This window comes from Muntiacus reevesi, chromosome 8 (assembly GCF_963930625.1).
Source record: "Muntiacus reevesi chromosome 8, mMunRee1.1, whole genome shotgun sequence".
NCBI classification, from domain to species: domain Eukaryota; kingdom Metazoa; phylum Chordata; class Mammalia; order Artiodactyla; family Cervidae; genus Muntiacus; species Muntiacus reevesi.
Window position 1 is genome coordinate 36,603,194 of NC_089256.1, and position 72,089 is coordinate 36,675,282.

Consider the following 72,089-nt stretch of genomic DNA (forward strand, 5'->3'; position numbering starts at 1 on the left):
ATCAATCAGATTAAGTTCAACTGCACATGGAGTAGAACTGAAAACAATAGTGCCATGAACAAAATAGTTTATTCTCTCTCACACAAAAATTTAGAGATAGGTAGTCTATGACTACTTCATGGTCACGAAGTGCCAGGATCCTTCTATCTTTCATTTTCACCTTCTTAATAAGTTAGGTTCCATCCTCAAAGTTACCTAAGACCCAATTTGGCTGGTGGACTTCCAGTCATCATACCAGAGTTGCAATGTAGGAGCTAAGAATAAAAAGCAAAAAAGGGCCTCTTCTCTTTTTTTAAAGAACGATTCCTAAAATATCACACAAGATGTACGTTTACACTTGTGAAAACTTTTGTGGGTGATCATCCTGAGTTGCAAGAGAAACTGAGAAATATCTTTTAGCTAAGTATGTTTCTACACTAAATAAAAGTGGAGTTTTATTACTAGGTATGTGTCAGAAACCTAATGTGACAATGCTATGTATCAAACAACCGCAAAAACCTCTGTTGCAATTGCTCAAATGTCTGAGATCAACTGAAAGTCAGGTGGGTAGCTCTTCTGACCTTGACTAATCTTCACACTTCTGGAGGAGATGACTGACAGCTATTGAATTGCGTAGGCTGGCCTTGACAGAAAGTGGGGGATGATCCTGGGGTATCTCAGCTTTCTACATCTTTCTCATCCTCCAGAAGACTAACTCAGTCATGTTCTTATGGAGTGGCAATAGAAACTTTCAGGACCTCTTGAGACCTAGGCTCAAAACTGGTACACTGCCACTTCTGCCTCATTTTATTGGCTAATTTATGGAAAGGATTTTTATGGAAAGGATTTTCCATAAAGACTTTTTATGGAAAGAAGTCTAAGGTTATTGACAAATTACATGGATAGAGGGAGGGGAGAAAATTTGGAATCATGAATACAATCATCTACTATGAGATGAAAGGGGAAATGAACATTGCACCAGGCAGCTAGCAATCTGTGCAAACAGTATTTTTGAGGCTGTAATTGAATTGTACTACTAGACTTTCTTCCATTTTATTCCATTCCACTTTATTCCCTCACTATTTAAAAGTGAGGGAATTATAATTTAAAAAGAGAGAGAAAAGAACTAATATAAGTTATATATGACATTATTACTAATTTATTTCTTGGCTCATGTTTGTTTACTAACAGGGTATTAACCTTCACATTTGTCTTATTATTTACGGCAGGCAGAGATTGGATATATGTATCCAAAATCTGATTTTATTTATTCCAAGGCAGCTGCACTGCATTTTTTAGCTTCCATAGCAGTTACTGTGGCTATGTGACAAGTACTAGTCAATGGAATGTGAGCAGAAGCAATTTCCACTAAAATCCTGCATCTATCTCTGCCTCTCTCTGTCCTCTGTCTCTTTATCTCTCCATATTTCTCCTATTCACTTGCTGAACAGAAAATACTCTGAGAAAGGCAGAGCCATAGGATAAAATTCTAGCTTACAGCAAAATTCCTCCTACCACCTGCCCTAGCCCCACTAGCCTGTACTGGTATGTGAAGTGAACAAAAATTAAACTTTTGTACATGAATACACTGAGATTTGGGAGTGGTTTGTTTCAACCACTAGACTATCCTACTTATATTAGTATTCTCCAGGTAGTATGCATTCATTTTCTCCCTTAGAGTTTTGCTTAAAATAAAAGTAATAGCCCAAATCACCTGCCACTTTACACAATAAATTTTTCCTTTATATAAAAGGACACTTTTAAACTACAGGCTTGGCATAAATAACAATGAAGATAAGGTTCCAGTTTACAGTGGCCCTAGAAGGTTTGAGTTCCACCAAGTACTCTTACTCTTAGCACAATTAACACATTGTGTAGTGCAGACAAGAAATCCAGACAGCTCTAAAAGGTGAGGTGACATTTAGTACTGTCTCCAATGACTAGCCGTTTCTTATGTGGAATCAACTAATAGTTTCTTCAAAAATACAGGTACTACTAAAAACAACTCCTGGACATTTATTTAACGATCAAAGTCTTATGATAATGTTTTCTTTCTAATGAATCTACAATTTTCACTTTTCATTTCCTACCTGCAATCATTTGTTCTCTGGAAATAGATGAATCCCACAAAGACCAGGATAACCAACAAAAGAGAGAATTTCATGCAGAGAATGATCAGTAAGTCTGATCCTGGAAACCCCAGGGTTCTGACACCTTTAAACGTAGATAACACAAGCAGAGGTGAAGAGCCATTTCAAAAATTCTTCTAATGAACAAACCAGAGTCTATAGTTTAAAAGAGCCTTTTAAAATATTCTTGAAAGTTCACAGATCATCATAATCAAAACACCTTCTAAATTATAATTTGAATTCTACTAGTGTATTGTTCTTTCAGGACTGAATTTAGCAATGGTATCTTTGCTTTTGTACATGGTATCTTATTAAATATTTATTAAAATATTTACTAAAATATTTTCTGAATGAATAAATACACAGTAAGCATCTTTAAATCTTCCCAATTTTATAAGAAAAACATAAATGCACTTTATGACATGTAAATGTTAGTCTTTGGGCATTATTCTTAGATATTTTGAGTGCTATTTGATAGTACTTTCCCCACAGTAAAATGGTTTTGTCACTGAGTTACTGTAATACCATTAGTAGGGTATTTTATATCTTCCTGCTTTCATTTATTCATCTGTGAAATGCCCCCCAAGAACTGTTGAAAAGATAAAATGGGAATAGTTGGGGTCATCATTCTGGTCTTTTCTCCTACAAAAATGGCACCCAAAAGAGTGTGTGAAGTCTAAGTACTAATCTAACTTTTCATTCAAAAGGTCATGTCATTCTGTTAAATAATCTGCTCAAGGTCTAAATTAGTAACCTATCTCATAGCTGGCTAGTGCTCAAAATATTTAAGAATAATGCTCAAAGATTAACATTTATATAGGAAGTCAGAAAGTACATTTTACTTTCTTCTTATAGAATTGGGAAGTTTTAACAATGCTTACTGTGCCTTTATTCATTCAGAAAATATTTATTAAAAACATAACATGTACAAAAACAAAGATACCATTGCTAAATTCTGTCCTGAAAGAATGATACACTAGCAGAATTCAAACTGTAATTTAGAAGGTGTTTTGATTATCAGGCACTGTCACAAAAGAAAACACGTCACAACCCTCAAAAAGCTCACAATTCAATTGGAAAGTCAGATCTAGACAATGAAAAGATAACCTTTAAGAGAAAAAAGCAGTGCTAAGTGAGTATTATAGATAGTAAATCATCTAAGGAATAAAGAAGCTTAGTCAGCTCTAACAGGGAGCTCCTAGTGGAATCTGAACTAAGTCTTGCTGGTAAAAGAATTAAATAGGCTAAAAGCTGAAGAAAAAGACTTTTCACGGGAAATAAACAATATGAGCAAAGATTTGAAGAAGAAGGAAATGGCAACCCACTCCAATATTCTTGCCTGGAAAATCCCATGGACGGAGGAGCCTGGTAGGCCACAGCCCATGAGGTCGCAAAGAGTCGGACACGACTGAGTGGCTTTGCTTTTTTTTTTTTTTTTTCTTTTTCTTTTTTCCCTTTTATTTTTATTAGTTGGAAGCTAATTACTTTACAATATTGTCGTGGTTTTTATCATACATTGACATGAATCAGCCATGGATTTACATGTGTTCCCCATCCCGATCCCCCCTCCCACCTCCCTCTCCACCTAATCCCTCTGGGTCTTCCCAGTGCACCAGCCCCGAGCACTTGTCTCATGCATCCAACCTGCTGGTGATCTGTTTCACCCTAGATAACATACATGTTTCGATGTTGTTCTTTCGAAACATCCCACCCTCGCCTTCTCCCACAGAGTTTGCTTTTTAACTTCAATCATACCTGGAGCATAGAGTGTAATATATAGAGAAGTCAGTGATGATCTGAATTTAAGTCTGCAATTATTTGTAACTGCCACACAGTGTGTCAAACTCTGGGGATGTAGAACTGAATAGTATGTGTTCCCACTCTCAAGGGGAGCTAAAGAGCCTCTTAATGAGTGTGAAAGAGGAGAGTGAAAAAGTTGGCTTAAAACTCAACATTCAAAAAACTAAGATCATGGCATCTGGTCCCATCACTTTATGGAAATAGATGGGGAAGCAATGGAAACAGTGACAGACTTTATTTTCTTAGGCTCCAAAATCACTGCAGACAGTGACTGCAGTCATGAAATTAAAAGACGCTTGCTTCATGGAAGAAAAACTATGCCAAACATAGTGTATGAAAAAGCAGAGATATCATTTTGCTGACAAAAGTCCATATAATCAAAGCTATGGTTTTTTCAGTTGTCATGTATGAATGTGACATTTGGACCATAAAGAAGGCTGCATGCCAAAGAGTTGATGTTTTTGAACTGTGGTGATGGAGAAGACTCTTGAAAGTCCCTTGGACTGCAAGGAGATCAAACCAGTCAATCCTAAAGGAAATCAACCCTGAACATTCTTCGGAAGGACTGATGCTGAAGCTGAAGCTGCAATACTTTGGCCACCAGATGCGCAGAGCCAACTCATTGGAAAAGACCTTGATGCTGGGAAAGACTGAAGGCAAAAAGAGAAGGGGGTGGCAGACGTGAGACAGTTAAATAGCATCACCGACTTAGTGGACAAGAGTTGAGCAAACTCTGGGAGATAGTGAAGGACAAGGAAGCCTGTCATGCTGCAGTCCATGGGGTCACAAGGAGTTGGACATGATTTAGCAACTGAACAACAACAACATTCTCAAGGAGCTTACACTGTACTGGGAATCAGAGAAATGGGTAGTTAATTAAAAGGCTATGGAAGTACTCAGAGGCATGCATGAGGCATTATGTGAGCCCAGAGAAGAAACAGTTAACCAAACTGCAGGGTGAAAGAAGTTACCGCAGAAGAATTATATCAAATAGTCTTAAAACTTCAATAGGAATTGATTGAACTGAATAGAAGAGAGTTGGGAAAAGAAGTACACTGTGAAGAGGTAGAAATTGCTTGTAAAAAGGAGAGGACCAAAAGAGGATAACACTTTTGAGGAGCCCAAAGAGGCCCACATGCTTAGGGTGGAGTGTCAGGTGGGGTGTCAGCCTGCTTAGGACAGGCTGGAGACTAGCAAGATATGACGCAAGCAGAGCAGCAGGCTGAAAGGGTTTAACTTTCCAAGTGGCAAAGAGAAGGCCCTGGGCACACTTAAGTAGGGGAGCAGCCTGTTTTTCATCTTGGAAGTCACTGGTCACAGAGTAGGAGAATGGAGGAAGGTAAGTTAGGGCCAGAAGACTTGTTACAAGGGCAATGAAATAACACTGGAGAGAGATGATCATGTGCTCAATTAGTGCAGTCAGAAGAAAGAAAAAGGTCTGGATTTAAGAAATAATTTAAAGCAGAATCAGTAAAAGATAGGAACTGATTTTCATTATGAGAAATAAGAAAGAGTGCTATTGTAGGATGATGTCTTTCATTTTCTGGCTTGAGTCATTTATCATGAGATAAAATACACGTGTGGAGCTTCAGAAGGGGTGTTAGTCCCTCAGTCCTGTCTGACTCTTTGCAACACCATGGACTGTAGCCTGCCAGGCTCCTCTGTCCATGGAATTCTCCAGGCAAAAATACTGCAGTGGGTGGTGCCATTCCTTTCTTCAGGGGATCTTCTCAAAGCAGGGATTGAACTTGGGTCTCCCGCATTGCAGGCAGATTTTTTACTGTCTGAACTAGAGTAGAGGAATTACGGTTCAGAATAAATGCACATTGAGGTGCCCCTGATGCATTTGGGTGAAGCTGGTCAGTTAGAAATTGATTTTGATCTTGGGTAGCTAAGGAGAGGGGCTTCCCTGGTGGCTCAACGGTAAAGAATCCACCTGCAATACAGGAGTCCAGGCTCAATCCCTCAGTCAGGAAGATCCCCTGGAGAAGGAAATGACAACCCACTCAAGTATTCTTGCCTGGGAAATCCCATGGATAGAGGAGCCTGAGGGCTACAGTCCACGAAGCCTCAAAAGAATCAGACACAACTTAGTGACTAAAATGACAACAATGAGCCAAGGAGAGAAATCTGGGCTCAAAATATAGATTTAAGAGTGAAGAATCAGATGTGGCTGAAGTCATGGGTCCGAAGAGATCCCTCAAGGAAAAGAAGTAAAAATGAAAAGAGAAGAGAGTCAGTGATGGAATGCATTGAAATACCTTCCTTCCTGGAATGAGTAGCTGAAAATGTATCTATTAAAGAAGACTAATAAGTTGGCTATATGTTAATAAGAGAACAAAGTGAATATGGAATGAAAACAGATGAAAAGGGAGGAGAAACCACATCAAATATCATAAAGAAGCTAATTAATAACAAGGAATAAAAATTTTATATTTTATTTGGCATCTGAGAGAACTTTAGTACCTTCTGTTAGAACATTTTACGTGCAAAGAGATGCATGTGAGGAGCAGATGTGAGGTGGCATAGAAAAAACAGTGAATATAAAATCCTCCTTTTTTTAGACTTTTAAAATTGAAATGTAGTTGATTTACAATATCATTTTAGTTTCAGGCATACAGCAAAGTATTTCAGATTTATGTAAATACTTCTTGAGACTCTTTTCCAGTATACATTATTACAAGACACTGAATATAGTTCCCTATTATATACAGTAGTTCCTTCTTGTTTACCTATTTTATATATAGTAGTCTGCATCTCTTAATCGCAAACTAACTTACCCCTCCCCCATGCTTTCCCATTTGGTAACCATAAATTAACTTAATTACTAGACCACCTGACCTGCCTCTTGAGAAGCCTGTAAACAGGTCGGGAAGCAACAGTTAGAACTGGACATGGAACAACAGACTGGTTCCAAATAGGAAAAGGAGTATGTCAAAGCTGTATATTGTCACCCTGCTTATTTAACTTATATGCACAGTACATCATGAGAAACGCTGGGCTGGAGGAAGCACAAGTTGGAATCAAGATTGTCGGGAGAAGTATCAATAACCTCACATATGTAGATGACACCACCCTTATGGCAGAAAGTGAAGAAGAACTAAAGGACTTCTTGATGAAAGTGAAAGAGGAGAGTGAAAAAGTTGGCTTAAAGCTCAACATTCAGGAAACTAAGATCATGGCATCCTGTCCCATCACTTCATGGCAAATAGATGGGGAAACAGTGGAAACAGTGGCTGACTGTTTTTTTTGGGCTCCAAAATCACTGCAGATGGTGATTGCAGCCATGAAATTAAAAGACACTTTCTCCTTGGAAGGAAAGTTATGACCAACCTAGATAGCATATTAAAAAGCAGAGACATTACTTTGCCAACAAAGGTCTGTCTGGTCAAGGCTATGGTTTTTCCAGTAGTCATGTATGGATGTGAGAGTTGGACAATAAAGAAAGCTGAGCAGCAAAAAATTGATGCTTTTGAACTGTGGTGTTGGAGAAGACTCTTGAGAGTCCCTTGGACTGCAAGGAGAGCCAACCAGTCCATCCTAAAGGGGATCAGTCCTGGGTAGTCATTGGAAGGACTGATGTTGAAGCTGAAACTCCAATACTTTGGCCGCCTGATGCGAAGAGCTGACTCACTGGAAAAGACCCTGATGCTGGGAAAGATTGAGAGCAGGAGGAGAAGGGACGACAGAGGATGAGATGGTTGGATGGCATCACCGACTCAATGGACATGAATTTGGTGAACTCGGGGAGTTGGTGATAGACAGGGAGGCCTGGCGTGCTGTGGTTCATGGAGTCGCAAAGAGTCAGATACTACTGAGTGACTGAACTGACTGAACCATAAATTTTTTTTCTATGTCTTTGAGTCTATTCCTAGTTTGTATATAAGTTATTTATATCATTTTTAAAAGATTCTACATATAAGTGATACCATTTGATATTTGTCTTTCTCTGTCTGACTTACTTCACTTAGTATGACAATCTCTTAAGTCCATGCATGTTGCTACAGATAGCATTATTTCATTCTTTTTTGTGGTTGAATGATAATCCATTGTATATATGTAGTTAAATTGCTTGCATGTCTTGGCTATTGTAAATAGTGCTATGAATATTGGGGTATGTAGGTCCTTTATTGGACTGGAATCTAGTGGTCCAGAGTCGACGATGAGAGAGTGAAAGAAGGAAAGAGGCTAATATTCCCTGGGTTACACAGCCGGTCGCACTCCAGGGAATCAGTCAGAAATAGAGAGAGACACAGAGACAGAGACAGAGACAGAGACAGAGACATGGGGACCCAAGCTCTGATGGAGCAAAGGTGTTTTAATCAACATGGTGTGGGCATATATACTGTCTTACAAAATAGTTATTCTCAGCAAAGATAAAGATTAAAATTCCAGACTTACAAAACATAAGGCGATCCCTATCAAAGAGAGAGAGAGTTGTAAACAATCACTTTTTACCGTATGGTTCATAAAAAGGAAGAAGGTACTTATCACCATAATGAGAAACTAATGAAGGAAATGCCTGGATTCCTCAGCCCCGGGAAAGGCGTGCCTCTCCTCTTAATTCCTGAATACTCAGGAATTAATAAAGACCAGAGGATTCCTGACCGATCCAAAACAGCACACAGGAAGCCTCCTGTTAAATGCTTCCTGACAGGGGTACGTGTATCTTTTCAAAGATAGAGTTTCCATTGTTTCCAGATATATACCTAGGAGTGGGACTGTGATTTTTTAATGAATCTCCACACTGTTTTTAGTGGCTGTACCAATTTACATTTCCACCAGCAGTGTAGGAGGGTTCCCTTTTCTCCATACCCTCTCCAGTGTTTATTATTTGCAGATTTTTTGATAATGGCCATTCTGACTGTTGTGAGGTAATATCTCATTGTAGTTAATTTGCTTTTCTCTAATAATTAGCAAAGTTGAGTGTCTTTTCATGTGCCTGTTGGTCATCTGTATGTCTCCTTTGGAGAAATGTCTATTTAGGTCTTCTGCTCACTTTTCAATTGGGTTGTTTGTTCTTTGGATATTGAGCTATATGAGCAGTTTGTATATTTCAGAAATCAATACCTTGTTTAGAATCCTCTTTTTCAAATATTGGATATGAGTAAAAGGCAAGAGCTAAGAGCTTGAGGAATTCATAGCATCTTGTTTTAAGTATGAAAGGAAAACAGGCATGTTTATATAATCAGTGTTAGGGAGAGGATTTGTGAAACAGAAAAGACTGAACAAAGGAGAGCAAGGATAATTAATGAAGCCAAACTTCTGAGGACATGGAAGAGGAAAATAGAGTACAGGTTGAATGATTGGTTTACAGAAGAGAAGGTCAGGTGGGCCTGGAAATAAATAATTCAGTCTAGAATCAATAAGTATAAAATAAGAGCCTAGAGTTGGTGGGAGATGGATTGTTGCTGGTGCTGTTCAGTCGCTAAGTTGTGTCAAACTCTTTGCAACCCCATGAAGTGCAGCGCTCCAGGCTTCTCTGTCCATCTGATGGATACTGGAAAATAAAGATTAGAAGTGCATGTACTCATATAAATATTATCTATATATTTTATTGCACTACTAGAATGAGTAGAAGCTATAAAACATTAATGGAACAATTAATTAAAAACTGTGTTAATACCTAAGTTAGTAGGAACTAGTCCAACAGATCAACTCATGGAGCAGTATGGTCCATTAGAATCTATAATCTCAGTCTCCACACAAAGTTAATTGCTGGGGTTTGAGGGAAATATATAGATATGTTTGTTGTTGTTGTTTGGTCACCAAATCAAATCCAACTCTTTTGAGACCCCATGACTGTAGCCTGCCAGAATCCTCTGTCCATGGAATTCTCCAGGTAGGCAAGAATATTGGAGTGGGTTGCCATGCCCTCCTCCAGGGGATCTTCCCAACCCAGGGATTGAACCTAGGTCTCCCATACTGCAGGCAGATTCTTCACTGTCTGAGCTACCAGGGAAACCCATATTTATCTATATGTGGACATATATATATGTGTGTGTCTGTGTATGTATAAATATACTTATGAAAGGATATGCACCAAAATGCTAACCGTGGTTATTTTGGGCTGGGATTGTGTTTGTTTGTTTTTTTTTCTTGTCTATATTTCTGATTTTTCTACACTGAATAATGGGCTATTTGTATATTAAAATCCAGAAGGGTAAATGCAGACTGTTTTCTTATCTGTATTTAATTTGTTCTACAAATTATGAGAAAAGCATATACTATTTGTGTCTTTTTAAAAACCTAATTTAAAATAAATAATATAAATACATGTAAAAAAGAAGTGAATGTACTGACACATGCTACAACATGGGTGATTCTTTTTGTTGTTGTTGCTGCATGGAGGCTTTATCTAGTTGCTGCAAGTGGGGGCTACTCTCTAGTGGTGCACAGGCTTCTCATTGAATTGGTTTCTCTTCTTGCGAGGCAGAGTCTCTAGGGTGTGAAGGCTTCAGTAGTTACGATGCATGGGGCTCAGTAGTTGTACTATACAGGCTTAGTTTCCCGGAGGCGTGTGGGATCTTAGTTTCTGGACCAGGGGTCCAACCAGTGTCCCCTGCGTTAGCAGGTGGGTTCTTAACCACTTTACCACCAGGGAAACCCCAGCATGGGTAATTCTTGAAAAAATATGCTAAGTAAAAGAAACCAATCACAAAGGCCTCATTATAATTCCATTTATATGAAATGTCCAAAATAGGAAAATCTATTGTGACAGAAAGTAGATTAAGTGATTGCCTACAACTAGAGGAATGTTGGAATTAAGGAGGTAAAGGGTTTTGCTTTGAAGTGATGAATATGTTCTAAAATTGATTTAGTGATGGTTATACAACTATATTCAAAGACCATTGAATAATGCACCTTAAATTGGCGAATTGTATGCTATATAAAGCTGTTGCAGAAACACAGATCAATATAAGAGATGTTATGATGAATAATTAATAGATATTATTTTTAATAATGTTATTATAAAGAGTATAATATCTAATGTATTGATATAATTAATATAATAGCTAATAGTTTTTCATATAATAAGTATAGCAGCTAATATTTATTGAGTACTGACTTTGTGCTAGGCACCATGTTAAATACATATACAATTTTATTTGATTAACATAATAGCTCTGTGATGTGGGTACTTTTATCCTATTTAACAGATGAAGAAACCATGAGACATTAACTAGAGCTATTTTGATGATAATTTCACAAAAACAAGCATCAAATATTGTGTTGTATATCTGAAGCTAATATAATGTTCTATATCAGTTAAAAACAAAATCTTGAGACAGAGAACTTACTGTTCAAAGTTACACATTTGGTAAATGAGAGGCATGTGTTACCAAAGACATTGCTCCTAATTAACAGATTATGTTCCCTGGAAAAATAAGAAAGCATGAATTTTGTCTTTTCATCTTTGTATCACCAGCTTTAAATACATAATAACATTGAAAAAATGTTTGGTAATGAATTGGTTTCAGACAGCAAGGGAGAAGGAAAGATCTGTAACTCAGAGTAGCAGTAAAGGGGTGAGTACTATAAAAAATCGAAATATCAGGAAAGATATTGTTCTTGACTATCTACTGAGTAAGTATTGTTAAATGATTTATGAGTATTGATATTTTGAATCAATAAAAGGTATGGACTTAACAGAAGCATAAGAGATTAAGAAGAGGTGGCAAAAACACACAGAAGAGCTATGCAAAAAGATCTTCATGACCCAGATAAACACGATGGTGTGCTCACTCGCCTAAAGCCAGACATCCTGGAATGTGAAGTCAAGTGGGCCTTAGGAAGCATCACTATGAAGAGAGCTAGTGGAGGTGAGGGAATTCCAGTTGAACTATTTCAAGTCCTAAAAGATGATGCTGTTAAAGTGCTGCACTCAATATTCAGCAAGTTTGGAAACCTCAGCAGTGGCCACAGGACTGGAAAAGGTCAGTTTTCATTCCAATCCCAAAGAAAGGCAATGCCAAAGAATATTCAAACTACCATAGAGTTACACCCATTTCACATGCTAGCAAGGTAATGCTCAAAATCCTTCAAGATAGGCTTCAACAATAGGTGAACTGAGAACTCCCAGATCTACTAGCTGCATTTAGAAAAGGTGGCTGAACCAGATATTAAATTGCCAATACCGGTTGGGTCTTAGACAAAGCAATAAAATTTCAAAAAACATTTACTTCTGCTTCATTGACTACACTAAAGCCTTTGACTATGTGGATCACAACAAACTGAAAAACTCTTAAAGAGATGGGAATTTAAGACCACCTTACCTGCCTCCTGAGAAACTTGTAGCAGGTCAAAAAGCAACAGTTAGAATCAGATATGAAACAAGGAACTGGTTCAAAATTGTGAAAGGAGTATGTCAAGGCTGTATTTTGTCACCCTGCTTATTTAACTTCTATGCAGAGTACATCATGCAAAATGCTGGGCTGGATGAAACTCAAGTTGGAATCAAGATTGCTGGGAGAAATAGCAATAACCTCAGATATGCAGATGACAACACCCTAATGGCAGAAAGCAAAGAGAAACTAAAGATCCTCTTGATGAAGGTGAAAGAGAATAGTGAAAAAGCTGGCTTAAAACTCAACATTCAAAAAATGAAGATCATGGCATCTGGCCCCATCACTTCATGGCAAATAGATGGGGAAAAAATGTAAACAGTGACAAAGTTTATTTTCTTGGGTTCCAAAATCACTGCAGATGGTGACAGCAGCCATGAAATTAAAAGATGCTTGCTCCTTGGAAGAAAAGTTACAATGAAACTAGACAGCATATAAAAAAGCTGAGACATCACTGTGCCCACAAAATTCCTTATAATCAAAGCTATGGCTTTTCCAGTAGTCATGTATGGATATGAGAGCTGGACCATAAAGAAAGCTGAGCGTAACTGTGGTCGTGGAGAACACTCTTGAGAGTCCCTTGGACAGCAAGGAGATCAAACCAGTTAATCCTAAAGCAAATCAACCCTGAATACTCATTGGAAGGACTGATGCTGAATCTGAAGCTCCAATATTTTGATCACTTGATGCAAAGAGCTGACTCATTGGAAAAGACCCTGATGCTGGGAAAGATTGAGGGCAGGAGGAAAAGGGGCTGACCGAGGATGAGATGGTTGGATGGCATCACTGACTCAATGGACATGAGTTTGCATAAACTCAGGGAGATGGTGAAGGACAGGGAAGCCTGGAGTTCTGCAGTCCATGGGTTGCAAAGAGTCGAACACAACTGAGTGGCTGAACAGCAACAACCAATGATTAATCTCAAAGTACTTTTACAGTGCCAGAATAAAATATATTAGGAGAATATATTAGTAAGGAGTTATTAAACTAATTCCTTCTATCTAATAAAGGAACATAATTTCTCTAGTATACTAATGCCTTACTCAGTTAAGTTTTAGAGACTATCTCTGAATTAAAAGCATAAGTTTTCTTACCTTCTGCTTGTTTATTCACAATCTTCTATAGAGAAAAAGACTGAGCATCAGGTTCACGAAAGAAACAGGCACTTACCTTTATCCAGCTCTATGGACAGACTTTGCTGCCAGTCAAGTGGGAGACAGAGCAGGACACAGCAATCACATGGCGGCCCCCCAGTGGCATGTACTCTGGATGGTCACTGTGCCATCACCCCAGTAAGGCTCTTGCTCAGTGACACAGTCACCCTCTGGGGTCCAGTAGATCTGTGCAGCCGGCTTCCTTGCAGCTGCCTTGCACACTGCAGTTCCATTCTCAGTTTGATCAAGGGTCACTTCAGGGGGCACTGCAGAAATGTAGGGGAAATGCTTCAATCTTAAAACCTGGGGCATAGAATTTAGAGATTTGTTTCAGTCCAAATCTGGTAATTGGAAATGCCAAAATATATGATGTTCCTAACTTAACACTTGGAAGTGGTAGCTTAGATAGAAATTCCCATCATTTGTTATTATTTGACACGTGTAATTCCCATCATGAGTGATGTCCACTGGATCAACCTGAACGACAGGATTCTCATCAGATCTGGAGGCCCAGGGTATTCTCTTGTCAGTACAGTTTTCTTCTATGGTCTGATTTGTATCACGTCTGCAGGCTCTGAAGCACGGCAGCTTGTCTCTGAGGACTATTTCCCATGTTGCTGCCAGCACATTTGTCGCAGCACAGGAGGGCAATAGAGCACAGCCTTTGCATCTACTAGTACCAATAACGAAGTTTTAACTAGACACCCACAAAGGCACAAACACGAAAATAATAAGAGAAAATCTCTTTATAGAACTTCATGTGTTAAAATTAATTCACAGTATATTACATGATGTTGTACTTGAACTTTGCTGGTGGTCATATTCCAGAAATATTAGACTTACATAAGAAATTACACTAAATATATATAACCCTGGAGAAGGAAATTATAACTCGCTACAGTATCCTTGCCTGGAGAATATATAAAGTATTAAACTTATCCAAAGATTAACCAACTTCATCCTGTATTATGAATCATTAAGAAAGCAACATGAATTATATATGCAGCAAAATTTTTCAAGTGTTATAACATTAGTTCAGGAGATTTGATGTCTATAAAACAAACAGATGAGAAAACAGAATCTCTAAGATAAACAGTGTTCTAAATCTAATTTTTTGCTCATAGAGACTAGCAGATTTATCTTGTAATTCATACTCGACAGGATAGAAAAGGGAATAATAGGTGATGTTTTGTCTCTTTCTAAGTTCTGATGAGAGAATAAATCAGTAACCTCAGAACTAAATGCCTGTTCCTAACAGTAGCACTTCAGACAAGCATTAAGCAGAATGGCATTCAGGTTAAGCAAGTTGGGAATTTTTTAAACAAACTGGAAAATTTTTAAGTACATTTTTTATTTGGAGAATCCCAAAGTCAGTAAAATCAACAGATCTTCCTTACTTCCTCCTTCCCTCACCCCTTCCCTCTTGTTCTTCCTTCTTTCCTTCCTTCCTTTTTTCCTATTCAGTTATACTACCAGACCGTTCAACTGTGAACTTTGCTTGCAGATTTTATTTCCAGACATTAAATGTAATTATGAGAATTAAATAAAGAAATTGATTCCTTTTGTCCATCTTTTAAAGTAAAAATTCAGCCCTACAAGCCTACAGATATTTCCCAACTTAAAAGGTCACTCTTTCCCATAAATTCACATAATGCTTCTGTGCTTGGCAGGGGTTTGGTGAGATACGCTAATTAGGTGTGTCTGTTACAACTCACCTCTGACAGAAGTGCATGTCAGTTATTTCTTCATAAATAGAATCAACTATAATGGGCAAGAAGCTTATATGGATGAAGCTTGTCTGTACTAAATTCTGTATTTAATATCTCCCTTCTCATCTTTTGGTGTCACCTGCCTCTTCAGAGATGTACTCAAGTCCTTGCATTTTACAGCCAAACAAAGATCACACAACTAATGAAGGAAGATGGAGGATTTTAAAAGCAGAGTGGTGGTGGTTAAATCATATTCTTCCCATTACTCCAAGCAGTATTCCCTTCCAGAGGGAATCTCTTGTCAAAGATGTAGATACAAGCAAGAACTTTCTAATTGCATAAGAAATCACATGAAATATATAAAGTATTAAACCTTTGTGGAAAACAACTAGAGTGGGTGTGGGTAAACAGGTCTGTACACAAGCGAAAGATGATGAAGATAACACCAGAAAGATAAAGAGACTGTAGAAATAGCAAGGTGTGAATATTCCTTCGTGTTCTCAGGAGTTTGAACTTTACCTTGTAAACAGTATAAGTTTAATGTTTTTGCTAGTATTTATCCTCAAGTTCTGTTTTTTTAAGGGAACGTACTTGCCAGTCAAATAAGCACACTTGAACAGGGGCACAATATCCAAAGAAGTAACTCTAACAGTGAAGATTCCAAGCATGGCAGATATTTTATGTCCTTTCATCTTCCATTCTCTGAACTTCAATCACCCTTCACGTATAATGATAGTTCTTGTGGTATTGCTATTATTTCACTCTATCTTCATTCTCTTCTTTCATTTTCATACCTGTTGTGATAATTTACACAATGGTCAGAGCCAACCCCACACTCAATGGACTTGGTTCCTATCTACAAATATGTTCTTTCTGCATGCCGGTGATCAGCTACAGTGATTTTGCCTCCTACTTCACAGAGAAGGTAGAGGATAGAGTCTCATCTTTGTTTCCAAATCAGCAGTCATATCTCATCTTTTCTGCATCTGTTTCCAAATCAGCAGTCATATCTCATCTTTTCTGCATCCCTTGTCTATAAATACGCACACAGACAAATTTCAACTGGTTTGGGGGCATTCTCTTTCTTTTCTCACTACCATACCCTAGATTAAGTCCCTGTCACCATGTACCTAGATTGTTACAAAAGCCTCCTAAATTCTGTCTCTGTCTCAAAACTCTTCTCCCTTCAGTTCACACCTTACACTGCAGCCAATATATCATTCTACAACACAGATGTCATTCCCTCAACTCTAAAACCCTCCAAACATCTCTTATGGCCTAAAGGACAAATTTAAATGTCTTCATATTGACTTTGAAAACCCTCTTTTTCACATTGACTCACTTTACATTTGACCACATTGCCTCCACACTCCAGAAAAAACACCAAGTACAATTCTATTTCTGTGTCATTTCTCACATTGGTTTCACTCTCTAAGGTGGTCATATACTGCTTTTTTTATATTTAAATACCCTTTCTTTAAGACCCAGTTTACTGCTATATGCTCTGTGAACCCTTTTCTAAGCCTTGGTGCTTAACCACTCCCTTTCTACACATATGATACACTTGCTATGAGTGTTTACCTCCTCTGTCTGTCTGATAGCTGAGCTCCTGATGGCTGGGTTCCCCCACAAAACTGGGCCCCCTTGGGGCTCTTTGATAGTCTTGTTACTCCCCACAAAGCCCAGCACAGTGCCTGACAGAGAACACTCCATAGTTTTCCAGTGGAATTGAACTGCTTTAGGGGAGGACATTCGGGTTCCTTATCCTACAGCGTTCAGATCACCATTTTCTTCAACTGGGCACAAAGCTGGCACTCAGTCCAGACCACTGACTCTGTTTCTAAGTAAGCTCAACATTTCATGCTTCAGTAGTGGCCTCAAAAAAAGAAAAAAGCATACTACCTTCTGTAGGAAGTGTTACAGTGCTCTGCTTTCTGTCCATAGATGAAGTAGTTGTTGAAGCTAGAAGATATGTAGAGAAAAGTAGATGAAATCAATTTTAGATACATAAATGGAATGAAAACCATTATTTCTCCATAAGAGCTTGTTTACAACATGATAGAAAATCAATTAACCATAGTTAAAATCACATGAAAATCCTTGAAAGACAGAAATTCGAGGTTTCTCCATGGAAAAACATGCTGACATATGAAAAGTACTTTTATAAGGTACTAATTAATGATTTTCCCATTTATGAGACACCTCGTTTTGTATTTGACAACTATTTTGTACAAAGTAACCCCACCTCCTCTCAAGCCATAATGTATTGGTTCATGATGGGCACTTCATGTGAGCTGGACTAATTATAGTCCTTTTACCAGATACCATCCCCTGCTTAAAATTATTTGGCCCGGTGGTGGGCACTGCACACAACAGGACAAACCAGAGTATTTTCTCAAAGAATTTTGAAACCAGAATTAAAAAGAGTAGTTCATTCCCTTCCTTCCTTACTTTTCCTACTGCAATGGTTAATTTTGCGTGCCAACTTGGCTAGCCATGTTAACCCAATATTTGGTCAAGCGCTATTCTAGATATTTCTGTGAAAGAATTTTTAGATGAAATTAACATTTAAGTCAGTGAAAGAAAGTGAAGTCATTCAGTGGTGTATGAATCTTTGCAACCTCATGAACTGTAGCCTGCCATGCTCCTCTGTCAGTGGGATTTTCCAGGCAAGAGTACTGGAGTGGGTTGCCATTTCCTTCTCCAGGGGATCTTCCTGACCCAGGGATCAAACCTGGGTCTCCCACATTGCAGGCAGACTCTTTACCATCTGAGCCACCAGAGAATCCCTTTAAGTCAGTAGACTTTGAATAAAGCAAATTACCCTCCAAAATATGGGTGGCCCTCATCCAATCAGTTGAAGGCTTAATAGAAAAAGACTGACCTTGTGGGAAAGGGAGCTCTGCCAGCAGTCTGCCTTCAGACTCCAACTCTTACCCAGGGTTTCCAGCCTTATGGCCTACTCTGCATATTTTGAACTTGCCAAGTCTCCGCAATCAAGTGAACCAATTTCTTAAAGTAAATTAATCTCCCTTCCACACCCCCACCTTGCTTTTTCTTCATTCTTCCTAAAATAGGTCTATTTCTCAGGGTTCCTCAGAGAAACAGAACAGGATGTGTATATGTGTGTTGGACATACATCCAGTAGAGAGAGGTACAGAGGGAGGTACGGAGAGAGAGAGGCAACAGTCTTTACTTTGTTCAAGTTCTCCATTTCATAGTTTTTGAGACCTATATGCATTCCTTCTCTTGAATTTTTCAGTTTATGACAGTCAAAATAGTCTTAATCTACTACAACTTTGGTTTTTTAAAACTCTGTTTTATAGAATTTTTAGTATTTAGTATTTTAAATATTTTTTATAGTATTTTTCTGAACAACAATGATTTTAAACATACTTCTTATATATACCTCTGAGTTTATATGACCACAATTCAGTAAGCATTTGGGGGCTTCCCTGGTGGCTCATTGGCAAAGAATCCACTTGCCAATGCAGGGGACTTGGGCTCAATCGCTGGCCCCACAGGCTGCAGAGCAACTAAGCCCATGCTCCACAACTATTGAGCCTGTGCTCTAGAGCCCAGGAACCACAACTCCTGAGCCTACATGCTGCAACTGCTGAAGCCTGTGTGCCTGGAGCCTGTGCTCAGCAACAAAAGAAACCACCACAATGAGAAGCTCACCCTCCTCGAAAACAGCCCCTGCTCTCAGCATCTAGAGAAAAGGCAGCACAGCAGTGAAGACCCAGCACAGCTAATGAATAAATAAAATTATAGAAAATAAGCATTTGTGAATCCTAAGCTTATAAAAATACACATTTTGCTCCCCATTCTAATTTTACATCCATTTTCACCACATTAAAAAAATAAACAAAGAGCCTGTCACAGATACAGAGAACAAACTACTGGTTACTAGTGGGTAGAGGGAACATGGGGAGGGGCAATATAGGAGTAGGGGATTAAGAGGTGCAAAGTATTTTCTATAGAATAAGCTACAGGGATACATTGTAAAATAGGAAATATAGCCAATATTTTGAGCATAACATTTAAAAATTCTGAATAACTATTTTGCACACATGTAACTTAAATAATATTATGTATCAACTAGAATAAAAATAATTTTAAAAAATATGTTGATTCAATAAAGTTCTTAAAAATAAGCAGTAAACTAGTCTCTGAAATAATTTGACTTTTCTAGACAGCTAAATATTACTGGTTTGGGCTGGAAGGAAGACAAAGGATGAGATTCTAACCATTAAATTTAGTTCATATTAGGCTCAAATATCTATTCCAGAAACAGATAAGAGATGAAAGCTGACCTCAGAGGGATTACTTTGTAGTTTTACCAAAGGGTTAATGAGTGAATGAACTTTTGAGCCTTTGTGTTCCATATGGTCACTGTTGCAAGTATTCAACTCTGCTATTGCAGCAAGAAAGCGGCCACATATAATAAGGGAAAAAATGTGCATGGCTTTGTCCAAAAAAAAATTTATTTGTAAAAATATGACTAGATTTTATCCATGGGCCACAATTTGCTGCCTCGATTTAAAGTAGAGTATTTTAACTTGCCCTAATGCAATTTCTTACAAATAGCTGTGAAAAGAAGAGAAGTGAAAAGCAAAGGAGAAAAGGAAAGATATTCCCATTTGAATGCAGAGTTCCAAAGAATAGCTAGGAGACATAAGAAAGCCTTCCTCAGAGATCAATGCAAAGAAATAGAGGAAAGAAACAGAATGGGAAAGACTAGAGATCTCTTCAAGAAAATTAGAGATACCAAGGGAACATTTCGTGCAAAGATGGGTTCAATAAAGGACAGAAATTGTATGGACCTAACAGAAGCAGAAGATATTAAGAGGAAGTGGCAAGAACACACAGAAGAACTGTACAAAAAAGATCTTCATGACCCAGATAATCACGATGGTGTGATCACTCAGCTAGAGCCAGACATCCTGGAATGTGAAGTCAAGTGGGCCTTAGAAAGCATCACTATAAACAAAGCTAGTGGAGGTGATGGAATTCCAGTTAAGCTACTTCAAATCCTGAAAGATGATGCTGTGAAAGTGCTGCACTCAATATGTCAGCAAATTTGGAAAACTCAGCAGTGGCCACAGGACTGGAAAAGATCAGTTTTCATTCCAATCCCAAAGAAAGGCAATGCTGAAAAATGCTCAAACTACCGCACAATTGCACTCATCTCACACACTAGTAAAGTAATGCTCAAAATTCTCCAAGCCGGGCTTCAGCAGTACGTGAACCATGAACTTCCAGATGTTCAAGCTGGTTTTAGAAAAGGCAGAGGAACCAGAGATCAAATTGCCAACATCTACTGGATCATTGAAAAAGCAAGAGAGTTCCAAAAAAGCATCTATGTCTGCTTTATTGACTATGCCAAAGCCTTTGACTGTGTGGATCACAATACCTGTGGAAAATTCTGAAAGAAATGGGCATACCAGACCACCTGACCTGCCTCTTGAGAGACTTGTATGCAGGTGAGGAAGCAACAGTTAGAACTGGACATGGAACAACAGACTGGTTCCAAATAGGAAAAGGAATATGTACTTCATCCTCTAAGTCTGTGAGTCTGTTTCTGTTTATTAAATAAGTTCATTTGTATCATTTTTTAATATTCTGCATATAAGCTATATCATTTGACATTTGTCTTTCTCTGTGTGATTTACTTCACTTAGTATGATGATCTCCAGATCCATCCACTTTGTAGAAAATAGCATTATTTCTTTTTCATTGCTGGGTAATATTCCATTGTATATATGTACCAATTTTTCTTTTTTTTTGCCATGCTGCACAGCATGCAGGATCTTGGTTCCCCAACCAGGGATCAAATCCATGTCCCCTCCAGTGGAAACATTGAGTCTTAACCACTAGACTGCCAGGGAAGACCCCATACCACATCTTCTTTATCCATTCATCTGTTGATGGACATTTAGGTTTCTTCAATATCTTGGCTGTTGTAAACAGTGCTGCAGTGAAGACTGGAGTGCATGTATCATTTTGAACTATGTTTTTCTCTGGATATGTGCCCAAGAGTGGGATTGCTAGACCATATGGCAGCTGTGTTTTTTGTTTGTCGAGGAAACTCCATATTGTTCAGGACAGTGGCTATACCAATTTACATTCCCACCAACAGAGTAGGAGGGTTTTTCATACCCTTTCTTTCATACCTTTTCTTCATACCCTCTCCAGCATTGATTGTTTGTATACTTTTTGATGATAGCCATTCTAACTGTTGTGAGGTGATTCCTCACTGTAGTTTTTATTTGCATTTTCCTGATGATTAGCGCTGATGAGTGCCTTTTCATGTGCCTATTGGCCATCTGTACATCTTCTTTGGAGTGCTTACATGCTAAGGTGCTTCAGTCATGTCTCACTCTTTGTGACCCTATAGACTTTAGCCCACCAGGCTCCTCCGTCCATGAAATTCTCCAGGCAAGAATACTTGAGTGGGTTACCATTTCCTTTTCCAGGAGATCTTCCTGACCCAGGGATTGAACCAACACCTCTTATATCTACTGCATTGGCAGGAGGGTTCTTTACCACTACTGTCACCTGGGAAGCCCCCTTCTTTGGAGAGGTAGGTCCAAAGAAGAATTTAGGTTTTCTGCACACTTTTTGATTGTATTTTTTTTTTTAATATATTGAGCTGTATGAGCTGTTTGTGCATTTTGGAAATTAATCCCTAGTTAGAATCCTCTTTTTCAAACCTTGGATATGAGTAAAACACAAGAGCTAAGAGTTTGAAGAAGTCATGGCATCTAGTTTTAAATACAGGAGGAAAACAGGCATGTTTATATAATCAATCTTAGGGAAAGGATTTGTGAAACAGAAAAGACTAACCAAAAGAGAGCAAGGATAATAAATGAAGCAAAGCTTCTGAAGACATGGAAGAGGAAAATAGAGTATAAGTTGGATGTTTGGTCTACAGAAGAGAAGGTCAGGTGGGACTGGAGATAAATGCATGGGTCTAGAGACAGGAAGTATAAAATTAGAGCCTAGAGTTGGTGGAAGATGGACACAGGAGAAGAAAGATTAGAAGTGCATGTACTGCTACATTCTACAACATGGTGATTCTTGAAAAAATTATGTTAAGTAAAAGAAGCTAGTCACAAAGGCTACATAATATATGGATCCATTTATATGAAATTGTCCAAAATAGGAAAATCATGACAGAAAATAGATTAATGATTAACTAAAACTAGAAGGATATTGGAATTAGGCACTGATAATGATAGAGGGTTTCATTTAGGAGTGATGAATATGTTCTAAAATTGATTGGTAATGGTTGCACAGCTATATTCAAAGATGATTGAGTAATGTAATTTAAATGGGCAAATTGTATGCTATATAAATAAGATTTCACTAAAGCTGTTGCAAAAAGACAAATAAATATGAAAGATGTTATGATGAATAATTAATAGATGATTATTTTGATAATGTGATAAATAACAACTATAATAGCTAATATGTACTGGTATGATTAATATAAGAGCTAGTATTTGTCAATATAATAAATACAATAGCCACCATTTACTGAGTATTGACTTTGTACTAGGCACCATGTTAAGTACATATACTATTTTATTTAGTTAACACAGTAACTCTGTGAGGTGGGTATTTTCATTCTACTTAACAGATGAGGAAATGATGAGACATTAACTAGATCTATTTTGGTGATCAATTCACAATATATACAAGCATCAAATACATTGTACACCTGAAGCTAATATAATGTTATGCATCATTAAAAAAAAATCATGAGACAGAGAAATACTGTACTAAGTCACACAGTTGGTAAATGAGAAGCCATATGTAAGGCATTACTGCTAATCAACAGATAATATTTCCTAGAACAATGTGAAGGCATGGACTTTTTCATTTTTCTATCACCAATCTTAATACATAATAACGTTCAATAAATGTTTGGCCAGCAAATTAATGAATGAAACTTGTCTTATTCAGAGTAGTAAATAAGGTGGTGACTTCTATAAGAAATAGAAATACTGGGAAGGAAATAATTGTTGTCCTTGACTATCTACTGAATAAATATTATTAAATTATATAAAATTATTGATACTTTGTCAACAATAAAATAGCAAATAATAGCAGATGATATTTTTATGGCTGCCAGAATAAAAAAATATTTAGAGAATGTATTAGAAAGGAGTTAATGTATTAATTAGAGTGGTATCATCTGCATATGTAAGGTTGTTGATATTTCTCATGGCAATCATGATTCCAGGTTTAGATTCATCCAGACCAACATTTCACATGATGTACTCTGCATATAGGGGCTTCCCTGGTGGCTCAGATGGTAAAGAATCTGCCTGCAATGCAAGAGACCCAGGCTCAATCCCTGGGTCGGGAAGGCCCCCTGAGGAAGAGAATGGCTACCCAATCCAGTATTCTTGCCTGGAGAAACCCATGGACAGAGGAGCCTAGTGGGCTACAGTCCATTGGGTCACAAAGAGTCAACACAACTGAGCAACTAATACTTTCACTTTCACTCTGCATATAAGTTGAATAATCAGGGTGACAATATATAGCCTTGACATACTCCTTTCCCAATTTTGAACCTGTCAGTTGTTTCATGTCTGGTTCTACTACTGCTTCATAACCTGCATACACGTTTCTCAGCAGGCAGGTAAAGGGGTCTGGTATTCCCATGTCTTTTTAAAGAATTTTCCACAGTTTGTTGTCATCTATACAGTCAAAGGCTTAAGCATAGTCAACGAAGCATAAGTAGATGTTTTTTCTGGAACTCCCTTGTTTTCTCCATGATCTGATGAATGTTGGCAATTTGATCTCTTTGAAACCCAGCTTGTACATGTGGAAGTTTTTGGCTCATGTACTGCTGAAGCCTAGCTTGAAAGATTTTGAGCATAACCTTGCTATCATGTGAAGTGAGTCCAATTCTGTGGTAGTCTGAAAATTCTTTGGCATTGATCTTCTTTGGGATTGGAATGAAAACTGAAATTTTCCAGTCTGTGACCACTGCTGAGTTTTCCAAATTTGCTGACATACTGAGTGCAACACTTTCACAGCATTATCTTCTAGGATTTGAAATAGCTCAGCTGGAATTCCATCACCTCCTATAGCTTTGTTAGTAGTGATGCTTCCTAAGGCCCACTTGACTTCACACTCCAGGATATCTGGCTCTAGGTGAATGATCTGACAATCTTGGTCATCTGGATCATAAGACCTTTTTTGCGTAGTTCTGTGTATTCCTGCCACCTCTATTTAATTTATTATGCCTCTTGATGAAGGTGAAAGCGGAGAGTGAAAAAGCTGGCTTGAAACTCAACAAAAATAAAAAAAAATTTAAGATCACAGCATCAAGCCCCATCACTTTATGGCAAGTAGAAGGAAAACATGGAAGTAGTGACATATTTTATTTTCTTGGGCTCCAAAATCACTGCATAAATTGACTGCAGCCATGAAATTAAAAGATGCTTGCTTCTTGGAAGGAAAGCTATCACAAACCTAGACAGCATATTAAAAATCAGAGACATCACTTTGCTGACAGAAGTCCATATAGTCAATGCTATGGTTTTTTTCCAGTAGTCATGTACAAATGTGAGAGTTGGATCCCTAAAGAAGGCTGAGTGCTGAAGAATTGATGCTTTCAAATTGTGGTGTTGGAGACTATTGAGATTCCCTTGGACAGCAAGGAGATCAAACCAGTCAATTCTAAAGGAAATCAACCCTGAATATTCATTGGAAGGACTGAGGCTGAAGTTCAATATTTTGGCCACCTGATGCAAAGAACTGACTCATTAGAAAAGACCCTGATGCTGGGGAAGACTGATGGCAAAAGGAGAGGAGGGTGGCAGAGAATGAGATGGTTAGATAGCACCACCGACTCAATGCACATGAGTTTGCGCAAACTCTGGGAGATAGTGAAGGACAGAGGAGCCTGGCATGCTGCAATCCATGGGATCACAAAGAATGAGATATGCTTTAGTGACTGAACAACAACAACAGTGTTAAGTAAACTAATATATGTAGTTAATATGGTGCCTAGTACAAAGTCAGTACTCAATCTGACAAAGGAAGACAATTTCTCTAGCATACTAGTGCATTATCCAGTTACATGTTAAAAAGTATCTTCAAATTAGGAGCATAAGCTTTCTTATTTTCTGCTTGGTTATTCACAGTCTTCTGTGAAAGAAAATATTGAGCATCAAGTTCACTACTCTAAAGAAATAAGTGCTTGCCTTGATCCAATTCCATGGACAGACTCTTGATGCCAGTCAGGTGGGAGACACAGCAGGACAGAGCAAGCACAGGTCAGCCCTGCCAGGGCATGTACTCTGGACGGTCACTGTGCCATTGCCCCAGTGAGGTTCTTGCTCAGTGACACAGTCTCCCTCTGGGGTCCAGAAGATCTGTGCAGCAAGCTTCTCTGAAACTTCCTTGCACACTGCAGTTCCCTTTTCAATTGGTACCAGGGACACCTCAGGGGCCCTTGCAGAATTGTAGGGGAAATGCTTCAGTCTTAACACATGTGACGTGGAATTTAGACAGAGACTTGTTTCAGTCCAAAATCTGTTTATCTGAAACACGTCAATATATGATGTTCCTTACCTAACACTTGGAGGTGATACTCCTGATGGAAATTCCCATCACTTGTTACTATTTGATACGTGTAATTCCCATCACGAGTGATGACCACTGGATCGATCTGAAGGGCAAGATTCTCGTCAGGTCTGGAGGCCCAGGTTATTTTCTTGTCAGTACAGTTTCCTCCTATGGTCTGATTCGTATCATGCCTAAAGGCTCTGAAGCAGGGTGGCTTGTCTCTGAGGACTATTTCCCATGTTGCCAGCAGTACACTTATCCACAGCACAGGAGGGCAAGGGAGCACAGCTTTTGTAACTACTAGTACTGATAGTGAAATTTTAACTGGAAACACATACATAAACACACAAACAGAATAATAAAAGAAAAATTTTATAAATACTTCATGTGTTAAAATTTATTCACAGCATACTACATGAAATTGTACTTGAAATTTACTTTGCAAGTGGTCTTCTTCCAGAAATATTAGACTTCCAGAAATAACATTCATGAAATATATAAAGTATAATATTAAATCCATCCAATGATTAACCAACTTCTTCCTGTGTTATGTATCATTAGGAAAATAATGTATTATATGTATGATGATTTTTTTTTAAGTGTCATGAAAATTAATTCAGAAGATTTGATATCTATGAAACAAACTGATAAGAAAACAGAATCTGAATTAAAAGACAAAGACAGTGTTCTAGTCTTTCAGTCATAGAGACTGTCAGATTTATCTTATAATTCATACTCCTCAGGATAGAAATGAAATGATAAATGAAGTTTTATCTCTTACTAAGTTTTGATGAGAGAGTATCAGTCATTAACATCAGAACTAAATGCCTTTTCCTAAGGGTGGCACTTCAGGCAAATGTTAAGTAATGAAAACATATGGTACTTTCATTAAAAATATCTAGAATGATGTATTTTTCTTTCTCTGTCTGACTTATTTCACTTAGCATAACATCCTCTAAGTCCATCTATATTGTTGCTAGTAGCAAGATTTTATTTTTTATGCCTCAGTAATAGCAATAGTAAAATAGTCCATTGTATAAATATGTGTGTGTATCACATCTCTATACAGTCATCCATCCATTTATCTTAATTATGTTGAAGTACCAAAAGAAACATTTGACAGTATTAAATAAAACATCAGGATGTACAGATATAAAACACTATTTATAAACAAGTGGAATTTAAAAAATACCAAAGCAGAAATTAAATTCAGTGGATGGATTAATTTCATCAGAATAAAAATGGATAAAGAACCACCCAAGTTAAAGTTAGACAAATGAAAGTCCTCCAACCAGTAACAATAAAGAACAGATTAAAAATAATAGAACTTCAACAGCTGGTGGGACAATATAAAAAAGATTAACACATGTATATTAGAATCCAGTAGCATACTAAAAGTATTATATACCATAACCAAGTGGGATTTACTCAGGAATATAAGGACAGATCAACATATGAAAATCAATTGATGTATTACAAGACAAAACCACACCATATAATCATTTCAATTGATGCAGCAAAAGTCTTTGACAACACACTTTCATAATAAAAACACTCAACAAACTATGGATAGAAGTGAACACCTCAATCTGATAAGAGATATTATGAAAAAACCATTTCTAAGTCAGTCTTAATTATCAAAGGCTAGATGCTTTCTTCCTAAAATCAGGAACAAGACAAGGATGTCCTCTCTTGTCTCTTCTATTCAATATCATTTTGGAATTTCCATACAGGCAATTAGGCAAGAGAAAGTAAATAAAAACATAATAGTAATTGTAAAGAAAGAAGTGGGCTTCCCAGGTGGTGCTAGTGGTAAAGAACCTGCCTGCCAATGCAGGAGACATGAGACATGGTTTTGACTCCTGGATCAGGAAAATCCCCTGGAGGAGGGCATGACAATCCACTCCAGTACTCCTGCATGGAGAATCCCACGGACAGAGGAGCCTAGGGGTTCCTAGGGGTCACAAAGAGTCAGACATGACTGAAGCAACTTAACACACACACACAAAGAAAGAAGTAAAACTATTTCTATTTGAAGATGGCATAATCATGTACATAGAAAATACTAAGGGATGCATTAAAAAAACATTTCAAGTAATAAACAATTTTAGCAAGTTCGCAGAATGCAAGATTAATGCCTAAAAATCATATTTTCGTATACTTGCAATAAAAAGTTTAAATTTAAAAAACAATTCCATTTACCATAGCATCAAAAAGAATAAAATACAATGGGAAAAAACTTTAGAAGTGTAAAATTTTCATTCTAAAAGTACAAAACACAGTTGAAAGAAATTAAATAAGACTTAAATAAATGAAAGACATTCATATTCAAGAATCAGAAGACTCAATATTGTTAAGATGCCAACACTCCTCAAATTAATCTACAAATTAGATACAACCTCTATCAAAATCTCAACTGGGTTTGTTTGCAAAAATTGACAAGTTGATGTTAAACTCCTATGAAAATATAAAAGATCCTGAATAGTCAAAATAACCTTTTACAATGACAAAGTTGGAGGACTCACATTTACTTACTTAAAAATCTACTATATTTATTAGGACACTGTGATATTGACATAAGGATAGACCTATAAAGCAATGAAATAAAATTTAAAGTCTAGATATAAACTGGTGTGTCTCTGGTCAACTGATTTTCAACAAAGGGTCAAGACCATTCAATGGAGGGAAACAGTCTTTTCAACAAATGGTACTGGAGCAACTGGATATCTACTTGCATAAGAATAAAAAAGTTAACTCAATATTAATCATAGACCTAGATGTAAGAGTTAAAAGTATAAAACTCATAGAAGAAAAAAATAGTAGTAAATATTTGGATTAGGTAAAGTCTTCTTAGATATGATGCAGAAAAGCATAAGTGACAAAGGGAAAAGTAGATAAATTGTATATCAAAACAAAGAAGTCTTGTACTCAAATAACACTATTGAGAAAGTGAAAAGACAACCCACAAAATGAGTGAAAACATTTGTAAATCACATACTTAATAAGTGATTTATATCTGACATACATAAATCCGTGCATGCTCAGTCATGCCAACTGTTGTGACTCCAACTTGACAGGCTCTTCTGTCTATGGGATTTCCCAATGGAAAATTGGGAAAATTTCCTCCTCCAAGGGAATCTTCCCAACCCATGGAGCGAACTTGAGTCTCCCATGTCTCCTGCATTGCAGGCAGAGTCTTTACCATTGAGGCATCAGGGAAGCCCCGAAAGGGCTTTTATGAATAAATCATATAAAAAGTAAATAATCCAATTTAAAATTGAGCAAAAAAACCCACTATTGAATAGATAGCTCTTCAGAGGAGATATAAAAATACCACATCATCACATAAACACATGAAAAGATCCTTAATATTGTTAATCTTTAAAGAAATACAAATAAAAACCACAATAAGATGCTATTTCATCCCCACACAGGTAGCTGTAGTCAGAGAGGTAGAAAATAACACGTGTTGTTGAGGATATGAAGAAATTGAATCTTTAATAAATCTCTGGTGAAAATTTTACATTGTTCATTCACTTTGGAAAATAATTTGTAAGTTCTTAAAAAAAAATGTAGAGTTACCATATGACCCAGCAATTCTACTTTAAGCTCTATCTCCAGAAGAAATGAAAACATACATCCTCAGAAGTTTGTATACAAACATTTGTAGGAGAGTTGTTCGTAATAGCCCAAAAGTGGAAACAATCTAAATGCCCATTAACTGATGAATGGGTAAGTAAAATGTGATATACTCTTACCATGGAATATTGTTAGGCAATAAAAAGTGACGTAGTGATACACACTATAGCACAGAAGGACCTTGAAAGCATTTTGGTAAGCCAATCACAAAAGACCACATATATGATTTCATACATATATAGTTTCTAGAATAGGCAAACATACGAAACAGCAGTGTACTTGAAGTTTCCTAGAGAAGGTGTTGTGGGGAGATGAAAGGGGAATTTATCCTTAAATCAAATACTAAAAACGGATAATGCAAAGTAGTATAGACAAAAAATAAGTCAATAGATTAGTTTAAATGGTGTTCTTAAAAATATTAGTTAACTCAAAAGAAGGCAGGAAAGAAGAAACAAAGAAACAATAAACAGAGGGGACAAAGAGAAAACAAATAGTAAAATGATGGGTGTAAATTTTATCATATTAACAACTATATTCTATATTGAGACAAAAGCAAAGATTATCAGAAAGGACAAAAAAGCAAATTCCAATTTTATGACGTCTACAAAAATCAACTTTAAAATAAAGATACACATAAGTTGAAAGTAAAGGATGGAAAAATATAAACTATGCAAACAGGACAAAAAAGCTGGAGAACCTATATTAATAAAAATAAAGTCTTCACGATAAAGACTGTTACCAGGGATAAAGGAAATTTTGTAAAATTATGTAGATCAGTTCATCAGAAAGACAAAATTACTATAAATGTGTATATATCAAATAACCAAGCTTCAAAATACATGAAGAAAAACTGACAAAATTTAAGGGAGAAATAGACTATTGCATAGTCATAGTTGGAGATTTTGACATCCTTCTCCCAGAAATTAATAGGACAATTAGAAGAAAATGTTTTTAAAGACAAAATATATGAACAGTATCAATTACTTTGATATAAAATATTTATAGAAGAGTACACCCAATATACAGAATACACATTCTCTTCAAGAGCTCTTGATACATTTACCAAGGTTGACTATGTCCTGGACAAAAAAGTAAGTGTCAGTAAATTTAGAAAGATCAGGGAAAATATATGAGTATCAAGGACTCTCACACTTTTGTTTTCTATTGAAGGCAATATATTGTTAATTGTGTGACTCATCTTGGTCTCTTGCTCTTGATTTTATACATTCTGAAATAAAGAGAAATTTGCACTGGTATTTCTACTTTTGAAAAAAAAAAAATACTTTCTTTCATATCTATCAGTCTATTTTGAAATAGTGATCCCCAGTGAGTAAAGAGGGTAGTCATACCATATTTGTGTAGTATTGTGCTCTCCCCAGTCTAGGTAGTGGCAATTTCACTATCTTTGTTCCTCATCTTGCTCTCCCTTCTTCCTTGACTAACTTTCAACTTATGACTTTGCTTCACATTCTTTGAGAAAGAGCACCCCAAACTTCCCACTCTCAATCCAAGAATGACTTACATCTATGCCATCTCATCTTTCTTCTCCTTATTAAAATGCAAGACATTAGATTTTTCAATGCCAACCAAAATTTCAGAAATGGAAACTTGACTGAAATAAAGAGGTGCTTATTTGGGGCTTGCCAGGACTGCTGCAAAGGACAGACAGATCCAAAAACATTTGGGCTGTATTCCACTGGACTACAAAATGGGAAAAGCTTATAAAGCTTTCATAAGTTATGTGAATTGTTTGTCAAGAATTAGGATTGAAGCTGCCAAAGAAGTAAGGGCATTTGTTAACAAGGTGTATTTGTTAAACAAGGATTGGTTGGTGTTCGAAAAGATTACATGGTTGTGAATGGAGTGGGGAACTTTGAAACAACAAGAACGCAGCTAGCAATTACTAGCAGATATTGTTTGAAAATAGCTGGTGGTGTCCTTGAATTTGATCTAGTTCAGAAAAGTTCAAATTCTCAATGATGCAGAAATGTGTCCAAAAGCACATCCACAGTGGCCATCCAGCTTAATTGTGGATGGTTGTAGTATAGTTCATTTATAGTTATTTAAATGGTTTTAAATGTGTCTTCACTGCCAAAATCCAGTTCCTTCATTTGTGCTCTGAATCCTGTTGATTCTCATCATTTCAGTGTTGTTGTTGTTGTTGTTGTTGTTTTCTCATTTAGTTAATAAATGTGATATTGCCCCTTCTCAAGGAAGGGGCAAAAACAAGAAACCTGGCAAAATATTTCTTTTCAAGGAATAAGTAATCTTGACATTTATGATAATGACTGAGAGAATAATTTCTTTTTATGTAATATCTGTGAAATATCTATATTTTTTATCAAATCAGCTTAAAGGTAAATTGTAGAATAGCAAGTGATCCTAATTTTCTACTGGCTTTAATTATAAACTTGAGGTTAATATAACAGAAGAAAAGTCACAAATAAAGAATGAAAATTTCTCAACAAATCAATGGGCAAATATTTAAATACTATTCAGTTTTTAACTTCTTCCAGGGTAAGGAGCTTGGAGGCCACCACTGCATCCTAATGACAAGCCAAAATCTGAACAAAATGAAAAATCAAAAATGACATTTATATCCATAAGTAAAATAAGGATACATGGCAAACTACTCCTCTCCAAACTGGAGATACCAACAGGGAGATACTGAGAATCACAACTTACCAAAGCAGAAACTCAGAAACTTCAAGGGAACCCATGACACAATAGGTAAACCAGAACTGTAATTGAGTTTCTGGAGGTTCAACCTGGGCAATTCTGAGTTAAAAACTCAAGAGGGACACAGTCATAGAGGGACCTTCACATTTTTTGTGAGTTTTACCTTCAGGAAATCAACCAGATTCTCACAATTCCCCCCAGTATATACTGGGGAAATTCCCGTCCTGCTGCTGGCAGGGAGAGGGGGAAAGGAACTATTTTAAAATGCATCAGGGCACACTATCCTTAACAAAGTCTGATTTCAAGAGAAACCATTTAACTAGAGCCTCCCCTGCTGGGGTTTAATCAGAGTCTAACTTATTTGAGAAAGGAAATATCCTCCTTCATTCATCCTGGTCAATCTGAGTTGTGGGAACAAAAACTGAGAAGCATTTGTAAAGTTCACAGTTCAGAGACACTGGCTCACTAAAAGACATACACCTAATTGTAGGACTCTAAAATGCTTCCTCCTACTCCATTTTATCACCACATTAGTGAAGGTCTATTTACAACAGTTCTTTTTACCAGTACATCACATCTGGGTATCAAGAAAAAGTTACAAGACACACTCTTCAACACAGTTTGAAGAGACAGAGCAATTATCAGAACCAGACATGGCAGATATATTAGAATTATCAGACTTGGAGTTTAAACAATTATTAGAAAAAGCAAGGGAATTCCAGAAAAGCATCTACTTCTACTTTATTGACTATGTTAAAGTCTTTGACTGTGTGGATCACAACAAACTGGAAAATTCTTAAAGAGATGGAAGTACCAGACCACCCTATCTGCCTCCTGAGAAACCTGTATGTGGGTTAAAAAACAACAGTAGAACCAGACATGGAACAATGGACTGGTTCAAAACTGGGAAAGGAGTACGTCAAGGCTGTATTTTGTCACCCTACTTATTTAACTCATACAGAGTGCATCATGGGAAATGCTGAGCTGGATAAAGCACAGTTGTAATCAAGATATCAGGGAGAAATATCAATAATCTCAGATATGCAAATGACACCACCCTAATGTAAGTGAAGAGAAATTAAAGAGCATCCTGATGAAGGTGAAAGAAGAGAGTGAAAAAGCTGACTTGAAAAATCAACATTCACAAAATGAAGATCATGGCATCCCGTTCCATCACTTCATGGCAAATAGATGGGGAAACAATGGAAAGAATGACAGACTTTATTTTCATAGGCTCCAAAATCACTGTAGATGGTGATTGCAGACATGAAATTAAAAGACGCTTACTCCTTGGTAGAAAAGCTATGACAAACCTAGGCAGCAGCATTAAACAACAGAAGCATTACTTTGTCAACAAAGGTACCTATAGTCAAAGCTATGGCTTTTCCAATAGTCATATATAGGTGTGAGAGCTGGACGATAAAAAAGACTGAGAACCAAAGAACTGATGCCTTCAAACGGTGGTGCTGGAGAAGACTCTTGAGAGTCCCTTGGACTGCAAGGAGATCCAACCAGTCAATCCTAAAAGAAATCAACCCTGAATATTCATTGGAAGGACTGATACAGAAGCTCCAATACTTTGGCCACCTGATGTGAAGAGCCGATTCATTAGAAAAGATCCTGATGCTGGGAAAGATTGAAGGCAGGAGAAGGGGATGACAGAGGACAAGATGGTTGGATGGCATCACCAACTCAATGGACTTGAGTTTAAGCAAACTTCAGGAGATGGTGAAGAACAGGGAAGCCTGGTGTGCTGCAGTCCTTGGGGTGGCGAAGAGTCAGACAGAACTGAACAACAACAACATGATTAATATGCTAAGGGCTTTAATGGATAAGCAGACAACATACAAGAGCAAATGAACAATGTAAACAGAGAGCTAGAAACTCTAAGAAAGGACCATAAAGAAATACTAGGGATCAAAAAAAACTGGAACAATAATGAAAAACACACTTGATGAGCTGATTAATAGCTTATTAATAATTAATACTGGGGAAATAATCTCTGGTTTAGATGACATATCAGTAGAACTTTCAAAAATTGAACAGCAAAGAGAAGAGGGAGGAGCTAAGATGGCAGAGGAATAGGATGGGGAGACCACTTTCTCCCCTACAAATTCATCGAAAGAACATTTGAACGCTGAGCAAACACCACAAAACAACTTCCGATCGCTAGCAGAGGACATTAGGTGCCCAGAAAAGCAGCCCATTGTCTTCGAAAGGAGGTAGGACAAAATATAAAAGAATAAAAAAGAGACAAAAGAGTTAGGGACGGAGACCGGTCCCGGGAAGGGAGTCTTAATAGAGGAAGTTTTCAAACATCAGGAAATCCTCTCACTGGCGGGTCTGGGGGAAGTTTTTGAATCTCAGAGGGCAACCTAACCAGGAGGAAAAATAAATAAAACCCACAGATTACATGCCTAAAAGCAACTCCCAGCAGAATAGTACCCCACATGCGCACATCCGCCACCGGCAAGTGGGGGCTTAACAGAGAGGAGTGGGCGGCATTGCTTAGGGTAAGGACCAGGCCCGAATGCCCTGAGGGCAATCGGAGGAGCTAAAGTGAGATAGCAACTTAAACTGTGGGATAGCAAAAGAGAGAGAGGAAATTAACCTGCAAATATTGCAAATATGGATCTTGCATATTTGCAATTTATAGATGAATTATAGATGCAATTTATAGATGAATAAACTAAGGCATAAAAAACAAACAAACAAACAAAAAAGCCCAAACCGAGATACTGCCGGCCTGTTCGCAGAACAAAGGAAGGACAGAGCAATTCCAGAGAAGAGCTAGCGGGCTGCGGACCAGTCCATACCCTGCTGGAGGCAGGAGGCAGGGGGTAGGGGGAGGGGGCAAACTCGGCCCCAGAGAAGGCATCCCCTACCAAACTGCAAACAGGTTTCCAGTTTCTAACCAAAGACTCCCTGAGATTCTGGATGGTTGACATCCGCTGGGAGGGTCGCAGCTAGAGTCCAGCTCCCCAGAAGAGACACAAGGCGCACCCGACCCAGCGCACGTGGAAACTGAGGCTGGGACCACGGAGGGGATAAGGCACTCTGCACCAGGGGAGAGTGTGCTCGTCTAGCTCCTGGATGCCTGAACTGCTTGGGCCAGGGAAGGCACAAAACGCAGGCTCAACTGAGTCTGGGCTTTTGTGGAGTACCCGAAAACTGGAACCTGAGTGGCTTAGGCCTGGAAAGTGCATGCAACTCAGGGCCCGCTCCCTATAGAGCAGCCTGGAGCCTGAGGAGTATAGACAGGGAACGCACACACACCGTGAGCGGGGGCAAACCCTGTGTGGCCGGAACACTGCGAGTGCTCCCCACACACGCCAGTGATATTTGTCTGCAGTGCTCCTCCCTCCCCACAGCACGACTGAACAAGCGAACCTAAACACCACCTCTGCCCACTTGTGTCAGGGCAGAAATTAGACACTGAAGAGACCTGAAAACAAGCCAAATAAACAAAGGGAACCGCTTTAGAAGTGACAGGTGCAACAGATTAAATTCTCTGTAGTTAACACCGACTGCACTGGAAGGGGCCTATAGATATTGAGAAGTGTAAGCTGGAACAAGGAGCTATCTGAAACTGAACTGAACCCACACTGCCTGCAACAGCCCCAGAGAAATTCCTAAATATATTTTACTTTTTTTTATTAATTAAAAAAATTTTTTTCTTCTTTTTCTTTTATTTTTTTTCAAATCCTCTATTACTCCTTAATTTTCATTTTCACAACCCACTATAAGCTTGCAAAAAAAAGACCCTATTTTTATTTTTCTTTTTTTTAAGACCCTATTTTTAAACAAACTTCATATATATTTCTTAAATTTTTTGTGTTTTTGTTTTTGATATTGTATTTTTAAGAGTCTAACCTCTACTCTAGATTTTTAATCTTTGTTTTTCAGTATGTGATATCAATTTTGCACATTTAAGAATCTGATATACAGTACCCATTTTTACTCAGGAGTGTGATGATTACTCTCTCCCGCTTTTGACTCTCCTTTTTCTCTCCCAGATGACCTCTATTTCCTCCCTCCCCCATCTCTTCTCAGTCCAATTCTGTGAATCTCTGTGGGTGTTCTGGGGTACAGAGAACACTTAGGGAACAGAATACTGCATAGATCTGTTTCTCGCCTCTTGAATCCCCCTTTTTCTCCTTCTGCTCATCTCTATCTCCTTCCTCCCTCTCCTCTTCCTCATATAACTCTGTGAACTTCTCTGGGTGTCCCTCACTGTGCAGAATCTTTTCACCATTAACCGAGAAGTTTTATTATCAGTGCTGTATAGTTGGAGAAGTCTCAAGGCTACTGGAAGAATAAGACTGAAATGCAGAGGCAGGAGACTTAAGCCCAAAACCTGAGAACACCAGAGAACTCCTGACTACAGGGAACATTAAGTAATAAGTGATCATCCAAAAGCCTCCACACCTATACTGAAATCAACCACAACCCAAGAGACAATAAGCTCCAGAACAAGACACACCACGCAAATTCTCCAGCAACACAGGAACATAGCCCTGAGTGTCAACATACAGGCTGCCCAAAGTCACACCTAACACATAGACCCATTTCAATGCTCACTACTGAACACTCCATTGCACTCCAGAGAGAAGAAATCCAGCTCCATGCACGAGAACACTGATGCAAGCTTCCCTAACCAGGAAACTTGACAAGCCAATCGTCCAACTCCACCCACTAGGAGAACCTCCACAATAAAAAGGAACCACAGACCTCCAGAATACAGAAAGGCCACCCCAAACACAGCAATCCAAACAACATGAAAAGGCATAGAAATAACCAGCAGGTAAAGGAATATGAAAAATGCCCACCAAGCCAAACAAAAGAGGAGGAGATAGGGAATCTACCTGGAAAAGAATTTAGAATAATGATAATAAAAATGATCCAAAATCTTGAAAACAAAATGGAGTTACAGATAAATAGCCTGGAGACAAAAATTGAGAAGATGCAAGAAATATATAACAAGGACCTGGAAGAAATAAAAAAGAGTCAATTAAAAATGAATAATGCAATAAATGAGATCAAAAACACTCTGGAGGGAACCAACAGTAGAATAATGGATGCAGAAGGTAGGATAAGTGAGGTAGAAGATAAAATGGTGGAAATAAATGAAGCAGAGAGGAAAAAAGAAAAAAGAATCAAAAGAAATGAGGACAACCTCAGGGACCTCTGGGACAATGTGAAGCGCCCCAACATTCGAATCATAGGAGTCCCAGAAGAAGAAAACAAAAAGAAAGGCCATGAGAAAATACTCGAGGAGATAATAGCTAAAAACTTCCCTAAAATGGGAAAGGAAATAGCCACCCAAGTCCAAGAAACCCAGAGAGTCCCAAACAGGATAAACCCAAGGCGAAACACCCCAAGACACATATTAATCAGATTAACAAAGATCAAACACAAAGAACAAATATTAAAAGCAGCAAGGGAGAAACAACAAATAACACACAAAGGGATTCCCATAAGGATAACAGCTGATCCATCAATAGAAAGTCTTCAGGTCAGAAGGGAATGGCAGGACATACTTAAAGTAATGAAAGAAAATAACCTACAACCTAGATTACTGTACCAAGCAAGGATCTCATTCAGATAAAGAAGGAAAATTTACAGAAAAGCAAAAGCTGAGAGAATTCAGCACCACCAAACCAGCTCTTCAACAAATGCTAAAGGATCTTCTCTAGACAGGAAACATAGAAAGGTTGTATAAACGTGAACCCAAAACAACTAAGTAAATGGCAACGAGACCATATCTATCAATAATTACCTTACATGTAAGTGGCTTGAATGCCCCAAACAAAAGACAAAGACTGGCTGAATGGATACAAAACAAGACCCCTATATATGCTGTCTACATGAGACCAACCTCAAAACAAGGGACACATACAGACTGAAAGTGAAGGGCTGGAAAAAAATATTTCACGCAAACGGAGACCAAAAGAAAGCAGGAGTCGCAATACTCATATCAGATAAAATAGACTTTCAAATAAAGGCTGTGAAAAGAGACAAAAGACACTACATAATGATCGAAGGATCAATCCAAGAAGAAGATATAACAATTACAAATATATTTGCACCCAACATAGGAGCACCACAGTATGCAAGGCAAATGCTAATGAATATGAAAGGGGAAATTAACAATAACACAATAATAGTGGGAGACTTTAATATCCCCATCTATAGATAGATCAACTAAACAGAAAATTAACAAGGAAACACAAACCTTAAATGACACAATGGACCAGCTAGACCTAATTGATAACTATAGAACATTTTACCCCCAAACAATCAATTTCACCTTTTTCTCAAGTGCACACAGAACCTTCTCCAGAATAGATCACATCCTTGGCCAGAAATCTAGCCTTGGGAAATTAAAAAAAAATTGAAATCACTCCAGTCATCTTTTCTGACCACAATGCAGTAAGATTACATCTCAATAACAGGGGGAAAAAACTATTAAAAACTAAACATATGGAGGCTGAATCACATGCTTCTGTATAACCAACAAATCATAGAAGAAATCAAAAAAGAAATCAAAATATGCAAAGAAACTAATGAAAATGAAAACACAACAACCCAAAACTTATGGGGCACTGTAAAAGCAGTGCTAAGGGGAAGGTTGATAGCAATAGAGGCCTACCTCAAGAAACAAGAAAAACGGCAAATAAATAACCTAACTCTACACCTAAAGCAACTAGAGAAGGAAGAAATGAAGAACCCCAGGGTTAGTAGAAGGAAAGAAATCCTAAAAATTAGGGCAGAAATAAATGCAAAAGAAACAAAAGAGACCATAGGAAAAATCAACAAAGCTAAAAGCTGGTTTTTTGAAAAGATAAACAAAGTTGACAAACCATTAGCCAGACTCATTAAGAAACAAAGGGAGAAGAACCAAATCAACAAAATTAGAAACGAAAATGGAGAGATCATAACAGACAGCCCTGAAATACAAAGGATCATAAGAGACTACTGCCAGCAGCTCTATGCCAATAAAATGGACAACTTGGAAGAAATGGACAAATTCTTAGAAAAGTATAACTTTCCAAAACTGAACCAGGAAGAAATAGAAGATCTTAACACACCCATCACAAGCATGGAAATTGAAACTATAATCAGAAATCTTCCAGCAAACAAAAGCCCAGGACCAGAAGGCTTCGCAGCTGAATTCTACCAAAAACTTAGAGAAGAGCTAACACCTATCTTACTCAAACTCTTCCAGAAAATTGCAGAAGAAGGTAAACTTACAAACTCATTCTATGAAGCCACCATCACCCTAATTCCAAAACCAGACAAAGATGCCACAATAAAAGAAAACTACAGGCCAATATCACTGATGAACATAGATGCAAGAATCCGTAACAAAATTCTAGAAAACAGAATCCAACGACATATTAAAAAAATCATACATCATGACCAAGCAGGCTTTATCCCAGGAATGCAAGGATTCTTTAATATCTGCAAATCAATCTATGTAATACACTACATTAACAAATTGAAAGATAAAAACCGTATGATTATCTCAATAGATGCAGAAAAAGCCTTTGACAAAATTCAACATCCATTTATGATAAAAACTCTCCAAAAAGCAGGCATAGACAGAACACACCTCAACATAATAAAAGCTGTAGATGACAAACCCACAGCAAACATCATCCTCAATTTTGAAAAATTGAAAGCATTTCCCCTGAAATCAGGAACAAGACAAGGGTGTCCACTCTTCACCATTACTATTCAACATAGTTTTGGAATAGTTGGCCACAGCAATCAGAGCAGAAAAAGAAGTAAAAGGAGTCCAGATAGGAAAAGAAGAAGTGAAACTCTCGCTGTTTGCAGATGACATGATCCTCTACATAGAAAACCCTAGACTCTACCAGAAAATTACTAGAGCTAATCAATGAATATAGTAAAGTTGCAGGATATAAAATTAACACACAGAAATCCACTGCATTCCTATACACTAACGATGAGAAAACAGAAAGAGAAATTAAAGAAACAATACCATTCACCATTGCAACAAAAAGAATAAAATACTTAGGAGTATACCTACCTAAAGAAATGAAAGACCTATACATAGAAAACTATAAAACACTGATGAAAGAAATCAAAGAGGACACAAATAGATGGAGAAATATACCGTGTTCACAGATTGGAAGAATCAACATTGTGAAAATAAGTATACTATCCAAAGCAATCTATAGATTCAATGCAATCCCTATCAAGCTACCAATGGTATTCTTCACAGAACTAGAAAAGATAATTACACAATTTGTATGGAAATACAAAAAACCTTGAATAGCGAAAGCAATCTTCAGAAAGAAGAATGGAACTGGAGGAATCAACCTGCCTGACTTCAGTCTCTACTACAAAACCACAGTCATCAAGACAGTATGGTACTGGCACAAAGACAGAAATATAGGTCAATGGAACAAAATAGAAAGCCCAGAGATAAATCCACGTACCTATGGACACCTTAGCTTTGACAAAGGAGGCAAGAATATACAATAGAGAAAAGACAATCTCTTTAACAAGTGGTGCTGGGAAAACTGGTCAACCACTTGTAAAAGAATGAAACTAGAACACTTTCTAACACCATACACAAAAATAAACTCAAAATGGATTAAAGATCTAAACATAAGACCAGAAACTATTAAACTCCTAGAGAACATAGACAAAACACTCTCTGATATAAATCACAGTAAGATACTGTATGATCCACCTCCCAGAATATTGGAAATAAAAGCAAAAATAAACAAATGGGACCTAATGAAAATTAAAAGCTTTTGCACAACAAAGGAAACTATAAGCAAGGTGAAAAGACAGCCTTAAGAATGGGAGAAAATAATAGAAATGAAGAAACAGACAAAGGATTAACCTCAAAAATATACAAGCAACTCCTGCAGCTCAATTCCAGAAAAATAAACGACCCAGTCAAAAAGTGGGCCAAATATCTAAACAGACATTTCTCCAAAGAAGACATGCAGATGGCTAACAAACACATGAAGGGATGCTCAACATCACTCATTATCAGAGAAATGCAAATCAAAACCACAATGAGGTACCATTACACGCCAGTCAGGATGGCTGCTATCCAAAAGTCTACAAGCAATAAATGCTGGAGAGGGTGTGGAGAAAAGGGAACCCTCTTACACTGTTGGTGGGAATGCAAACTAGTACAGCCGCTATGGAGAACAGTGTGAAGATTCCTTTAAAAATTGGAAATAAAACTACCATGTGACCCAGCAATCCCACTGCTGGGCATATACACCAAGGAAACCAGATCTGAAAGGGACGCGTGCACCCCAATGTTCATCGCAGCACTGTTTATAATAGCCAGGACATGGAAACAACCTAGATGCCCAACAGCAGACGAATGGATAAGGAAGCTGTGGTACATATACACAATGGAATATTACTCAGCCATTAAAATGAATTCATTTGAATCAGTTCTAATGAGATGGATGAAACTGGAGCCCATTATACAGAGTGAAGTAAGTCAGAAAGATAAACACCAATACAGTATACTAACACATATATATGAAATTTAGAAAGATGGTAACAATAACCCTATATGCAAGACAGAAAAAGAGACACAGATGTAAAGAACAGACTTTTGGACTCTATGGGCGAAGACAAGGGTGGGATGATCTGAGAGAACAGCATCGAAACATGTATACTATCAAGGGTGAAACAGATCACCATCCCAGGTTGGATGCATGGGACAAGTGCTCGGGGCTGGTGCACTGGGAAGACCCAGAGGGATTGGATGGGGAAGAAGGTGGGAGAGGGGTTCAGGGTGGGAAACACATGTAAATCCATGGCTGATTCATGTCAATGTATGGCAAAAACCACTACAATATTGTAAAATAATTAGCCTCCAACTAATAAAAATAAATGAAAAAGAAATTAAAAGAAATTTTTTAAAAAATTGAATAGCAAAGACAAGAAAGATTTTTTAAAATAGAACAGAGTGAATAAGGACTTTTGGACAAATACAAAAATTGCAACACATTAATGGAAACACAGAAGGAAAGAAGATGAAAAAAAAAGGAAAAGGAAACGAAAAGAGATAAGAAGAAATATTTGAAACAATGACTGGAAATTTCCTCCAAATTAATGTCAAAACCAAACCAAATTTCAAGGAGACTTGGAAAACACCAAGCAGGATAAATGTCAAACAAACAACTACTAGTGGGCATATCAACCAGATTCATATTCATATCATACCAGGCATATCATTTATCAGGCATATCATATTCAAACTAAACAAAAAAAAGAAGAAAAACATCCTAAAGAAAGCCAGAGAAACATAGCTTCTTACTTACGGAGAAACAAAGATAAGAATTTCATCTTTATTCTCCTCAGAAACTGTGCAAAAGAAAGAGAGTGGAGTGAAAATATTTTAAAATTGATAGAGGAAAACCTCTCCCACCTAGAATTCTGTACCTTGTCAAATTATTCTTCAAAATTAAGGAAGAAATAAAGACTTTCTCATATAAATAAAAATTGGAGAAAGTTATTGCCAGTAGACCTGCCATATGAGAAATATTAGAAGTTCTTCAGAGAGAGGAAATAATACAGGTCAGAGACTCAGACCTGTACTAGAGAATAAATAAGTGAAGGTAAAATAAAAACCTCTTTTATTTACTTTTAATTGATCTAATAGAAAATAATAATAATTCAAAATAATAATAGCAACACTGTTTGTATAGCAGAAAGTGAAGAGAAACTAAAAAGCCTCTTGATGAAAGTTAAAGAGGAGACTGAAAAAGTTGGATTAAACCTCAACATTCAGAAAACTAAGATCATGACATCTGGTCCCATCACTTCATGGCTGAGGAAACAGTGGAAACAGTGTCAGACTTTATTTTTTTGGGCTCCAAAATCACTGCAGATGGTGATTGCAGCCATGAAATTAATAGACTCTTACTCCTTGGAAGGAAAGTTATGACCAACCTAGATAGCATATTGAAAAGCAGAGACATTACTTTGTCAACAAAGGTCCATCTAGTCAAGGTATGGATTTTCCAGTGGTCATGTATGGATGTGACAGTTGGACTGTGAAGAAAGCTGAGCACCGAAAAATTGATGCTTTTGAACTGTGGTGTTGGAGAAGACTCTTGAGAGTCCCTTGGACTGCAAGGAGATCCAACCAGTCCATCCTAAAGGAGATCAGTCCTGGGTGTTCATTGGAGGGACTGATGCTGAAGCTGAAACTCCAATACTTTGGCCACCTCATGCAAAGAGTTGACTCATTGGAAAAGACCCTGATGATGGGAGGGATAGGGAGCAGGAGGAGAAGAGATGACAGAGGATGAGATGGCTGGATGGCATCACTGACTTGATGGACATGAGTTTGAGTAAGCTCTGGGAGTTGGTGATGGACAGGGAGGCCTGGGGTGCTGCTCTTCATGGGGTCGCAAAGAGTCGGACACGACTGAGAGACTGAACTGAGCTGAACACTCTTTTCAGTTATACAGTTGAATTATTGTTTGTTTATATAGAAGTGAAATGAATGACAATATTGATACAAGGAATGGCCAAAGTCAAGAATATTAGTAATTCTGAATGTTGGCAAGAATGTGAAACAACATGGACCCTCATTGACTGCTGACAAGAATGCAAAATGGTACAGCAACTTTGGAAGACAGTTTGGTGGTTTCTCAGAAAACTAAACATCATTTTATCATACAATCCAACATGGTACTTCTTGGTATTTACCCAATGGAGCTGAACAACTCATGTCCACACAAAAACCTGCACACAAATGTTTATAGCAACTTTATTCATAAATGCCAACATCTTGAGGCAATCAAGGTGCTTTTCAGTAGGTGAACAGCTAAATGAACTGTACATCCAGACAATGGAATATTTTCCAGTGCTGAAGAGAAATGAGCTATCAAGCCAAGAAAAGATACTGAGGAAACTTAAATACATATTAAAGTGAAATAAGCCAATATGAAAAGGCTACATACTGTACAATTTCAACTACATGGTTTTATTTAGAGGTAAACCATGGAGACCTTAAAGAGATCAATGATTAGCAGGATTCAGAGGGGAAGAGAGAGAGAAACAGGCAAAACACAGAAGATTTTTAGGGCACTGAATCTTTGTATGATACTATAATGATATGACAATATACACTTGATCAAATCCATGGAAAGTACAAGCCCAAGAGTGAACTTTATGTAGACTATGGACTTCAGGTGATAGATATGCATCGATCTAAGTTCATCAGTTGAAATGAACATAGTGCTCTGATGAGGCATGTTGATATTGGGTGAGAGGCTATGCAAGTGAAGAGTTAGGCGGTATTTGGGAAATCTATGTACCTTCCTCTTAATTGCTGTTAACATAAAACTACCCTTAAAAAATTAAATCCTAAAACACACACACCTTTTTATAATTAGTGAATGTTTAATGTTATAAAATACATAAGGCTTTCTTCCTTTGGACAGGTAATAGAGTCAATTTTCTTCCTTTGGACAGGTAACAGAGTCAATTACATTAACAGATTTTAATTAAACTCTCCTCCCAGTGACTCAGAGGTAAAGAATCCACCTGCAATGCAGAGAACATAAGAGACTCAGGTTCGATCCCTAGGTCAGGAAGATCCCCTGGAGGAGGGCATGGCAACCCACTCCATTATTCTTGCTTGGAGAATCCCTTGGACAAAAAAGCCTGGCAGGCTACAGTTCACAGGGTCGCTAAGAGTTGGACATGACTGAAGCAACTTAGAACAGAAGCACAGTTACCTTGTTTTTGGCCATCTATTTCCTGCCACACTTAAATATTTCTCTAGCCCTTTACATGAGTCAGAATCTGCTACTGACTTTTGAGTTTATCCAAAATGTTCCTCCCCACTCCCAATTTCTTTCTGCTTTCACTGGCCCTAGATTGCTTTCTTTCTTTCTCCAAAGAACAGGCTCTTTTCTCCCTTGACTAGATGTAATATGGAAGCATGGAAGCCAGTGTTTCTCAGAATATTGTGAAATATCATTGGGATCATTGCAAGAAAAAATAGGATTCAAAAGTTTGTTTCTGGCTACCCAAGTATGCTCTAATTAGCGTCACTTCACTCATTTATTCTGCATGTTTACACTTATGGGTAAGATTCCATTTGTACAAAGAATTCTGGTCAGAAGTTGAAAGATAAATAAAGATTAATTATTTATCATTTATATGTTCTTATGTTCCCTGAGCCTCATTTTCTGAAAATTGTACCCACAATTTTTTTACCTCTATTAAGAACTGCAAAACCCCAAATAGAAATTTAAGGTTTCCTTTTTAGCCTTGGGGCTAGAAATGTGAAAGCAGGAAACGCTACATACCAGTAAATATTAACGTCCAAAAACTAAGAATTCAATTGACTCAATAAAAATACAAACAAAAAAATGGAGAAAAAATACTACATTTGTCTAAACATAGAAGTTTAGTTTTATTCCATTCGAGGGTCCCCAATATTATTCTGGACTTCACTAGTCAGTGCAACATTGGAATAAAGTAAAACCAGCAGGTTTGCTAGATAATGCACAAATCTATCATTACTACTAGAGTAAACCATAAAACATCTTATAAATGGATCAAGAGCATCCTCATCACTACTGAAAGATAGCTTTAATTTTTGCTAAAAATGTCATAGAATCAGCCTTACCAGACATCGTGATAATGAAGGAGACCAGAAATATCTCAGTTGAAGTCCTCCCAAACTTCTGCCTTTGGGGTGGTTGGTATTCTACTTTAATAGAAATCTACTATAAATCAGTCAGGATCTCTATCTTTCGGTTACTTTTGTTTACTCTCAGTTCAACAGTATGATGCATCATTTTTCCTTGCCATTTTAATTTATCTTTATCTCTGTTCTATATGCTTTTGGCTGGTTAACAACTGACAGGAAATGTCTGTGAGTTTTGCTAAGTGATAAGGCAAAAAAACCAAAGTTTACTATTCATTGGTTTTCCCACAGTACTGAGGTGATGAGATAAATTACACAGCAATTCTTTTAACAGTTGGCATTTTCGGAAGTATAAATTACATAGGTAAAATGCACAAATCTTAAGTTTACAGAATGATGAATTTTTATACGTGTATACACCAAACCCAAAATAAGGCCATTTCCATTATTTAGGAAGTTTCCTTCATGCTCTGTCTTTGTCAATATCCTTCCTCAGAAATGAACACTACTTTGAATTCTGCTACCATTTTGCTAGTTTTTGAACTTCATACAAATGAAATTTTTTACACAGTTCATGTTTTAATGCCATGTCCATTTTTTTTTATGAATATGCCATAATTCATTCATTCATTTCTCTGTGGATTTAGATTGGTCCAGTTTGGGATGAACATAAACAAAGCTTCTATGAACATTTGTTTTTGTTTTTTTTGTACATATCTTTTGGTCTGCTTATATATTTATATTCTTGGATATATAGCAAGGAATAAAATTAGTGGGTCACAGGATAGACATATGTGTGGCTTTAATAAATATTTCCTGTTATGGGTTGAATTGTGTCCCCTCAAAGTTCATATGTTGATGTTCTAACTTCCAGTATCTCAGATTGTGACCTTATTGGGGAATAGGGCCATCACACATGTAATTATTAATATGATGAGGTCTTACTGGAGTAGGTTCGGTCCTAATCTAATGACCAGTGCTATTACAAAGATAGGAAAATGGGACAAAGACATGCATATGTAAAGATAAAGGCAGAGATCAGAATGGTGCTTCTACAAGTTAGTGAGCATCAAAGATTTCCAACTAACCATCAGAAACTGGAGAGAAGTTTCTTTCTTCCTGTTTTAGGAGATTTAAAGATTCTTTTGATGATGGGACATGACACAAAATCACTTGATTAGATATCAATAATAGGCAAACCTCTTTGTTACTTAATGGCTTCAAAAAATAGAAGGCTGACATATAGGGCCATAGGGTTTGCACCTGTGGACAGAGTTAATATCAGGCTGGGAGTGTAGAGAGCAACTTATCACAAGGAGGGTGGGGTTAGATTTTCAGGGCTCCTGGATTGGCTAATTTGGATAGTTTCCAAGACTCCTGTGTACAATTGTGTATGCACATATTCCTTGTGGTCTGATACTTCGCTCTAGGGCAATGAAGATGTGTATGCAGTGGCCTGGACTGTGAGAATCCAGATAAGGGAAGTGATGAAAATGTGGACTTAATCAGCTACTCAAGCAGAGTAGCTCATCACCCTTTAGTCAGGGCATCAAAATTTGGTTTAGACAGTATTTTTTGTTTGTTTGTTTCATTTAATTAATTTATTTATTTATTATCTTTGGCTATGCTGGGTCTTCATCATTGTATGAATTTTCCTCTAGTTTCAGCACTCTAGGGAGCATGGGCTTCAGTTGTTGCAGCACGTGGGCTCAGTAGTTCAGCTTTCGGCTCCAGAGCACAGACTGAGTAGTTGTGGGTGCCCAGGCTTAGTTGCTCCATGGCATGTGGAATCTTCCCAGATCAGGGATTGAACCTGTGTCTCTGGCATTGACAGGTGAACTCTTTACCACTGAGCTACCAGGGAAGCCCCTAATCAGTACTTTTAAAAAACTAAAAACTATATTAAAACTGACCCATTGTTCTTCACATCAGCTTTGAGCTTGATTGTAGGTAGTATTTGAGTGGCCCCAATAGTAAAGGAAACAATAGTAAAGGAGACTTCTAAAGAGAAGTGCCTAAGTTTCCTAAACAGCTTAAAAATATTTTATTATGAGATGAAAATAAGTAGAAGTATAAGAAGTTATTGTAGGTTGGTCCATAACCAAGTTCTCCATTAGATAGTATTAGCCAAGAAAACAAATCTGGAATTCTAAGAACCTATAACAATATCTTCAATTCAGTTTAGTCGTTCAATTGTGTCCAACTCTTTGAGACCCCATGGACTGCATGCAGCATGCCAGTCCTCCCTGTCCAATGCCAACTTCCGAGGTTTACTCAAATTCATGCCCATTGAGTCGGTTATGGCATCCAACCATCTCATCCTCTGTCATCCCCTTCTCCTCCCACCTTCAATCAGGGTCTCCCGCCAGCATCAGGGTCTTTTCAAATGAGTCAGTTCCTTGCATCAGGTAGCCGAAGTATTGGAGTTTCAGTTTCAGCATCAGACCTTCCAAATAATATTCAGTACTGATTTCCTTAAGATGGATTTGTTAGATCTCTTTGCAGTCCAAAGGACTCTCAAGAGTCTTCTCCAACACCACAGTTCAAAAGCATCAGTTCTTTGGCACTCAGCTTTCTTTACAGTCCAACTCTCACATCCATACATGACTACTGGAAAAACCATAGCTTTGACTAGACAGAACTTTGCTTGCAAAGTAATGTTGAGTTGTAAAGTATGTTAAAAGTATGTTATATTTTTATGACAAATATTATCTCAGTATATTCACTGATTCAAGGTGGCAAGTCCATTGTTGGAGGGTTTGAGCTTGTAGTTCAGTAAGGTATATGTAATCATTAGTGATATTTGTATCCAAGTGAAAGTAGTTGTGGTGGTCATTATCAGAGATGTAGGGTGGGAGGTTGTAGTGGCAAACTAGAGATGGGAAGTAGGAGAAAGCACTGAGGAGTGAATGATTTCCCTCCCTAGGAGCCCTTGGGGTGAACCTATATGAGGCCTCCTGGGGAAAGCAATACTCTCCATTAATTTTTAGAATGACACAGATAGATTTCTCTTTAGACATGAGAGTATAGGGAAAGTGTAGGGAACTATGTCTTTACAGAGCATAAGGAGTATATTGGGATTATGGGCTAAGCAAACAGTGAGGGGCAGTTTTTGCATCAGAAGCTCATGGCAGGACTTGCCTGGTGGTTTAGTAGGTAAGGCCCCATGCTCCCAATGCAGGGGGTGCAGATTCCATCCCGGATCAGGGAACTAGGTCCCCCATGCTGCAACTAAGAGTTTTCATGCAGCAACTAAAAGATTTCATATGCTGCAACTAAAGAGATCCCACATGATCTAACTAAAATAAAAAAAGATTCCATATGCCGTAATGAATATCATAGGTCCCACCTGCCAACTAAGACCCGGTCAAATAAATAAATAACCCAGTCAAATAAATAATTTTTTTTAAGTTTATGGGCCATCATCATACATAGTCCAGAGACTTTAGAGTTATGACAGGAAATCCTAAAACCTGCACAATGAATAAGTCTCTGAGAGCACTAACAGAAGTACCTATTGATTTTAACTTAGACATTAGAGCCTTTTGTTGGGGTGCCATTTAATGTGAGCTCATTTGTAAGTAAAAGTGATTAAGGAAAATTCGTAAATGAGGAATGTGTTGTTTCTGATTTAATTTAACTTTTTAAAAAAAACTTTGGCTGAGATAGGTCATTGTTGCAGCATGTGGGCTTTTCTGTAATTGTGGCACATGGGCTTTTCTTGGGGACTTCTTGCTGTGCTGCACAGGCTCCAGAGCACACGGGCCAGTAGTTGTGGCACATGGACTTTCTCTAGTTGTGGCATGCAGGCTTAGTTGCCCCATGGCAGGTGGGATTATAGTTCTCTGACCAGGGATCAAACCTGTGTCCCCTGTGTTGGGAGGCTGATTCTTAACCATTGGACCATCAGTAAAGTTTAATTTAATTTTAATTTATTACTTATTATGTCAGAATGTTTATGCCCACTCTGTTTGTCTGTTCAGGCTGCTATATAAAAACAAAATAAATAACAGAAAAATATTTTTTTCACAATTCTGAAGGCTGAGAAGTCCAAAATGGATGCACTGATAGATTTGGTGTCTGGTGAGGACTAGCTTTCTGGCTCATAGACAGTCTTTTCATTGTGTTCTCACATGGTGAAGGGAATAAGCTAGTTCACTGGAACCTCTTTTCTTTTTTTGGTTATAATTTAAATTTATTTATTTATTTATTTTTAATTAATTAATTTACTTTACTTTGCAATATTGTATTGGTTTTTGCCATACATTGACTTGAATCCGCCATGGGTGTACATGTGTTCCCCATCTTGAATCCCCCTCCCATCTCCCTCCCCATCCCACCCTCCAGGGTCATCCCAGTGCACCAGCCCCAAGCACCCTGAATCAGGCATCAACCCTAGACTGGCGATTCGTTTCACATATGATAATTTACATGTTTCAATGCCGTTCTCCCATATCATCCCACCCTCGCCCTCTCCCACAGAGTCCAAAAGACTGTTCAATACATCTGTGTCTCTTTTCTGTCTCGCATACAGGGTTATCATTACCATCTTTCTAAATTACATATATACGCATTAGTATACTATATTGGTGTTTTTCTTTCTGGCTTACTTCACTCTGTATAATAGGCTTCAGTTTCATCCACCTTATTAGAAATGATTCAAATGTACTCTTTTTAATGATGGATCCTATTCCATTGTGTATATGTACCACAGCTTTCTTATCCATTCATCTGCTGATGGACATCTAGGTTGCTTCCATGTCCTGGCTATTATAAACAGTGCTGTGATGAACACATGTCTCTTTCAATTCTGATTTCCTCAGTGTGTATTCCCAGTAGTGGGATTGCTTCCATGTCCTGGCTATTATAAACAGTGCTGCAATGAACACATGTCTCTTTCAATTCTGATTTCCTCAGTGTGTATGCCCAGGAGTGGGATTGCTGGGTCATATGGCAGTTCTATTTCCAGTTTTTTAAGGAATCTCCACACTGTTCTCCATAGTGGCTGTACTAGTTTGCATTCCCACCAACAGTGTAAGAGGGTTCCCTTTTCTCCACACCCTCTCCAGCATTTATTGCTTGTAGACTTTTGGATAGCAGCCATCCTGACTGGCGTGTAATGGTACCTCATTGTGGTTTTGATTTGCATTTCTCTGATAATGAGTGATGTTGAGCATCTTTTCATGTGTTTATTAGCCATCTGTATGTCTTCTTCGGAGAAATATCTGTTTAGTTCTTTGGCCCACTTTTTGATTGGGTCTTTTATTTTTCTGGAGTTGAGCTGCAGGAGTTGCTTGTATATTTTTCAGATTAATTCTTTGTCCATTGCTTCATTTGCTATTATTTTCTCCCATTCTTAAGGCTGTCTTTTCACCTTGCTTATAGTTTTCTTTGTTGTGCAGAAGCTTTTAATTTTCATTAGGTCCCATTTGTTTATTTTTGCTTTTACTTCTAATATTCCTGGAGGTGGGTCATAGAGGATCCTGCTGTGGTTTATGTCAGAGAGTGCTTTGCCTGTGTTTTCCTCTAGAAGTTTAATAGTTTCTGGTCTTATGTTTAGATCTTTAATCCATTTTGAGTTTATTTTTGTGTATGGTGTTAGAAAGTGTTCTAGTTTCATTCTTTTACAAGTGGTTGACCAGTTTTCCCAGCACCACTTGTTAAAGAGATTATCTTTTCTCCATTGTATATTCTTGCCTCCTTTGTCAAAGCTAAGGTGTCCATAGGTGCATGGATTTATCTCTGGGCTTTCTATTTTGTTCCATTGATCTATATTTCTGTCTTTGTGCCAGTACCATACTGTCTTGATGACTGTGGCTTTGTAGTAGAGACTGAAGTCAGACAGGTTGATTCCTCTGGGACCTCTTTTCTAAAGACACTGATCCTGTCCATGAAGGCTCCGTGGATTAGGTCCATAGGACCTAATCACTTCCCAGGCCCCCACCTCCAAATATAATCACTTCAAAGGAACAGGTTTCAACACATGAATTTGGTGCCACAAGTGGCTAATCACTTTTATTGCCCTAAGGTGGCTCCCACTTGGGCTAGTATCTAACTATGGCATTTAGCCAATTAGAAATGCTCATATTTAATATTCCAATAGCTTGGAAATTTGAGTAAGGAGAGACAAGGAAACCACCAGCAGACACAACAGCAAGTAACAAGATTAAAGTAAAGCACACTGACTTCCCAAACTGTTCTCCTCATGGTTTTGAATGAATCAGTAAGCAAGAACAGATACCCAAGAAGCTATACAAGTCAGCAGTCATGACCACTTTATCCTTCTGACAGTGTCAAGTACTTTATAAGATTGAAAGATTTTTTTGACAACAGAACATAACACAACACTCACATAGATAAGAGGCAGAATTCTTTGTTACTTAAAACTCCAAATGAGAGAAGTCTGCCAAACAGGGTCACACAGGGTTAAGGACAGGCTAACAGCAAAAAAATATACTGTATTTGTTTTTCTCTGTCTGACATGTTCACTGAGCAGAATACCCTCCAGGTCCATCCATGTTGTAGCAAAAAAAATGTCATTCTTTTTTATAGCTGAGTAATTCTATGTATATACCACTTTATGATTTATCTGTTAATGGACACTTAGGTTGCTTCCATATATTGGCTATTGAAAATACTGCTGCTAAAAACATTGTGGTGCATATGTCTTTTTCAAATTAGTTTTTGTTTTATTCAAATATGTACCAGGAGTGGAATTTCTGGATCACATGATAGTTCTATTTTTAGATTTTTGAGGAATCTCAGTACTGTTTTCCATATTGACTGCACCAATTTCCATTCCCACCAACAGCGCATAAGGGTTCCATTTTCTACACATCCTTTCAAACATTTGTTATTTATTGTCTTTTGATGATAGCCATTCTGACAGATGTGAGCTAATATCTCACTGTGACTTTGATTTTCATTTCCTTGATGATTAGAGAGGATGGGAATCTTTTCATGTGCCTGCTGGCTATCTGAATGTCTTCTTTGCAAAAATGTCTATTCATGTCTTCTGCCCATTTTTCAATATCTGGTTTTTTGATATTGAGTCATGTGAGCTGTTTATATATTTATTTAACCCCTTATCAGCTATATCATTTGCAAATACTTTCTTCCATTTGGTAGGTTCTTTTCATTTTGTCAATGATTCACTTTTCTGTGCAAAAGGCTTTAAATTTAATTAGGTCCCATTTGTTTATTCTTACTTTTGTTTGCTTTATCTGAGAAGACTTATCTGAAAATATATATCTGAGACTTATGTCAAAGAGTATTCTGCCTGTGTTTTCGTCTTGGAAGTTTACAGTTTAGTCTTATCTTTAGATATTTAATGCATTTTCAGCTTATTTTGTATATGATATGAGAGAATGTTCCAATTTTACTCTTTTACATGTAGCTGTCCAATTTTATCAGCACCACTTATTGAAGGGACTATATTTTCCCCATTGTGTATTCTTTCCTCCTTTGTCACAGATTAATTGATCATAAATTCTTGGGTATATCTGTGAGCTCTCTGTTCTGTTCCATTGATCTATGTATCTGTTTTTGTGCCAGTATGATTATTGTAGTTTTGTAGTATAGTCTGAAGTCAGGAAACATGATACTTCCAGCTTTGTTCTTTTTCCTTAGGATTGCTTTGGCAATTCTGAGTCTTTTGTGGTTCCATAAAGATTTTAAGATTCTTTGTTTTGGTTCTGTGAAAAATGTCATTAGTGCTTTGGTAGGAATTGCCTTAAGTCTGCAGTTTGCTTTGAGTAGTATGGACATTTTAACTATATTAATTCTTCCAGTTCATGAACAAGGGATATCTTTTCATTTCTTTGTATCATCCTGAATTTCCTTCATCAGTGTTGTATAGTTTTCAAAGGTCTTTCACTTCCTTGATTAAGTTTATTCCTAGGTATTTTATTCTTTTTAATGTGACTTTTTATATTTATAAATAGATAAACATTATTCCTATGTTTACATAAAACCTAATTATTTTTATTATCTCTCTACAAGAAAGTTATAAAAATACCTGTAAAAACATTGAAAAGGTTCTTTAAAAATCCTGGAATGAAAAATTCTGAAGTATAAATTAGTACATCTTCTATGATTTGCAAATAAGAATAAAATTCATTCTTCAAGCTAGAATTTCTGAATTATTTTGACAGGAATTTTCCGGAAGAAGCCAGAACATCAAACCTTAGCAATTTTCTATTTTCATCCCAACTGAGTTTTTGAAAAGCTATAAAAACTATTGATAGGTGTAGTTCACACAGGAACTTGCTTATGCCACTAATGATGAGGTCAATCTGAAGGACAGAGATTTGTATCCTAGACACACCAAGCTCTTCCATGCAACTGATTGAAGTGGTCTTCTCTTACTTTTTCCCTTATGTTTTAAATAAAAGTAAATATACATATGGTAAAAAAAAATTAAATGGTACAGAAAGATTTAAAATATTCAGTAAATACCCTTTTCTTTCATAACTTAGAAAATCTGATGTCTTCCAAATCATCAGTCACATGAATAATCTTCAAAGTGAAGTCAACCTTGGAGTCTCTTCATTTGAAAATTATTCTCAGGACTTTTAGAAATTGTTGATTCTCTCATATATTACCTCTGTTACAGAGGTAAGCCACAAAGTCGTCTTCTTTAAAAAAAAAAAAAACAAAACACCTAACTAGAAAGCAATACACACAGTCTACTCAGAGACAAGTCCAGGCAGGCAGCACCTTGTACTCTATGGTTCTGGTCCTGGTTATGAGCAGAGTTTCTGGTGTCAACTAGAAACATGGGCCAGTGTCAGGAACTCAGCATTTGGATCCCCCTGGCCAGTTGCACATCCTCTGGGAAGAGCATGAGGTAGCGGGCATGTCAGGAGAAGAAATAAACATCCTCGAAGAGGTGAACTAGAAATGCTTTTGCCATCTCTGGTAGGGCCAACAGGGCGTGGGCTTGCCAACTGAAGTCCATACCATGAGTGAATTTAACACGTTTCTCTTGCCAGGAGGCAGGAGAGGTTCTTTTTTAATAGCAGGTATATGATCTTCTGAAGAGTTCAGATCTCCTTCAGGACCCCATGTCTCCTGTGAGCAAGTTGATGGGAGAAAGTACCTAAGGACTGAGCCGGCCAGTGAGCAGCGTGAGCCAGACTCTAGGTGTGCCTCCTTGGTGTTTCGGGCTTGTGGCTTTGGCAGCCCTGGCCCATAGCATGCACACAGAGCTGTAGGCCCACAGCTCCTTCTCAGTTTTCCACTCTGGGGGCAGAGGCTGGGAGATCCAGGAGTGCTCTGGCCTTATGTCCTGGCTGGGTGGTGTTCAAATTATCTACCTGTTGTGATTTTAAACATAATTTCTTTTAAACTTTTTCTTTCTTATAGTTCATTATTAGTGTTGGCAAGCAGCCAATTTCTATATACTAATCTTGTATCCTGCAACTTTACTGAATTCAATTATTGATTCTAATAGTTTTGGGGTAGAGACTTTAGGGTTGATGTATTCATGTCATCTGCATATAGTGACAGTTTTGCTTTTTCCCTTCAGTTTAGATGTTTTGTATGTTTTTCTTGGGTGATTACTGTGGTTATGACTTACAGTACTATGTTAAATAGAAAAAGTGGGAGTTGACATCCTTGTCTTGTTCCTGATTTTAGAGAAAAAGCTTTTAGATTTTCAACATTGAGCAGGACGCTAGCTAAGGGTTTGTCATAAATGACCTTTATTATATTGAGCTATGTTCCCTCTGTACTAACTTTGATGATAATTTATATCATGAATAAACTTTGAATTTTGTTGCATGTTTTTTCTGCATCTATTGAGATGCTCATGTGCTTTTTATCACTCATTTTGTTAATACGGTTATCACATTGATTTGCAGATAATGAACCATCTTTACATTCCTAGAACAAAACCCACATGTTCATGATGTATGATTTTTTAATATACTGTTGAATTCAGTTTGCTAATATTTTGTGGAAGATTTTGGTATCTATATTCATTAGAGACAATGACCTGTAATTTTCCTTTGTTTGTAATGTCTTTGTCTAGTTTTGGTCTCAGGGTAATGGCAGCCTCTTAGAATGAATTTGGGTGTCTTCTTTCCTCTTCAATTTTTTTGGAATAGTTTGAGAAGGATAGATATTAACTCTTCTTTTTATGTTTAGTAGAATTTCCCTGTGAAACTGTTTGGTTCTGCACTTTTGTTTTCTGGGAGCTTTTTGATTACTGATTCAATTTCATTGCTAGTGATCTGTCTGCTAAGATTATCTTTTTCTTCCTGATTCAGAGTTGGAATATTGTCTGTTTCTAGGAATATATTCATTTCTTCTAGTTTGTCCAATTTTTTAGCATATAAATGTTTGTAATATTCTCTCATTATTTTTTGCATTTCTCTGTGATGTCAGTTGTAATTTCTACTCTTTTATTTCTTATTTTGTTTATTTTAATCCTTTCTCTCTCTTTTTTTTTAATGAGCCTGGTCAAAGGTTTATCAATTTTGTTTATCTTTTTAAAATTGGTTTCACTGACCATTTCTATTGTTTTTTTTTTTTCTTTTTCTTTTCTTAAGTTCTCTATTTTGTTTATTTCCTCTCTGATCTTTGTTATTATTCCTTCCTTCTGCTGACTTTGGTCTTTGTTTACTCATCTTGTTCTAATTCCTTTAAAGGAATTAGGTAAGTTAGGTTATTTACATGAGATTTTTTTCTGTTTCTTGAGATAAGCTTATATCACTATGAACATCCCTCTTAGAAATACTTTTGCTATATCCCATAGATTGTGGAAAGTTGTGTTTTTAATTTCATTTGTCTCAAGGATTTTTCCTGATTTCCTCTTTGATTTCTTTATTGGTTTTTTAGTAGCGTATGGATTAGCCTCCATGTGTTTGTGTTTTTCCCCCATTTTCTTGCTGTAATTGATTTCTACTTTCATACTGCTATGGTTGGAAAAAAATGGTTGATATAATTTCTATCCTCTTAAACGTATTGAGACTTGTTTTGTGGCCTAGTTTATGATCTGTCTTGGAGAAAGTTCCATGTGCACATGAAAAGAAAGTGTATTCTGTTGGCTTGGATGAAATGTCCTATAGATATCTGTTAAGCCCAACTAATCTAATGTGTCATTAAATATCATTGTTTCCTTATTCATTTTCTGTGTAGAAGACACCCATTGATGTAATTGCAGTTTAAAATCCCCTACTGTTATTCTATTATTGTCCATTTCTCCCTTTACATCTGTTAATATTTGCTTTATATATTCAGATGTTCTTAAATTAGGTGCATGTATATTAACAAATGTTATATCTTCTTCTTGTATTGAACCTTTTATCATTATATAATGACATTGACAAAAAGTTATAGAATTTATTTTGAAGTTTACTTTGTTGAGATGAGTGTTACTACCTTTGTTTTCTAGTCATTTCCAATGCATGAAATGGCTTTTTTCACTCCCCAACTTTCAGTCTGTGTTTTTTTCATTGAAATATAGTTGATGTACAATATTATATAAGTAACAAGTGTACAATATAGTGATTCACAACTTCCAAAGGCTATACTCCACTGGTAGTTATCACAAAACACAGGCTATATTCCTTGTGTTGTACAATATATTCTCAAAGCTTATTTTGCATGATAGTTGTATCTCTAAATTCCCTACCCCTATTTTTCCCTCCTCTTTTGCTCACTGCACTGGTAAACAGTAGTTTGCTCTATAAATCTGTGAGTCAGTTTCTTTTTTGTTATACTCACTAGTTTCTTATACTTTTTTAGATTCCACATGTAAGTGACATCATACAGTGTTTTTCTTTCTCTGTCTGACTTATTTCACTTAGCATAAGACCCTCCAAGTCCATCCCTGTTGCTTCATTGCTTCAAATGGCAAAATTTCATTGTTTTGTGTTTTCAATATCATATTTTACATCTTTTTGTCTATCACCTATTTATTATAATTATACTTAATTTCCCAACTTTTGTCTGTTAACCTTCATATTTGCTTACTTAAATGGTTGATACCTAACCTTCATTATATATTTGCCTTTACTAGTGAGAATCTTTCTTTTCTATAAATTCTTAGTTCTTGTTGTAGCCTTTTATTTTCTGCTTAAAGAAGACTCTTTTAACATTCCTTGTAAGATCCATTTAGATTAACTCTTTTAGGTTTTGCTTCTGAAAAGCTCTTTATTTCCCCTTTAATTCTGAATGATAACTCTGCTGGGTAGAGTGTCCAAGGTTGTAGATTTTCCCCTTTTAGCACTATAAATATATCATGTCCCTCCCTTTGGCTTGCAAAGTTTCTACAGAAAAATCAGCTGATAGCCTTATAGGGACTCCTTTATTTGTGACTCTTTGTATGTCCCTTGCTACCTTTAAAATTCTGTTTTTTTAAAAAAAAATTCTGTCTTTATCTTTAACTTTGCCATTTTAATATGATATGTTTTAAATCATACCAATGTTTTCTTAGGTCAGTTTTCAATACAATAGAAATAAATGCAAAAATAAACAAATGGGATCTAATCAAACATAACCTTTTGCACAGCAAAGGAAACCATAAACTAAGTGAAAAGACAACCTACAGACTGGGAGAAAATATTAGCAAATGATGCAACTCATAAGGCCTTAACTTCCAAAATATGCAAACAGCTCATACAACTCAATAACAAAAAAACAAATAACCCAATTTTTAAAAATGGGTAAAAGGCCTAAATAGACATTTCTCCAAAGACACACAAATAGCCAAAAAGCACATGAAAAGATGCTCAACATAACTGATTATTTGAGAAATGCAAATCAAAACTATAGTGAGTTACCAGCTCACACTGGTCAAAGTGGTCATAATTATGTGGATCCCTTTGGGTTCATTTTGTTTGGGAATTTCTTCAATTTCAGGAAACTTTCAGCCATAATTTTACCAAATATATTTGCAACACTTTCCTCTCTCTTCTCCTTCTGGGAACCCTATAATGCAAATATTAATATGATTGATTTTATCTCAGAGCTCTCTTAAAATTTATTTTTTAATTTTTTTTTCTGTTTGGTGCTCTGATTGGGTGATTTTCATTTTTCTGTCTTCCAAATTGCTTATTCTTTCTTTTCTATCATCTAATCCTCTCTTAATTCTTTTTAGTATAATTTTGTTTCAGTTATTGCATTCTTCAGCTGTGACTGGTTCTTTTTTACATTTTTTAGTTCTTTGTTAAAGTTCTCACTGTATTCATCTATTCTGTTCCCATGTTCAGTTATCATTTTTAATACTAGTGCTTCAATGCTTTTATCTGGTAAATTATTTATCTCTGTTTCACTAGGTTTTTCCAGGGATTTTTTCCAAGTCCTTTAGTTTGAAACATAGGCCTCTGTCTTCTTATTTTGTTTAACTTTCTCTGTCTCCATGAAATTATGTGAAACAGTTACCTACCCTGGTTTTTGTGAGATAGCTGGAGCTGAAGTGAGCATGGGTCAGATATATCCCCAACCATCACTTTGGTGGGATGTAAGGCTGGAGGTGGAGGAGTAGAGGCAGAGCCAGATGTGAGCTTCTCCTGTCCCTAATGGAAGTCACCACCCTATCTGAGTGGGCAGATAGGGTGCAAACCAGGGGCAAGGCCCAAGGGTTTGGAGCAGAAGCTCTGAAGAGTTGGATTTCTCCCCATGTGTGTGATGGCACTCTCTGCCTTGGTTGGGATAGTGGAAGGGACCTGGGGGCTAGTGACTTCATATCTGTGCTGGTTCACGTTTTCCCCATTATGCATTCCTTGGTTAGAGACTGAGTTGGGTCAGGGGGTTTAGAGTCACACTACTGAGCTGATTTTGCTCCTGCTGAAAATATTAGTGTCTACCATGGAACTAGTTTCAGTTCAGTTCAGTTCAGTCGCTCAGTCATGTCCGACTCTTTGCAACCCCATGAATCACAGCACGCCAGGCCTCCCTGTCCATCACCAACTCCCAGAGTTTACTCAAACACATGCGCATCGAGTGGGTGATGCCATCCAGCCATCTCATCCTCTGTCATCCCCTTCTCCTGCCCCCAATCCCTCCCAGCATCAGAGTCTTTTCCAATGAGTCAACTCTTCGCATGAGGTAGCCAAAGTATTGGAGTTTCAGCTTCAGCATCAGTCTTTCCAATGAACACCCAGGACTGATCTCCTTCAGATGGACTGGTTGGATCTCTTTACTGTCCAAGGGACTCTCAAGAGTCTTCTCCAACACCACAGTACAAAAGCATCAATTTTTCGGCACTCAACTTTCTTCATAGTCCAAATCTCACATCCATACATGATCACTGGAAAAACCATAGCCTTGACCAGACGGACTTTTGTTGGCAAAGTAATGTCTCTGCTTTTTAATATGCTATCTAGGTTGGTCATAACTTTCCTTCTAAGGAGCAAGTGTCTTTTAATTTCATGGCTGCAATCACCATCTGCAGTGATTTTGGAGCCCAAGAAAACAAAGTCTCTCACTGTTTCTATTGTTTCCCCATCTATTTGCCATGAAGTGATGGGACCAGATGCCATGATCTTAGTTTTCTGAATGCTGAGCTTTAAGCCAATTTTTTCACTCTCCTCTTTCACTTTCATCAAGTTAGCTCCCCCTAAATGTGAGCAGGAACTTGTGTGCTGGTAATGGTTGCCTCCACCCTGGTCTGAAGCAGGGTTGGGTCTGAGCTGGTTCTGTTTCCTCTAAGTGTACACACTCTTCTTGGTAAGGACAGCCTTCACAATGGAGAACAGTGCCAGAGCAAGAGGGGATAAAGCTGGCACCCAGTGTGGCTGGGTGTACACAAGGGCTTCTCTGGCAAACTGGCCAGAGCCTCAGGCAGTTTTCAATCTGTTTCTTATATGTTGTTCCTAGTAGTAAGCAAGCATGTGCAATGCTCTTCAAGAGTGTACATACACACACTGGAATATTACTCAGCTATAAAAAATAACACATTTGAGTCAGTTATGAAGTAGATGAACCCAGAACCTATTATCCAGAGTGAAATGTCAGAAATAGAAAGACAAATACCATATATTAATGCATATGTATGGAGTTTAGAAAGATGGTACTGATGATCTTACATGCAGGGCAGCAAAGGAGACACAGACATAAAGAATAGACTTTTGGACTCAGTGGGAGAAGGTGAGGGTAGGATGATTTGAGAGAATAGCATTGAAACATGTAAATTACCATATGTAAAATAGATAACCAGTCAGAGTTCGGTGTATGAGGCAGAGCACCCGAAGCCAGTGCTCTGTAGCAACTTGCAGGGGTGGTATGGGAGGGAGGAGAGTTGGAGGGGGTTGGGAATGAAGGGGACACATGTATATCTAAGGCTGATTCATGTTGGTCTATGGACCATCATACATGAATAATGGTGGGAACCATCACAATATTGTAAAGTAATTACCTTCCAATTAAATAATTTTTTTAAAAAAGTGTTATCTTGATTTCTTTCATTTCTCTCGTAAGTCCCACTGGTTTTCAAACCAGCTAAAAAGACTCATCTTACTGGTGTTGGACCCTTGTGCTGGGGTACCTTAAAGTCCTTGTTCCTTTCAGGTAGGATCCCTGAGCCTATGATATTCCCCGCCTCTTTTGTTTTCCTGCTAAGGTTTGGGTTGTGACCAGATGGCTTCTACTCTCTTCCTAACTAACTTCATGTTGATCTTTCTTTACAGTGCCGGTTGTAGAAGAGCCTTTCTGACAGTTTCCATGTTGTTTTCAGTAATAATTGTTCCACATATAATTGTATTTCTGATTTGTTCATGGGGAAGTTGAGCTCAGCATCCTCCTTTTCTACTGTCTCTGTTTTCCTATGTGTAACTTATTGAAGACTCACCAATTTGCTGTTAACAGTAACTTCACAATTGTACATTTCTACTAGTAATATATGAGCTCCAATTCCTCTATAACCTTGCCTACAGCTATTTTTCATTTCAGCAGTAGTAGTAGTAGGATCCTAGTGGGTGTTAAGTGATATCTCATTTGGTTTTGATTTGTATTTCACTAGTGACTAGCAGATTAGTCCTGGGTGTTCATTTGAAGGACTGATGCTGAAGCTGAAACTCCAGTACTTTGGCCACCTCACGTGAAGAGTTGACTCACTGGAAAAGACCCTGATGCTGGGAGGGATTGGGGGCAGGAGGAGAAGGGGATGACAGGGGATGAGATGGCTGGATGGCATCACTGGCTCGATGGACATGAGTTTGAGTAAACTCCAGGAGTTGGTGATGGACAGGGAGGCCTGGCGTGCTGTGATTCATGGGGTTGCAAAGAGTCGGACACAACTGACTGACTGACTGACTGACTGACTAGTGACACTGAGCATCTTACCATGGGCTTGTGCTTACTTGTATAACTACCTTGGAAAAATTCCTATTCAAGATTGAATTGTTTGGTTTTGAGTAGTACAGATTTTTTATATATTCAGCTTTTTGTTTAGTTTGCTATTCTTGTCTTCTTCCTTAAGACAAATTAGGTTATTGATTTGAAATATTATTCTTTTAACAATAGAGGATTGCAGCTATAATTTTGCCTCTGAGCACTGTTTTTGTTTTCCATAAATTTTGGTATATTATGTTTTTACTTATCTCAATGTGTTTATAAATTCCCTTATGATCTCTTTTCTGTTCTATTATTTATTTTTAAAAAATGTTTAACTTCCACATATTTGTGACTTCTCTAGTTTCATTCAATGGTTGTCAGAGAAGGTATTTTGTATGAGTTCAATCTTTTTAAATTTATTGAGATTTGTTTTGTGGCCTAACACATAGTCTGTCCTGGAGAATGTCTCAGTCACGCTAAATGAAAACTTTTTTTTTTCCTTTAGGGGTAGAGTGTTCTGTATTTCTGTTAGATCTAGTTGGTTTATACTATTGTTCAAGTCTTCTATCTCCTTACTGACTATCTATCTAGTTGTATTCATTAATGAAAGTGGCTTATTGAGATCTCCAGCCATAATCACAAAATTTCCTATTTCTCCTTTCAATTCCCTAGTGGCTCAGCAGTAAAGAATCCACCTGCAATGCTGGAGATGCAGGAGACACAGGTTTAATCCCTGGGTTGGGAAGATCCCCTGGAGGAGGAAATGGCAACCCACTCCAGTATTCTTGCCTGGGAAATCCCATGAACAGAGGAGCCTGGAGAGCTACAGTCCATGGGATCACAAAGAGTCAGACACGACTTAGTGACGAACACTTTCTTATAATAATTACATCCTGTATATGTTATTAATATATCATGGCTTCCCTGGTAACTCAGCAGTAAAGAATCTGCTTGCAATGCAGGAGACATGGGTTTGATCTCTGGGTTGGAAAGATCCTTTGGAGAAAGAAATGGCAACCCACTCCAGTGTTCTTGCCTGGGAAATCCATGGACAGAGGAGCCTGGTGGGCCATAGTCCATGAGGTCACAAAAGAGTTGGACTTGACTTAGCAACTAAACAACACGTTATATCCTGTATCGTGACTTTATTCTCAGAAGTCAGATGTTTTTATTTATGTTGGTGGTAACCTATGTGCAAAAATCTGTTCACTTTCAAGGTCACTTGTAGAGACCTTACAGCCTTTCATCGACATGGCTTAAGCTGCTTCTGCTTGGACATATCTTGGGCTCCAATTATTCCATCACCCTCCATAGTCAGCTTGCCTCACTGCACTTCTCCCCCCAATTCTCTGGGCAGTCTTTCTCGTCTTTCTCCTCTACTGCTTTTCTAAAGTGCGTATTTAGCACTGAAATAATTACTCACATGAATTTCCTGTTCAGGTTGATTCTTGTCACAAACATTTCCACCACTAATACAAACATTTTGTCAATAGCATTAAACACACAAATGCAAATATACCATATACACACAAACCAAGCATTAGGTTTTCATGGTGTGGTCGATTGTGGTCATCATAAATATCAGGGCTCAGAGGAAACCGTTCTTTGCTTATTTCACATCTGAACCGCAGGCAAAGTGGTTGATTATGTTGCAAATGCTACAGTTTCTGTATCTGTTCTAACATTTGGGCAATATTTTATCAGTAGTCTCTAAATGGTTATGACTATGAGTAAGACTTTGTTACTCTGTCTTTTTTTATTTTGCTCCTGCAAGGGTTTGAGTTTTTTTTTTTTTTTTTCATCTTTTTTTTTCTTGGAATGAAAACTAGTGGTGCTAATAACTCCATGGTTACACTTTAAGATAATAGATCCAACTACACATTCAATGAGTGGCATAACAGAGAGACAGACATACTCTGGACTAGAGTGAGTTGCAATAGGTTTTATTTCATCTTACCTGTAGATCAAATCCAAAGAGGACAGGAGAGAATTTAAAAACAGATACAAGCACTCATTTCTTTAATCTTTCCTCTCATACTTCATCAGTTGTAAAACATACAACAAAAGCACTAGATAGTTCAGTTCAGTTTAGTCTTTCAGTCCTGTCCAACTCTTTATGACCCCATGGACTGCAGCATGCCAGGTTTCCCTGTCCATCACCAGCTCCCAGAGCTTACTCAAACTCATGTCCATCGAATTGGTGATGCCATCCAACCATCTCATCCTCTGTCATCCCCTTTTCCTCCTGCCTTCAATCTTTCCCAGCATCAGGGTCTTTTCAAATGGGTCAGTTCTTTGCATCAAGTGGCCACAGTATTGGAGTTTCAGCCTCAGCATCAGTCCTTCCAATGAATATTCAGGACTGATTTCCTTTAGGATTGACTGATTGGATCTGCTTGCAGTCCAAGAGACTCTCAAGAGTCTTCTCCAACACCACAGTTAAAAAGCATCAATTCTTCAGCACTCAGCTTTCTTTATAGTGGAACTCTCACATAGCTTTGACTAGATGGACCTTTGTTGGCAAAGTAATGTCTCTGCTTTTTAATATGCTGTCTAGGTTGGTCATAATTTTTCTTCCAAGGAGCAACCATCTTTTAATTTCATGGCTGCAGTCACCATCTGCAGTGATTTTGGAGCCCAAGAAAACAAAGTCTCTCACTGTTTCTATTGTTTCCCCATCTATTTGCCATGAAGTGATGGGATTGGATGCCATGATCTTAGTTTTCTGAATGTTGAGTTTTAAACCAACTTTTTCACTCCGCTCTTTCACTTTCATCAAGAGGCTCTTTAGTTCTTCTTCTCTTTCTGCCATATATATCCCAACAAAAAATAAATAAATAAAAATTTTAAATCATGATTTGTGATGAACAATAAATACATTTAAATATATAGTTTAAATAAGGGAGAATTATTTATAAAGAACACAAGTGTTTTGACCTTCAATATGTAAAAATATATATTGAAGAAGGAAATAAATATTGGAGAAGGAAATGGGAATTCACTCCATTATCCTTGCCTAGAAAATCTCATGGACAGAGGAGCCTGGTGGGCTGCAGTCCATGGGGCCGCAAAGAGTTGGGCACGACTGAGTGACTAACACTTACTTATGTAAAAATAACATAAAACCAACAAAACAGAAAATGAAAGGAAAGGTAGTGTGAAGAAGTGTGATGTTGGTCTTTATCTGCCATGGCAGGGAGTCACCAGACACAGTGACAGTGAAATTGCAAGTTTTAAAATGGACAGTTACATCACGTGCTTAATATTGTTCACAGCTTAGAGAACTCCTTTTGAAATTAGTGTCACTTCTGGTAAAGAATTTTGTTTTCACTATGTAGGGGGCAGTAGTCCAAACTAACTGGAACAGACACTTAAGCAAATTTACTTTCTCTATTTGGTATGTTGTGTTTTTGTTCTGTTTTTTGACTGCCTTATGTATCATTATGGTACACCAGAAAATATTGCTTCTGAAAAGGAGCTTACTTTTTATATGTAAGCTTAATTTTTTAGAGAAGTTTGAGAGTCACAGAAAATTAAGCTTTAAGTACAAACAGTTTCTGTTTGCCCCCTACTTCCACATGTACATAGCCTCCCCCATCACCCCTACCAGAGTGGTACATTTGTTGCAATTGATGAACAAATAATATTGCAGCATTATCACTCAAAGATCATAGTTCACATTAACGTTTGTATATGGTAGGGACATTTGTATCTCACATTCAGTAATTACATCTGCTCCTTTTTCCAGCTTAAAATAAAGTAACAATAAATGTAATAATTTTTATTTAAGGTAACATACTCATATGAAATAAGTTTCATAAAATAATTTGTCTTTCCTTCTTTTTATACATATTGAAAGAAAACTGTTCAGCTAATGTTAAGAGTGGTTGTTTTGAGTGGTGGTATTTGAAGCAAGTACATTTTCTGTATTGCCTGTATGTCCTATAAGAAGGACATTTCACCAAAATAAAATAAAATATATTATTTTAAAAATAACTAAAGAGAAAATTGTATGTTCTAGGAACCTCTGATAAATATTTCCACAGTATATGTGAATGCTGACTTATAGCATATTTGGCAGAATTGACTTAGAAAGGTATCTTGAAAAACAGGAGACTTGAGAAAAAGATACAATAAACAATTTGATTTGGGAAGGTAAGAATAATAAGTGGGATAAGTAGAATATTTCAACACATTATTTATTTAGGCTAAAAATTGAAAGTATTTACATCAAAAATAACACATATTTAAGGCATTTTAGACCAAGTCCCATAGTGTACTAGTCTGCTGTGGCATCAGTAACAAAATACCACAGACTGACTGTTTGGCTTAACCACATGGTGTTTGTCCAAAGGCCAAAGAGTGTGTTTGTTAGTAGTCAACGAAAACCAAAGTTATGATTGTGTTAATTTTAAATAATATGGGCAAATATATAGATTTATTTACAAAACAAGACAAAAACAAAGAAAGAGAGGAAGCTCTGCAGCTTAAGAGTCTGAGTCTAAATCACCAGAACCTTGTTACAACTCTAAAAAAAAGGGAGAGACCCACAGCTAGGAATTTATAGGAATTTATAGTCAATTCAGTAATTTATAGTCAATTCAGGTAAGCCAAATGATACAGCTCATGAATTTTCATTACTTTTTCACATTTGATAATATCTTATAATTTTATGTAATTTTCTAAAGTTTTATTCCCCCAATTTAAGACTAATTCAATAATAAGTAGTCCTAATTCATATTTTCTCTCAGCTAAAACAGTAATTCTTGGACTTTTTAGTTTCAATATGTCTTTATACCCTTAACAATTGTTGAGGATCCCAAAGAATTTACCATAGGAAAATTTAGAAACATACACACTAATAATACATAAGTACTTACTCCTTAAGCCATAAAAGCAATAATATCAACATATGCCATGCAGTGTCTAGAAAATGAATGCAAGAGAATGTAAGTGCAAAAAGCAAACATATCAGTATTATTATGAAAATAGAACCTACCTTGAGGACCTCCTGCAAGGGCTCCTAGGACCACATTTCAACTAGAACTGAGCTAAAACAAGCTTGAACGCTCAAAGACTGTTCTTCTTTTATGTATGTGTGTGTCAAAAATATTAGGGAGGCAGGAAATGTAGAAAAAGAAAAAAATAATCTGATTTATTTCTTTATTTTTATTTTTTGGCTGCTCTGGGTCTTCGTTGCTGTGCATGTGGGCTTTCTCTAGTTGCAGCGAGTGGTGGGTACTCTAGTTGCGGTGCTCAGGCTTCTCATCATGGTGGCTTTTCTTATTGTAGAGTATGAACTCTAGGGTGCTCAAGCTTCAGTAGTTGCATTTCCCAGGTACTAAGCTGGGGCTCAGTAGCTGTATTTCAGGGGCTTAGTTGCCCTGCAGCATGTTGAGTCTTCCCAGACCAGGGATCAAACTCATGTGCCATGCATTGGCAGGTGGATTCTTAACTCCTGGACTGCAAGGGAAGTCCCTGTAATTTGATTTAGTACTTGTTATTCCTCTTTTAACAATTCTAGTTGGCAAAGCAATTGTGATAAAAAGCTATTTACACTTTTAAAGAAAAACCTTTTTTTAAAAATAGTGTGTTGTGTTATATTTTTTATTAAAAGGAATAAAAAATATTCCTTTTTTATTATGTGCCATATTCACTGCTATACCTTGACATATCCAAAAATACATGCATAAAAGACATAAAATCTTTTCACATAAATGATCAGTTACTTCCAATATATATTTCCATCCTTGTTAATAAGAAAAATAATAGTTTAAGTGATATGTGAGGCATATGGTACAGTGCCTGGCAGAGTGGTAAACATTCAAATGACAATTATGGCTGTTTGTTGTTGGTTGCTGCTGTTGCTACTGTTTTGTTTTAGTAGTTGTTTTTACCAGTGCCATTAGTATTGAATACTAGAACTACTGAGGTAGCATAGAAGGATCATAAAGTTTGCTGCCTATGAATTTCCCATTTAAATAAATATACTTTGAATGTAAAGTCCATTTTGATTAACTAATAGATAACTTGCATCCAGTAAACTAACAGAAAGCAATGGATCCCACAATAGTCAGAATGCCCAGAAGGAAAGAAAAACTTAAGGCTGAGTCCAAGGGGTAGAATAACCTGGAGGCTCAAGAACTTTAATTACAAGTACAAGTAATATCTTAAAAGTACATTCCTTATTGACAAGTCAAGTTAATCTATAGTGCATTATTGATGTTGATAATTCTCGTTTGCTCAAGGTAACAAAGGAATCTGGAAAAAGTCAGGTATTTTGCTTTTCTCTAAGAAATATAAGAGTTTTCTAGTGAAATTTTGCTGGAATGTTCCATGAAAGTTCTTTGGAAAGGATTCTGCAAATAAGACATCAAATGTCAGCATTCTGATAAAAAAAAAAAAACTCCTTGACCAATGTGCTACTTAATATTATGATATTATACAAAAAGAACCTCAGTAAGGCATTTGGGGATATTTCCTGATATGATTCACAGTAAGTTTTTTAAAATATATATATAATCTAAAACTTCCCAGAGAGCAGTTTTTATAGCCCTCCCCATTGGTTTTATGATAGTCATCAATGATCCTCTGATTAATTCAAAACACATTTAAAATTGTTATTCTACCTGACATCTTGAAGGAATTTGAAATTTTTGCCTCTTCTTCCCTCAAACTCTTTCATTGGTTTCCATTGATTTTCCTTCCCCATGGACTCCACTCTGCCTCTTTTATTAGATTCTGTTCTTTGGAATGTGATGTTTCCCAGATTCTATCTTGTGCTTGCTTCTCTATCCAACTCAATATCTTTGTCTAGAAAAATTTGATTCATTACTTATAAGAAGATGACTTCAAAATCTGAATCCCATTCTTATTTCCTTTGAATCTGTGTTTCCAACTCATCTGTAAAACATATTAATTCCAAACAAATCATCTCCACTTCCATCTCTGCATTGGCGAAAAACTCTTTGCAAAAGCAAAACACTTTGTGACATAAATCACAAGCAATATCTTTTTTGATCCACCTGCTAGAATAACTAAAATAAAAACAAAAATAAACAAGTGGGACCTAATTAAGCTTAAAAGTTTCTTCACAGCAAAGGAAACCATGAACAGAATGAAAAGACAACCCTCGGAGTGGGAGAAAATATTTGCAAATGAAGTGACTGACAAGGGATTAATATCCAAAATTATACAAACAGCTCATGCAGCTCAATATCAAAACACCCAAAAGGTCCAGTTAAAAAGTGGAAGATCTAAATGGACATTTCTCCAAAGAAGACAGATGGCCAAGAGGCATACAAAAAGATGCACAGCATCACTAATTATCAGAGAAAAGTAAATCAAAACTATAATGAGGTAGCACCTTGCACCAGTCAGAATGGCAATCATCACAGAATCTACCAACAGCAAATGCTGGAGAGGGTGTGGAGAAAAGGGAACCCTCCTACACTGTTGGTGAGAATGTAAATTGGTACAGCCACTATGGAGAAGAGTATGGAGGTTCCTTTAAAAAGTAAAAATAAAGCTATGATATGATCTTGCAATCCCATCCCTGGGCATATATTCAGGGAAAACCAAAGTTCAAAAATGTTCATTGCAGCACTACTTATCATAGTCAGAACATTGAAGCCATGTCAATGCCCATCAATGGAGGAATGGTTAAAGAAGATGTGGTACATATACCCAATGGAATATCACTGAGCCATAAAAAAAGATCAAAATAATGCCATTTGCAGTGCCATGAATGGACCCAGATATTGTCATACTGAGTAAAGTCAGACAGAGAAGGACAAAAATCATATGATATTGCTTATATGTGGAATCTAAAAAATGGTACAAATGGACCTATTTACAAAACAGAAATACAGTCACAGATGTAGAAAATAAATTTACAGTTTCTATGGCGGAAGGGATGGGACTTCCTTGGTGGCTCAGTGGTAAAGAATCCTTCTGCCAATGCAGGAGATGCAAGAGACGCAGGTTCAATCCCTGGGTCAGGAAGATCCCCTGGAATAGGAAGTGGCAACCCACTCCAGTGTTCTTGCCTGGGAAATCCCACGAACAGAGGAGCCTAGCAGGCTACAATCCATAGGGTCACAAACAGTCAGACATGACTGAGCGACTGAGTACGAGGGGGGGAAGGGATGAGCAGAGGGATAACTTGGGAGACTGGAATTGACATATATACACACTACTATATATAAAATAGATAACTAATAAGAACCTACTATATAGCACAGGGAACTCTACTCAGTACTCCGTAACAGCTTTTATGGTAACAAAATCTAAAAAAGAGTGGATATATGTATATGTATAACTGGATCACTTTGACGAGCAGCAGATACTAACCATCACATTATAAATCAACTATTGCTGTTATTGATAAATAAAATAAAATGCCCTCTTTTTAGTTTGTCAGACTAATTAACTTTTTAAACTTCAATCTATCCTTCAGACCTCATTCAAATTTTATCCCCTGTATAAAGTACTCTCTAAATTCTTCTCACACCCATCTAGCATTTAATGGTCACTATCTCTTCTATAATTCTGTTTTTCTATTCAGCAACCACCAGAATTGGCAACACAATAACTGGAAATAATAAGATAGTGTGAAAACCACTATGGTTTTCCACTATGGAAAATAACATGTGATTAACATGATTAAAAAAGAAAAGAAGAAAAAGGAAATAAAATGAAAGAACTAAACTTTTAAAAACGAAAAATATAATTATTGGAATCAAATCTCAGTGGGTAGATTAAAAACCTGATTAGACATAACCAAAAAGAAAATTAGGTGGTGACACAACCTAGTAAAATGCACTGTCAGAATGCACTAAGAATTGATAAAGAGATTAAAAAAAAATAGAGTGAATTTTATCTGAGAAAATCAACCTCAGTCCAATAATAAGACAGAAGGCAAAGGAAAACTTGAAAGAGGAAATAAGACAGGATGAAAAAATTCAATGTAAGTCAATTATAATTTCCTGAGGTAATAACCAAGTATGTCAATAGGTGATGACACTTGTTTGGGAAGAAGCTATGATAATTAGATCAGTTACTGCAGGACTGCTCACCTATGGTTAGACTTTTGCTCCTGTTCAAATGTAAAACAAAGCAGGTAACATAATATACATTGTTGTCTACCCAGTGGCATGTGCTCTGGACAGTCACTGTCTTGTTAATCCTAGGTTCATGCACAGTGATGCAATCTTCTGGGACTCAGAAAATCTGTGCAAGCTGGCTTCCCTGCAGCCTTTGCACATTGAAGTTTTATTCTTCCCCTAAAGTAGTGTCACTTCTGGAGATGCTGTAAATGAGAACAGGAAAAAAAATTTTTTAAAGCAACAAAGTTTTATCTGTGACTATTTCATAAGGATTTATAGTGCATGCTAGTTAAGCACGTGGGCTCTTGAGTTAGATTATCTGGGTGCAAATTCTGCCACAACTGTCTTATAACTGTGTAAACTTGAACAAGTCTCTGTGCTTTATCGAATAAAAGAATGATACTAATTTATAACATATTGATTATGCAACAGTAGGGGACTAAATACTCTGCCAGTTACTCATGATATGACCTCTATTGTAGGATGCATCTTGTGCTGGAATATGCTCCATTTGCTCCTCCAGATCAATTCTCCAATCTTTTCTGCCATTCTCTGGGTCCTAAGAGGCTGACTTCTTGGAGGCATTTACAGCAAATGTAGATCAAAGGTGGAAGGAGAGTGAGGTTGGAGGACTTTTCCTGTGGGGGTGTTAGGGTCACTCCCCATAGCTATCGTCCTATAGGCAGCCCTCTCAAAAACACTGCTTTCTTCAGATTCCTTCATCTTGTAACTTCAGGCCAAGGAGTGTAATGCCTTCCAGCAGTTGCAAGACACCAGGTCCTTCATTATCTCTTATTGGTTATGGAAACCACATCTTTTTAAAGCACGCATGCTTCTGTAAAACTCTCCCCAAGTTACTCAAAGTGTGCTGGTTGTTTACTGCTGGGGCTGTAACTGATACACATCCCATTCTGGAGATGTTAAAATGTGAAAAAATATTGCAGCTTAGATATAGTGAAATATATCACTTGGCTCCTCTGTGTCTCAATTTCATTT

The 72,089-nt window shown here is 37.2% G+C and overlaps 2 pseudogenes; both read right to left on the reverse strand.

Annotated features, from left to right (window-relative positions):
- Positions 1-13,435: 13,435 nt before the first annotated feature.
- LOC136172940 (cell surface glycoprotein CD200 receptor 1-like) lies at positions 13,436-18,828 on the reverse strand (annotated as a pseudogene).
- A 6,494-nt stretch (positions 18,829-25,322) lies between these two features.
- Positions 25,323-34,902, reverse strand: LOC136172941 (cell surface glycoprotein CD200 receptor 1-like; annotated as a pseudogene).
- Positions 34,903-72,089: the final 37,187 nt, after the last annotated feature.